The sequence below is a fragment of the Charadrius vociferus genome, unplaced genomic scaffold (genome assembly GCF_000708025.1).
Source record: "Charadrius vociferus isolate BGI_N301 unplaced genomic scaffold, ASM70802v2 scaffold97, whole genome shotgun sequence".
In the NCBI taxonomy this organism is placed as follows: Eukaryota; Metazoa; Chordata; class Aves; order Charadriiformes; family Charadriidae; genus Charadrius; species Charadrius vociferus.
Genome location: NW_009649316.1, coordinates 3199789 through 3271877, shown reverse-complemented (window position 1 = coordinate 3271877; position 72089 = coordinate 3199789). Strand labels below are relative to the sequence as shown.

General features: G+C 40.0%; 1 protein-coding gene across 2 annotated transcripts; it reads right to left on the bottom strand.

Moving 5' to 3' along the window:
* Positions 1 to 16986: 16986 nt before the first annotated feature.
* INHBA (inhibin, beta A) lies at positions 16987 to 32190 on the bottom strand. Of its 2 annotated transcripts, XM_009889428.1 has the most exons (3): positions 32126 to 32190; positions 28960 to 29480; positions 17014 to 18025 (listed from the first exon to the last, which is right to left on the bottom strand). In XM_009889428.1, the coding sequence occupies exons 2-3, from the start codon at positions 29345 to 29347 to the stop codon at positions 17139 to 17141; spliced, it is 1275 nt and encodes a 424-aa protein (XP_009887730.1). In that variant the 5' UTR covers positions 29348 to 29480; positions 32126 to 32190; the 3' UTR covers positions 17014 to 17138. The 2 variants fall into 2 exon arrangements, with proteins under 2 accessions (XP_009887731.1, XP_009887730.1); XM_009889429.1 differs by lacking the exon at positions 32126 to 32190 and having other exon boundaries at positions 16987 to 18025; positions 28960 to 29639.
* Between the last annotated feature and the right edge of the window lie 39899 nt (positions 32191 to 72089).

Here is a 72089-nt window from a genome sequence, read left to right as displayed (position 1 = left end):
ATGGTTGTGGATGTTCAGAATTGCCTACATGTCACAGCTGCTTATGCTGGAGTATCAGAAGCATGTTAAATGCATCTCCTGACATGAACCCAAAGATCCTTACTACCAAATGACATAAGAAAGTGTAATTTAAGGTGGCAGCTGGTAGAAAGAACAACATATCAAGCAGGAAAGTTGTTCTTACAACAGCCACAATTACAGAGGAACCTATGGGATGGGAGAAATAACGTGGGCCTCATTCCCTGCTTCATTTTTCTGCTGGTGTAAATCTACCAGTTTAAGGCTACAGTCACGGATCAGGGATTTCCCCCTGGGTGCTGAAACTATGAGCATCAGCGAAAATTCTGTATTTGGTTTACAATAGATCTAATGTGAGTAAACGTGATCATGTAACATCTTGTCAGTTTTGCCACTGAACGATGTAACACACTAATCCAAGACATGATCAATTATAACCACCAAGTCAGATCATAGAATCATAGAATGGTTTGGGTTGGAAGGGACCTTAAAGATCATCTAGTTCCACCCCCCTGCGCTGGGCAGGGACACCTCCCACTAGACCAGGTTACTCAAAGGCCCATTCAGCCTGGCCTTGCACCTGAGGGACTGGGTGTCCACAACTGCTCTGGCCAACCTGTTCCAGTGTCTCACCACCCTAAAAGTAAAGAAGAGAGAGTAACAATCACTCCTTAGTTTCTGTTCAACATACACTGTGTATATATACTATAAACACATGTATGTCTATGTACGTATATACTCAGGCTGCTGCTAAGTGTGATGTTTTTGGTTCAGTGGGTGGCAGTCTTCCTTCTGAGTCAGTACTAAACTAGTTCTTCCCCCCATGGTGCTTAATGAATAGTGGAATATGGTCAGGTCAGAGAGGTTAATAGCCCTACTTTTGTGAAAATTGCCAGGGGATCTTTCTTAGAAAGCAGTGAGAACCTCACATTAAATACCATCTGAAAGACAGCCTGAGACCTGCTCAGAGTCACAGACTGGGGTGTTGCTATAATGCAGAAATAGGAGGAACCATGCTACATATTTAAGTGACTGACTCGTTCTGCCCCCACAGATATTTACCAGATGCAGTTAAACTTTGCTTATGTGGAGTTACAAAATAATAACCAAGGATAGTATGGCTGGAAAATTAGTACTAGAGCTTCTCTGTGGCATTTTAATTTAAATAAATATCAGAAAAGAAGCTTTCATCTGGTAGCATGTAGTCATGTTGTAAATAATCCAGTGTGGGGGTCTCTCAGACCCTTTGCTGTCTTACTCTGAGTGCAGTAAGTGCTGAATGAATTGGAGCAAGTGAGACCTATGGCAAAAATTGCAACATTTTGTGCCGTTGCTAGAAGCCCTGCCTTGGACAACAGTTCTAGTCCTTTTAGGGAAGGGCTGTAAAAGTCCTGATTCCTATGCATTAGATGTCCCGAGTGACTTTCTAGCCACTGGGTAACCAGAATAGAGATTATTTTAACAGGGTGTTTTATGTTTGGATCATATCCACAGCAAAATGAAACAGTGAGGAGGACTCTATTTTGTCAAGGCCTGTTGAGCTTTTGCCCTTTGCAACTCCGTGTGTCTAGAAGCTGCATGTTGGCAGCTATATGGGCCCCTGTGAAATGACAGCCACTGAAATTTAGCCATCAAAGAAGTTTGTGTGACTACAGGATTAGGTACACATTTTGCAAATGCCAGCAGCGTCTTAATATTGCGCTAGAGAGACATTTGTAACCACAGAGCGTTTCTGTACCTAACTCCATAGAGACTTAGTAGGTCACTGCTACCACGCTGAATTTTTCAATCACAATTCAGATCACATCCAGGTCCTCAACTAACTATTTCCCAAGGGCATCCATGACACACAGTCCTCTAACATACTGCTGACCAATTTCCTCGGGGTTCAGCTTCATTCATGGCTCCTCTTCCCTTGCCAGCCATTCTGTCCAATTCACAAGGAAACCCTTTTGCATGTGCAGACGAGCCTGATCTCTGCTAGCCGATTGGTGGTGACTTATGCCTCCCCAACCCACTTGAGGATTAAAGTACCAATCCCTGATACGTGCTTACATCTTAGAAGAGCGTATATGATTTTCTGCAGCACTGCTGTATGCCTGGGAGAAGGAGCATTGCCTTGCACTGGGATGGACTGGCTTGCTGCAGCATCATGCCAAAGAGCTCATGCTGCTTCTGCACCCATGACTGGCTTTGTCTCTGCCCTGAGCACCCTGCATAGGGAGCCTGTAGCTGCTAAATGTGGCAACGTGGCTTAGGAATGGTCCTGGCCCGTTGAGACAAGGGCACAGAAGTGATGAGAAATGTACCTAGCTCATTGGGAACCCTTAAGAAAAAGACTCAACAAGGACAACACTACCTCTCTGGGTTTGAGATGCCTCATGACTGTGTCTCTTTTCCATAACTGTTTCCATAAGCTGCATGATTAAATTCTACTGTCGAATTAGGGCATCATACTATTAAACAAACTTTTTCATCAGTTTCTCTGCAGTCTCTCTATTAGAGCATCCAAAATACTATCTTTACATTTCTTGTAAAGAATATTAACAAATCCTTCTGTTAGTCAATATTGAAATCATATATTGTTACATTTGTCATAAACAGTGTTTGCTCACTAGTTGTCTCCTGAAAATAGGATCGTTTCAGATGTCCAAACTAGATGTTCAGACCGATTCCAAGCACACAGCAGTTCGTCAGATAATAAGAACTTACATTGGTATGGCCTGTTACCTGAATAAATTCCAGAAACTGAGCACAAATCATGTTAGGAATCACTTCAGCTGTCATTGCTTAGTGGTAACAAAGGTGAAATGAGGTAACTTTTAAATAGCACAAAGTAAGATTGCATAATAATTTAGGTCAAAAAGTGAATGACGTCACATAACTGAGATGTTAGATGAGCAGAATAGAATGAATGTAGAACAGCAAATATCATGCATCACTGTCATCATTCTAGATCCTTTTAGACTAACCATTTCTTGCAGTTTGAATAAAGAAAAATATTAGCACTGCTGCCAGAAACAGTTTCTGCAAAGAGAAAGTTTGATGGCAAAGGGTGTTTTGTCTTTTGATGGGCACTGCTTAAAACGTGTTTAGAGATACAAGGTACAAGTGTACATATATTGGAAAGCTGAAGAACTTTCTCTCTCACGAAGCGTAACAGCTTTAGTAACTGTGATAAAAAGAAGCGATTCCTGCCCACTACAGAAATATTTTTCCCCAGTTGTAAAAGGGCATGTGATATCAGAAATTGAAGTAGTGCAGGCAAATTGAAGCAGGCTGTACTTCTTTGTTTGTCTTTCCTTTTTGGAATGCCTGTGCAGCACACATGGATCAGAGCAAAGGGCCATGTATGTGGCTGCAATCTCTACCATTTCTTCTTTTATGCCAAATCACACAGAAGTGTTCCATTACCAGGCAAATTTTGCCAAATACTCCTAATCCTAAAGAATTATGATTAGGTGAACTTGTTATTCTATATAATGGTTTTACTAAGCCATCTTTTTTTATTATTATTAGTTAAATGTTATATATCAGCTTGGCCAAGTATGGTGCTGAAAGAGAGTATGTTTCTACCTGTTTTCTCTCTTTCAATGACAATCTATGCTTTGGTTCTGTGTCCTTCCAGCTTTGCATGAATCCCTGAAGCACCAAGTCTTTTACTTTTCAACAACTACCTTAGCGGATGCAAGGCTTTCTTTGAGGGAAGCACCATAGCCACCTTGTTTACAAAGACGAGAGATGTGATTTTGTATGTAAAGGAATATATGTGAAGTATATATGTAGCTTCAGTTCCAGACCAGAATTTTTGTGCTGGTCTTCAAAATCTGTCTTGTTCTGATTACAGTACTTCTCTGACCTCCTGCCTCTTTAATCTCTTGCCTGATAACTGTACAGACAAAGATTACCAGGATCTGCCTGAGAAGTAACTTTACATGCTCCTTCCACCCCAGAGTTTTTTTCAATAACATCCTGGACATCCTTGCAGCAATCCAAAATTAGGGAATTTCTTCATCAGACAGAACTGATTTGTAGTGCCTTTATTCTCTGCTGGCTGAAAGTACCTGGGCTTGGGGCCACGTGCCGGAAAGCTTTTTGGGGACCGCTGATGTCTGTGCTTATGTACCTTTTTGCTTTATGTACCTCTTTTTTTTTTTTTTTTTTGGTGACCATCTTCAAGTGCTCCGTAGTGAAGGATATTTCTGCCCTTGTTTATTCCAGAGTTTGCTAGATCCTGATTTCAGTTATACTTGCATACATCAGAAATAATCCTAATGCAGTAACTCCAAATCTCCTCTGGTGTCCCTGAGATCAGGTCTGACTCACTTCTCCTATACCTAGTCTTTAAAATCAAATCTGTTCTTTTTCTCTTTAAAACTGTCATTATGTTCTACTGTACTTTAAAGTGTAGTATTACTTTGAAAAAAAGAGCATAAAAATGACATTTCAGGGTTCTATATTTGTCTGACAGTTGTTTCTGTTGCAGAAGTGCTCATTTTATAAGTTAAAAAGCTGTCTTTCCTAACACCTAGCCCTGCAGAATGCACAGGGTGTTATGATTTGAGCTATTGACACACCATCATCAGACTCTGCAACCAGTTTAGGCTATCTTATATTGTAAAGCCTCTGTTTGCTTGTACCACCCTGTCTTCTTCAAATCATGCCCTTGGTAACACTGCCAGGGCCTTTGCATTGCATGAGCATGTTACAGGTCTAAAGGATCATGTTATGCAAGGAAAACATACACTGCAGAATAAAATGCAGCTCAGGCTTTGTGTTACAATGGCAGGAATAATGAGTATTAATAACAGTAAAACTTTACTTCTTTTACCAGATATAAACATAGACCCACTTGAGGTCATTCTTTGGGGGCCAGGTTTGAGGCATAGCACTTTCAGCACAGAGATCTGGTCACCGTTCTGCTAAATGTACCAAGAAAGCCTTAATTTGATCTCAAAGGAATGTCTAAGAAATTTAAAGCGGCACCTCTCGGTTTTGCAGAAGTGGTGATCTACTCAGCTGCTTTGGCAGGAAATGCATTGCTAAGGGTGTATAGGCGGCAGTTGGTCAGGGAAGGGGTTAACTGAAAATGGTGGATGTAGCACATTATGGCACCAAGCAAGCTTCCGCTTCTTCTTGCAGTCAAAGGTCTGTCTTTCATTTTCTTTTATAAAATGTATCAAACAATTTGGCATTAAAAGTACAACTTTTGTCATATTGAGAATAACAACGTGTTATAAGACAAAGGAACAAAGGCTGGAAGTTGAGGGAAATTAAAAAAAGGAAAGAAACAAAGAAAAAATGAAGATGTGAAACAGTTGTGTTTAGTTTGAAAAAAAAAAACAACCTTCATCTTTCCCCTCCCTCCTTGTCTTTTTTTTTTAATATACTTGAAAATGCAACATTTGGAAAAATCTCCATGTGTCTTAATTTAGGCTCTGTGTTACTTTACTCTGCATTTCTTTATCACACTTTAGTCATCTGTATATCATTTTGTAGAAAGCGTATGTGGCAGGCTGATGCATGTCTTATTTTATAAATATTTATTACCCACTGGTGTGTTCCTATCTTCGAAGTTACATCCACTTCTCCTTTTCAGTCTATGTTCCCTTCTTTTTCCTATTAAAAAAAAAAAATCTTGTCAAATAATTTTGTTTATATTGAAATAGTATGAAAACCATTTTAATTTTGGTTTTAGCCTCATATTTGTTTTAGCTTGCCTTGTTTCCCTCCCTCCCTCCCAACCTTCCTTTCTTTTCTTTTTAGATAGTGTAGGCCACGAATAATAATGTAAACAACACAATCTCTGCTGCTGTTGCATGAATGCAGCAAGGCAAACCTGACCATTCACAAGCTGATTTGCCCATCGGTCTGTCTCCCCAGGGATGCATATGGCTTGTGCAATTGAAACAGCTAGGAGGACTCGAACTTGAGCTTGAAGGAAATGTGACTGGCCTTTGAAGAGAGCGCAGACATAATCATCACAGGCTGTAGCTGCTCAGCCATGAGGATAATACAGTTTTGTGATTTAACAGGAAGGGATCTTAAAAAAATGTATTTAAAAAAAAATAAAAAACAACAAACTGGCTGCATCAGAAGGATAACCAAGCTGCCTGGTTTGCTGCAGCATAACTGTATTTTTGTCTTACGGTGTTGAGTGAATTCTGTCTGTATGCACGGGGCAAGTGTCTGCTCATAACCTGATCCTCCATGTTGTTCTACCAGAGAGAGTGTGGTATTATTCTGAGGTAAAAGTGACATAAATAATGGAGAATCAGCAATGAGCTTTCCCAATCAGGAACATGATGACCTAAAAATTATGTCTTATTTTTCTTCCCTCTATCTGTCCCTCTGAGGAAATTGCATGAGGAGAGTTTGAGTGAACTGGACTTTCTCAGCCTGGAGGAAAGAAAGCAAATGGGGGACCTAATTGCTGTCTTCAGCTACCTAATGAGAGTTTCTGTTTTACCCTGAAGTCTGCCATTGTCTTTCAATACCCAAAACCATGTCTGCATTTTGCAGCTATACCAAACTAGTCTAATAAGCAACAAACCTTGTCTTGTCCAGTAATCGCTAATCTTCAGCTTGCTTTTCTTACTGATGATGATCATTTAGCTGACACTGTTCCTTATACTGCTCAAGTCCCTTTCCCGAGGCGCAGCTCACTTCTATGCACGTGAAGTTGGAATTGTTTTCTCCTACATGTCCTGTCCTACCTTTGTTACTTTACAGTTATCAGTACTGATTTTCAGCTGCTCTTTCATTATTTTGTAAAGTAGTTCTGCAATTCTGTGCCACTAGCCATTGCCTTTGCTATTTTAATTAACTTAGTATTGCCAGGAGAATTTGTCATCTGACTTTTCATCCACTATTCAGATTTTTATGCTCATAGTGCAGGCCTTAATGCAGAGCCAGACACTAATGACATCTTTCCATTTCTTTCATCTCTTTTAATTAAAACTATTAGTTATATGTGCGCTGACTTCTTTATCCCATGATGGGTTCATTTCCTTAGGATCCGTGATGGGTTGGTTTCTTCAGGAAAAGTTAGTGGGGGTCTTTATAAACTCCTTCTGGAAAATCCAAGCTGACTATATCAGCATGTTTTCCTTTCCATGAACTTGTTGATTCCCTGCAAGACATGAAACAGGTTTTCTACCTACAAAGCACACATTGACTCTTACTGAATTTATTTTACTTCACCTTTTAACTCATTCTTAGATATTATGGATTTTGCTGGATACTCAGATTCTTTTCTAACCTTCTGTAATATGTTTTTAGAATTAACTTGCTAACATTTCTGTTCTTTGCTGTTTTTCTCACTTAAATATGACTTTATTCTGCTAACCCATCATAATGGCTTTTGGGGTCTTTGTCAGTACTGTGCCCCTAATACAGTATTCTTAAAAAGCCTGCAAGCTGCTCTGAAATATTTTATCCATTCAGCTGTCCTTTTTAGTTTCTTGAAGTTTTCACAGGTTTCTGCAGTTTCTCTTTCTGAAAATGCACTCTGCTGTAGCAGAGGGTGGTAGACAGAAAGATGGACAAGGATGACTTACCTTCTTGCTGTAACAAACCTATGTGGTATAGTTACTGTTTTGGAACAATATTTTGATAATAGATTCTTAAGCCAGGTCCTGCATAACAGTTTGTTACTTCTCTTGTGGATTCCCCATCTAGCTGCTCCCTGAAGAGGTCATTTGTGACAGCAAAAAAATTAATCTCTGCATCATGACCTGACGTGACAGTTACTGCATGGGAGTAATTGAAATCACTCCCCTGTTTCTGCATTTCCTCTCCCTGCAGTCCCTCTGCTCTTCCCCACATGCTGCAGACCCTGTTAGTACCCAGGCTGGGTCACTGGCAAGGCAAGTTTACCACTGGGCTTCTTCTGCTTGGACCTGGAGTTTCTATCCATAGAGAATATCTCTTATTTGTTGACATAATTAACTTATTTATCGGATCTCTCTCCTTCTTGCCCAGACATGTGGGGGTGGCATGAAGCTCTGGTGCCTGAGAGTATTTTCTTAATCTATGGAAATATGAATGGAGAAACAGAGCTTGAAGCCTAAACCTAGAGCCAATTTTGCCACAACAGCTGTGTACAAATGACCAGGCTGTCCACTGAAGGCGTGAGAAAGGAGTAGGATTTGCACAAAAAGGTATGCATTTGAAAGTATGACAAATTTAAACCTGATTCATATTAAGGTAGCTTGCCAGTGCTGAGGCAGGCCTGAATTGCTTCTGAGGGTTGTGTCATGTGCTAGAAATTTCAAAAAATTGAAATAGTTTGATTTGTCACTTGTTAACCAATCTGTCTGCCCAGACTTTAGATAGATGTGTGGCCTCTGCACATTCTCAGGGTGGCAAAAGCAGTGAGTGTCTGATGCCTGAAAGTGGTGGTGCGTCTTCTTCCTGCATTGCGCCATATCTAAGGCTGTCATGACCCTGGGAACGGCTGTGTCAGTGAAGCAGAAGACACACAGCTCAGCTGAGAACTAAGATTTAGACCTCCTTATGTAGAAAGAGCCTGTGAAATTGCATTCTGTAACTGGAGATTTTTATACCTCTACCCTGATTTAGGTTATCTTCACATTTTTCAAAAGCATTCAACCCTGATCACTCTCATATGCGGTTCATTAAAGCGCCCACGTCATCTACCATCTTACTCTTTGCTCTTTTTTACTCAGTGGTCTTTCTCGAAAAGTAGGACTTCATTTTCCTTTCAGTTAAGCCATCCAGGTCTGTAATACTCTGCTGACTTCATTAAGATCAAGCCCAGGCCTATAAACTGCATCCTAATGCAGCCATAAGAGGCATTCTTGTGTGTGCATAAGTTGTGGAGAAGCAGTTTGCTCAAGAGCCTCTCTAGGGACCTCTGCTAGTATCTCTTGCCAATTTTCCTCTGAATGATTTTCTTGTTTGAATAAAGCTACTATGTTGGTTTTTTTCTGCTGTTACATGAAATTCTGGAGGCCATAACTCTGGTGATATACATTTCTGTCTTCTCAGAAACAGAGCAACTTTCTTATGCAATAGAGACTGGATGAGTCAGAAATATTAAATAATTGTTATGCTGCTTCCTGATGTGGGGTTGCAATATGTACATTGAATTTGCCACTGTGTCCATAAGCTGCAGTGTCACTGTTCAAAGACAAACTAAACCCATTCCCTCTCACAGCCCTTGTAAGACAGATAGTGTGTACTCATGCGGACCTTTTTCCCAACCTTTCCACCGTGGGTGCTCAGAGTTGCTGGTTCTCAGAGGGAAAGGGAAACCTCACCGTTCACTTAACTCTGTCCTGCAGAGACAATTTGGGATGCTCTAGCAGCTGATGATTTTCTGCACTATTTTTCTAGTCGGTGCAATTCTAGCAAAGCTGATAAGAAGCAATAGTATACAGGAGAGATGTGATTAAATGGTGACCATGTGCGATACAGCTCTTTTGAAACCATGAAATGCCCAGAGGTCACAGAAGCTGGGCGGCAGGTATTTGCAAGCCTTGGATTTGATCACTGTGCTATATTTCTATCAGCAGCATAAGGGAGGACAGTCACTCTGAGCCCTAGGCAGTACTTGAAATCAGTCTGTGGTTGTATTTCGGGGAGACAGACAAACTTAAGTAAGAGAGGGATCACTGAGGGCAGCCATTGAGACTACCCAAACGTAGACTCTATTAGCCCTGTGACAAGCATGGAAGGAATCATGATATACACTGAAACCAGCCCAGTGACTCAATAGCCCAAGCAGCAGCGTGAAGATATTCCTCTAAGGTAGGAAATCCACACTGAGTAGACACTATCTGTGTATCTGTTTTGCAAAAACATTTGGTGTTACCTGCCTTTGTCTGTGTCTTATTAGCTTGGTCTAATCTGTTTAGGGTTTTTTTTTGAGTTTTAGTAGATTGTTCTGATGCTGCAAAAAGCTGCTCTTACTTCTCCACTGTTCTTTTCAGATGGGGCATTTCAACAAGCCTGTACAATAGCAACAGTTCTCAATAGCATTCTTAAAATAAAAGAAGATCAAATTGCTAGAGAAAATAGGAAAAATCTGGATTACAGCATTCAGTACTGCACTTTATGTCATGCCGGAGAAAGGATAATGCCCCATTTTACACGTGAAGTGTAAGTTTCATTTATACCAGGTTAATAGAATAGCATTTGGAATCAAGTAGCTCTTATGATTTTATCCTCTTAGAGCAACTTCCAAATCCGGTTGGATTTGTCCTTGCTGGCAATAATAATAATGGTGATCATAACAAAGGAAAGAAAACAAATATTCAATCATGTCTTAATTATATCCGAAACAAAGGCCTTCTCTAGCTCTGATTGCATTGATTTGTTGAAAACTTATTCTCTGTAAAAGGGAAACAATTCACTTCTCCAGCCTTTGTAGAAAAGCTTTCGGTGCCTGATTATTAAAAGGCCTGCTTATAGCTGCAGTGGCCTATGCTTGAGCACCGTGCAAATAATCCATTTAAAGATCAACCTCAAAATTCTTGTTCTCTGATTCTCACTCCACTGGAATGTAGCAGGAGTCCATTTATCACCGTAGGAATGCAATGGCTGGTGAAAACCCGTCATAAGTTCACTTTACTTTCAAATATGAGGGTATTCAGATAATTTCTCACTCAGAGCAGGGATCAGCTGCCTGTGATCAGGCCTCTTTGATCACTTCATCTGACCACTAATCAATTTATAAACTAGCGCATGTGAACTTACAGCCTTGCAATTTTGTCTCGGTAATACAAATTCTCCTTTTATCTGTGTAAGCATCTGATTCTGGGTTATTCAAGGGAATTGTGGTGATGGTAGTTGAAGACCTAACAGCCTGCAGGCAAAGGGAAGTTGCAGTTGGCTTTAGCTTTTGTACTTAGTGAGTTTCACAACGAGAAGTGAAAAACCTAAAATTCCATTACTTGTAGGGCCACGAATTCAAATGTTCATTTAGCATAGTCAAACCGAGGAGAAAGGCATCGTGCTGTTCAATCCAAAGAGGTACCCACATGTTTCACCGTTAAGGTTAATTTTTTTCTGTTATTTCCCCAGCTCCCGTGAATTTCCCAACCAGGAATGCATATTAAGGGACAATTACACAATGCTTGGTGAAACTCCCTTTATTTATTTCACTTGTGGTGTTGCTGCTGTTTTATAAGAAAGAGCAAAATAACAAAAAGAACAAAGTAAAATAAAATAGTAGCTGACCCAAACATTTTTAACACGTTGAAATACCCTTCCAAATGCAAAGACTCTTTCTTTCTTTCTTTCTTTTTTTCTGCCTTTTCTTTGCATTGATTTGCACAAGCATTTTCTCTGTGAGCCAAATACATCTCTGGTATAACTTCACTGAAGTCACTGGACTTACACCAGAGGTGGTTTCGTCCTCTGTCCTGGGTAAATACAGTAGGAATAAATTGGTCACGCAGGCAGAGTGTCTGGCAATAAGTGCACCGAGTGGTCCTGGCAAACCAATAGGAAAGACCTAAAATAAAAATTCCAAACAGGTCTTTTATTTAACATAGGGCCTAAAAATCTACCGGGAGCTGCTGAATACTGCCCACTAACTGTACAAAGTATAGGTAGCATGCCTTCCAAATATCAAAATACCAGACGGAATGCCGTGAAAATAAATAACTTCTAATATAAACAAATGAGAACATATCAAACTGTTACCTCTTTAAACATAATGTAAATAAAAAAAATACCAGTCCTTCTACACAATAAATATTAAGAAACCATTGACATAGTTGAAATGTACTCATATAAATTAACAACTTTAATTACATTAGCCAAACAGACATTGGTTAAAGCACTGCATGTAGTATGCAAAATAATAATAATAACAATAATAATAATAATATCAACAACAAAACACAAAATGATAAAAACAAAATAGGCTTCATAATATCTTGGCTTTCATAATTTATATATATATGTATATACATATATATATAGTTGTGTGTGTATATATATACCGTAGATATATATATAATATGTATATATACATACATATATATATCTTCAACCCATCGTCAATGTATTGTTTTGAAAGTATTTAAATACAAAGAAACCCATTGAGAATTAACACAGATTCACTATATCTCAAAAAATAAATAGCTATATAACCCAGAAGTGTTGTTTCTGCCCATGAAAATGCTGCTTATAGTTGTTCACAAAAGGTCAAATTACGATTTTATTTACTCGTACTGAAAACATTTTTACTCCACGTGTAATGCAGTGAGAGCAGATGGGGAGTAAACCTTTTTTCAGTGTAAGGAAAGCGATTAGCATCTGATTCTTATACTGATGCACACTATTGACATGAGGTTTAACTTAAAGAACTTAATAATTTCCATCACATCTCTTCTACCTATACTCCAGAAATAGATTTTGCTCACTTTATTGATGCTGACTGCTAACTTTCTAGGAAAGGAGACCCTCTGAAATCAACAGCATTGCTTACAGAGTAAGGCACTATTCCACACGAGTAACTACAGTCCATAAAAATTTTCATTTTGCACATAGACTTTACACATGCCTGAACTTCTCTGCCTCAGAGATATTGCTGCTAGTCTCTACGTGGCCTTGTGGTGTCACAGTTAAATGAACTTGATGGCTTAAATCTCAACTAAATACAAAAAAAAAAAGCAGGTGTATATAATGGAGTCCTATTTTGCAATGATTTGGTAAGATACTGTTTCTACTGAAGTCAATGACAAAACTCCCATTTCATTCAGTTCTACAGCTTTGGGCCCTAGATCAGTATTCTGCTGTGACATATGAGTGCAGAATAATTATAAGCATCTGTAAGCATTTCCTTTTGCTAAAACCCAAGAATATAAATACATTCAGCCCTCCCAAAGAAACATCTTAACGTGCACTTCTGCCAGTTTCTTAGGCCTTGTATCCAGTGAGCATCTGACATAGAGAAGGGAAAAGACAACCAAATGTGGTCAACTGTGAAGCAAGAAGATTGTGGAGGTACTAAACAAATACATTTCTGTGATTAAATATATACTGAAAATACTTTTTCAATATAAACAGGAAGTAGGTTATATAGAAAGGAATGTGTTAGTAGTTAAAAACCTCTCTTTTTTTTTGGTATAGTCATACCTGAAAGGAGAAGTAATTTTTGAGGCTGCATGCCCTTGAACAACTGTTTAAATATGGTAACAATTTCCAATGCTATTTTAAGTACATGCAGATTTAATTAAATCAAATTATCGGGGGTGGGGTGTTTTGCTGGAATCAGTCAGTCTTGATTAACATCCCGATTTCTTATTTTATTTTATCATATAGTTTTTCATTTCCCCCTGCTTTAAATAACTCTGACCACAAATCAAAACCCCATGACTGAATCTAGAGATTGGAGGGAGAAACCTTTAAAATTTGTGACTAGTATACACACACAAATGAAAGCTAACAAGCAGGGCTTAGGAAGAGTTACTCCTTCATTTGCAAACCTTCTTCTGTTTTTGATGTATCTATCATGAAACATGCTCACCACACCTAAAATCCCATTCTCTTTCCTCACTTGCGAGTTGTCTCAGGCTAGTTTCGTGTTTCCCAGGGCCAGTCCCCATTCACCACATAAAAGCTGATATTAAACTCAGCAGACTTCTTTTTAAAGGCTACTTCTGCTTTGGCCAGGAAAACCATGAGCCTAAACTTACTCTGCTTCCAGCCAATGGGAGTTTTGCCATTGTCATTTAGGGGAAGGTGCTGGGATTTTAGGTCTCCCAATGCTCTTTAACTAATCACACTTGAGAATAATTTTTACCAACGTGAGCCATCTCACCTGCTTCCCTTGCTGCTATGTTTAGAGATCAACCATGACGCAAGCAGCCTGGTTTAAACAATGCAATTAAACAATGTTGGATACGGTGCCATTCTTTCAAAATCCTCTCTCTCCCTTCACACTGCCCAAAGCAAAAGGAACCTGTGATTCACCCTTGCTTACCTTTACTCACGTAAGTAGTTTTACTACTCTTGTAAGGACACCAGTAGATGTTAAAGAGCCTGTTGATATGAGTAAGGGTTCCGGGACAATATGCATTCAATTTAAAGGCCAGCTTTAAAGCCCAGTGAAATAAAAGGTACTCTGCTCAACAACTGTCACATACTATGTCCCTGCTCCTGCTGTTCCAGAGCCTGGCTCTACTGCTAGAAAAATCAATAGTAATTCTGCCACTTGCTTCAAATGAAACAGGGTCAGGAACTTGGTTTGCTTAAGTTATAACGATAAATTAGTTGTGCATCTTTTTTCCTTGTTTTCTTTTTTTTTTTTAATTTTCCTACTAGCATTTGGTATCCCTCCCTTTCCCCAGGAAAAAAACACAAAAACGGAACAAGCTTCTGCAAATAATTTAAATCAGAAAGCCTTGATATTTTACAAAATACTTTAGTGACAAATTTAGTATTTACCCAATTGTTATAATTTTTAAATGTTTTTTTTGCAAATTGCAAACAAGTCTGTAAAAAAAATGTATTGTATAAAAAGTACATAAATGTATAACCCATTAGCTGTACTATGCAATCTAAATACTGTGGAATAAATTAGATAGAAAACTTAGCTATAAGCATGTATGTTGATATCTATTCAACGGAGGAAAGGGCTTTTTTTTTCTTTTCTTTCTTTTTTTCTTTTTTTTCCTTTTTTTTATTTTTAAAATCTCTATCAATACGTACAAATACAGACATGCGCCCATGCGCACATACATATTCACACACAGAGAACACCCACGCACACATGCACACACAAACAGTTTTGGCTGACAAAAAATGAAGGCCCTGATTACACTGTTCAAACATAGTTTTCGCCATAAAGGTGCTAACACGCTATCCCTAGCCAATGTGAGCAGGTTAAATTGTGCCATCTTTTTTTTTTTTTTTTTTTCCTTTGCAGACTGTGCTCTCAACAAGGTGGGGAGCCACGTTAGTGCTTTCCATAAGAGGCGTTTTGAAGCCTGTTCCATCAGAAGGCAGCTAACAGGGGCATGGTTCTGCAAACCTGTGAGAGTCTGAATCTTCAGGCTCAGGGTTATCAAACTCAGTGTAAACAGGGCCTAAAGGTTTCTCCCATTCCCTCTTATCATCTCCCCCTACCCAAAGACAAACGTTGTAACTTTAACATTCTTTTAAATATGACAGCGATAGATTTTTTTTAAAAAAAACTATCTACCTATGCCCTATGGGTTGGACCCTTCAGGTTAGGTGTTGACACTGAAAATTAGGTCTTACAGGTAACGTGCAAACCCATTAAGAGTTGTCATGCTAGAGGGTGGTGGTTGAGACAGCCAGTCTTTTGCTGAAGACTGAGTTTCAAACAGAAATCCTACCACAACTGCCATTTTCTGTATATTTGCAGGGGCAATGGTGGGCAGGGCCCAAAGCTGCTTGCAATTTTACATCAAGACTTTTTAAGTGTACACCAGCACTTTAGGTTTCTCTCACACAAATACCATTTTGAACGTGTAGCCTCCCACTTGGTAGTAACAAACAAACAATCTTTTAACATACTGTGCTTTGCACACAAACATTCATTGTTTTAAGAACACTACAGTGAAGCCAGAAGTGCTTATACCTTGTGTATACATACATATATACATACAGAAATATATACATATATATGTATATCCCTTGTATAAAGTTGTTTCCCAACAAGGCACAGTTGCTGTGCATCAGGGACGAGTCTACGTGTTGTACATGCAAAAGAGTACAATTATGCTTAGGTGGATTTCAGATCCAAGCACTTGGATCCAAATCCCAGGGCTTTTCTGGGCTTACTTCAAAGGGCAATTTGCTGTTGATGGGACTATTTGAATTTAACTGGTTAACAGATATTCTAGCCTGAATGTAATCAACCCACTGACCCTTAATTAAAACCCTAACTTATTACAGGTAAATGTACCAACCACAAACAGACTTTTTAGAGGCTCACACAAATGTCTTTGGTGTATGTGTCTATTCGTTTTAAGGTACAAAATAATAATAATTATTATTATAATAATAAAAATAGCTATTTTGTGTGCTGTAGCAGTTCTTGTATAGCTCACAATAAGTGCAGCTCTCAACCCCTCCCACACCCAACCACCCTCCCTTGCAAATATTTGTTAAATAAGGATTAGACAGGTCAGACACCATTGTAGTGCAAATAGTAAACGATTAAAAATTTTTTTTACAAAATATAGAAATGTTTGGCTCCAGTAACTGGACAAACATGTTCCTTTCAAGTATCTCTCACTGAAGAATTTTTTTTTAAAACAAGTTACTTCCATTTAAAAAAAGTCTTTCTGTTTTTTTTTTTTCTTTCTTTCGCAGGTAAACAGTTTCAAACCAGCTAGGTTGCATAGTTCTAACGTTGTAAGCACCTTTACAAAAAGTAACTTTTATTCTTTCATTCATTCTTTTTTTTTGTTCTGTATTTTTCTTCATTTTTCTTTTTTCCTTTTTTCGTGGGTTTTTTTTTTTTTTGTAAATGTAGTGCAGAGGATGAAGGTGTATACACCTGCACAATATTGTCCCTTTACCATTGTTAAGTATATGTATGTGTATAGTGTCTGTATGTATAGAGATATGTATATAAATACATAGCCATATATATATACATGCAAACACTACACACCTACTCAGTTCCTCGGTAAATCTGGGGGGAAAGTGCCAGTGAATGTAGTGTTCATACACATGGCTTTTCAAGGAATTTCAATGACATTTTGGACTTAGTCCAAATTAGATGAACTGCTACCACGGCTTGAACTGATGGGTAACTAAGGGAGGGAACATAACTCCCCTAGTAATAACTAATGTTTAATATACTATGTAATAAGATAAGGAGCATACTGAAAGGAAGGGGAAATCCCCAACCCATACCGCCATTCAGATGTATCTCATTCAAGCCCGGGTTCATGAAGCTTTCTTCCTTTTTATAGCTGAAGTCTTTTCTGATCCTCCCTAAGTCTTTTTTTTTTCTTCTTCTTTTCTTTCTCTCTTTTGTTTTTGCTTTTATTTCCAATGATTGTTTCATTCAAAAAAGGTTATACCATGTCTGGTCTTTCCTCTTCTTGGGCTTTTGATACATTTTCTTCTCAACTTAATGAGAAGGGTCTTGCACACACATGTGTCTATGAACATCCACACTCCTCCACAATCATATTCTGTATGTCTTTCTTAATGATGTTCTGGCCATCGTCGTAGTAGAGCATGGACATGGGCCGCAACTTGGTGGGCACACAACATGACTTGAGGTTGGCAAAAGGGCTATGGCCCCGCATGCGGTAATGGTTGATGACAGTGGAGTGGAAAGATAACGATGAACCAGATGTGCCTGCTATATGGCTGGGACATTCTCCTTCGCAGTAGTTGGCGTGATAACCTGTAGGTGCAATGATCCAGTCACTCCATCCTATGTCCTTGAAGCTGACAAAGAACTGCTTCTTGCAGCAGATGTTGACTTTGCCATCACACTCCAGGCCTCGTCTCCGCCGCCTATGCTGGCGGTCCTCTGAATGCCGGGCAAGCATCATCAGGAAGGGTCGATGTGATTGCTCCTTCTCCTCTTCTCCTGTGAATTCTCCAGCTTCCTTTTCTTTCCCTTCCCCATCATCTTCCTTTTTCTTCTTCTTGCCTAGTAGCACCAGGCTGGCTCCAGTCTCTTGGCACAGGTCACAGGCAATCCGCACATCCAAAGAGCTTTTGCCTTGGTCCAGGAGTCTCTGGACACTGCTGGAGACTGGAAAGATGTGCCAAGTGCTCTTCCTGGTGTCCACTGCCTTTTCTGAAATCAAAGTTTCGCTCCTGTCACCTTTCAGCCCCCCATCCTCCATATCTTCTGCTCCTTCAGTGTTGCCTTTTGGCTGCCGCTGCTGTTGAAAGAGGCGGATGGTGACTTTTGTCCTGCTCCGGTTGGCCTTGGAGACCTTCAGGAAGAGCCACACTTCAGCATGTTCCACCACTGATAATTCACTGCCTTCCTTGGAAATCTCAAAGTGCAACATTTTCTTGGCTGTGCCTGATTTGGTAAATGGAAATAGACAGGAAGAACTTGTTAGTATGTCTGCTTGCATTCTGTTAAAGAGAATTCTCTTACTGTTGTCACAGGCACAAAGTTCCCTAGGTTTCCTACTTGGCTCTTTAAATTTTTATGATTCTACTGTTCTAACCTGCCTTCACCTCATCTCCTCCTCAGATTGTCTTTTGTGAAAATTCTCTCTTTAGAAAAGTAATTCTTTGCCTGTTGTTTTCCAGTATCATATTTTAACCAAAGCATTTTGTTATAGTAATGATGCAGTCATTTATGTAAAGCATCTCATGGCAAAAAAAACATCGGTGGTTGCTAAGAGTTCATTTGCCTAAGCTGTCTTTGTGATCACTGTTAGCTGAACTGCAAAAATGCTTTTGTGACGACAATCCATGACTATAAGTACCATACACATACAAATCTGTGCCTGATAGCTAAAGTTAGGGAGTGAGTTCCAACCCTGCCAATTCTTTGGCAATACTTTGGAAATTACGTAGGAACAAGGTCTGCCCTTTCTCCCTCTGTAAAATGCCGTTCTTCATATGCATCTTAAAATGAGTTGTAAATGTTAATTGTTTCAAAAACAAAGAAAAACTAAAGTATGAGCCTCAGCTTTGAGAGGTTTGCAGAGTTATATTGTAAAGAATTGCAGAATTGCAGCAGGAAGACTCTTCATCCTGTGAGATGTTAGCTGTAGATCCTGTTCTTAATTTAACACACTGTACTCGCTGTGATTATAGTAATGGTGAATACACCGAGAAATGAGTTAAAGAACTGTATAATTATGGGGATGGTTCTCTGGCATAATTGTATCAACTTGCTGAGATGTCATGATGATGATTATGATGGTGAGGGGGTGTTTCTCTGATACAGAGCTCATATCCCTGGCAGAAGTTGGAATGAATAATGAGGGCTGTTTAATGATTTGATCACTAGAGCATGAAAAAGTTAAGAGAGAATGAATTAGCTGGGGGGTAGCGGTCTTATTTTTTTAAGAGAGGTACTTTTCTATTTTCTTGACAAAAGAAAAAGCCATGTTGGCATCTCTTGTTCTTTCTAAGCATGGAGGCCAGCATGGACTGGGGTCACAGAGTTGAAATGCACAGATATCTGACGTTAGTGAGACACTAACAGTATTCATAATTGTCAGTTTGTCATTGATATTATTCTTGAGCTACCCACGCTGGTTGATCCAACTCTCTGTGCAGTGGTTCTGCTTGTCAAGGAACCAGAACTTTGCACCCTAAAAAGGGTAAGTGGTGATGAAAACTGAAGTGGCTGGATGCATACAGAAAAAATTACTCTCATGGCAGCAAGGCTCTCCTCCCTGCTTCCCATTGCCACTGGACTCCACTAGTACAGGCTCCCTGACCATCTCCCTGCTCTTCCATTCTCAGGTGAAACAGAAGTGGGGCAAAATCACAAGATACGTGTATCTCGTACTCACTTGCAAATTCAAGAGTTCCTGGTTTCTAAAGTCTGTAGGCAGGCTGTGCTGCCCCTTGAGCTACCTGTTGCCTTCCTTCTCTATGAAGTCCTGGCACATTCAGCTTTCCCTGGTGGCGTTCCCAGGTCAGAGAGACAGACATTTCTGAATTACAGTGGCCAAAGGGCACAGCGTTTTGTTTTTGTTTTCCCTCTAAGTGAGAGTGTGAAATTGTAGACTTAACTGTCACTGAGATAGGGAAACACATGGTTTGTGTTAACCGCTTCTCACAGACTTTGCTAATGCCAGTCTGCAAAGTGAGTTACGTTCATTTCTCAGCGAGCTACACAAACCAGTGGAACTGTGCCTTAGAAAAGGAAGTGGCTTATAGAAAAGACAGAGCAAGCTGACCAGTACTGTGTGGCATGGTGGAGTTACTATTTTTCTATTATTTTTTAAATAATATTCATTCAATAATGACTGGAAGTTCATTAGTCAGCTCTTACCAGCTAACACTATTTTTTTCCATTCTGGAAATGAAACTATGGCAAAGCTGCCAGCTGTGTTGGAGCAGAGGGCAGGCGATAGGCATTAATCCCACTCCTGCCTGGGTTTCAGAGCATGAGGAGATGTACAGTGACAGTCCTCCAGTCCAAAGGAAGTCTGGTCCAAGAGGCTGGTTGCCTTGTATGTAGGGATGTTATAAAGAGTGTTCTCTATGAGAACAGACACTTCTAAGGCCTGTGAGGACCTGTGGCTTCATTTCCCCAGACTCTGTCTTCTAAAGCAAGCTTCTAACTTTAGCTTATCCCTTTCCTTGGCACAGTCACGATAAATCCTTTCTGAGGGGCACCTGGTCTTCAGGGGAACCTGAAGGCTGGTGACCTGCCAGGAGTGGGTTGCTGCCTCCAAGGTTCTCCATCCAACCCCTTCTGCTTGCAGTCCCTACCCAAGGAAACCTTGGGGGAAAAAAAGATGGTTTAGACCAAGCTGCAGAAATTGTTCTGGAACCAACAGCCTCTTCGCAGCTGCTCTCTTTCCTCAGAGCTCACAGACGGGTGTGAGGAATAGGTATATATTGCTGGGAAGCGCAGAGCTTATTCTGTGTTCCTGAGGTACCAAGCTGGGTACAGACAGCAGTTCTGGTGCTAGGAGGGATCCTGTGCATGAGCAGATCAGCTGTGCTGGGCAAGAACATGGAAAACTGGCACAGTCATCTGCTCTGAAAAAAGCAGACCTGGCCCAATAGGGGGAGAAGCTGTATGGCCCATCTGATCAGAAAAGCCAGGCAGCCCTGTGTTGCAGAATAATCTAATTCTGTTAAGTGCTAATGCTTGATATTTCGCATTTTGTTATTTCCATGCTAGCAGATTTGAATATAGTTGTGAAGTGACATATCTCCAACAGTAAATATTCATATTACCTTATGCGCTGGCCAGAAGTATAGCAATGCAGCCACTCTTTTTTGACAGATATTACAGGAAAGAAACAGAACCTCAAGAACTCTCTTAATTAGTTTTTCATATGTTCCTGTATGTGTGAAAGTTGAATTCTTCCTCATTACTAAAAATACTGGAATAGTACAGTGAAAGTACCTGAGTACTTGCTTTTTCTTCACTTGAGGAAAGTGAGCTTGAGCAAGGTAGCATAAGACATGTTCTTATACACGATAACAGCCTGCCTCCCTGAAGATTGTTAGCTACAAAACCAGCCTCTCTGGATGTGGTTAGTTACACTTTCACACATGAATGGTCAATGCAGATCCTGAAGAAAAAAGATGCAGGAAGCTAATATGAGCCTAATATTTCTGGATGAAACAAAATCTTGAGGACTCAAACCTGTGTAGCTAATAAAAGTTTTTAATAGCAATTAAAAAAACCTTTCCCTTTCACAGATCTTTTTAGAAGGAGACTGGGAATGGTGCAAAGTTGGGGATAAAAAGCATGCTTTCACATTCAGAAAACACAAAGCTTTTCTGAATTCTCTCCACATTCACAACTAGTTTGTTACGATCACAGAGCACAAATGGTATGAATCCTGCAGTCTTTACAAGGTCACTATGCTCAGACAAGCTCATTTTGAAACCTGAGTTTGGCCTGTGCTAAAACTGAATTGAGATCTCTGGATCTGGCTTATTATGGTTACACATTCACTTTATAACAGGATCTTTATTTCCAAAAGGTACGGTGCTACAATAAAATAAATTCTTCACGTGTTCTGAGACAAAACAAAATCACTGTATTTCATTTTCTCCAAATATTACTGAGGGATTTAGCAGTCTTTCCTTTTTGGTCTGAGTTAATGACCAGGTTCAAAGCTTTGGGAATACATACTGTTCATCTAACTGAAAATAAAAAGGAGACTTTCCTGAAAGTTGGGGATGGTATCACTTCTGTAATTATGCCTTGTTTATCCTCTTGTCCTGCCTTTTCATCTGCCACGGCTGATTTGCAAGGGTCTTTTTCCATTTCTAATCATCCTGCTCCTCCTGCCTGACTCCTGTGGAAAGACCCACAGCCCAACAGTGGTACTGCCTTCATCACTTCCATGCTCATTTAAACGGCGATGTCAACAGCCTGGATTGTTATCATAGCAGAAAGCAGCTGAAAAAGGAGACAAGGGATTACTTTGCCCCCCCTTTGATTGCTTTTCCTCGTCTCCTCTTCCCAAAGCCTTGGAGAGGCCACCTCTCTGCTTTACTGCTGAGCAAAGTCCCTTCCAGGAAGAGGGCTGTGATGCTGAGGGAGCAGTATAGCAGCGCGAGCGACACTGGCAAATGCTGTGAGAAATGGTTAAAAATACAAGCCCTAAGAAGTAGTGCATATATGGTAAAAGCTTTAATGGAAGGAGTTACTGAATGGAAAGTGTAGCATCAGTATGTATAGCAGGAGAGTTTGCTCATATCTGTTTTTCTCTTCAGTGGTGCTCACACACCTTTTTAGGAGAGAAACCTGAATATTCAAGCAGAGGGGTGCCTGCACAGGTACCCTCCTCTCCACCTCTGGAAGGGCTGTTCAGGGTTCCAAGTGGTACTTGGTGACCGGCACGGTGCAGGAGAGCACGGAGGGATTGGCAGAGCCCTTGCGGCCCCAGGCACAGGGAGACTGGCGGGGGCAGCCCTGCGTGGGTTAGCTCACGGCTGGGCTCACGGCAGGAGCCTGTGGCTCCAGTATGCTCTTCCTCTGAGGCTAAGGATCCGTTCTTCGGTATCACTGGCTTTAACTGTGCAGTCGAAGCTCATTTATTTGCAATTTGCAGCGGGATTGAAGATTGAGCCCTGTTAGTTCAAGCTATATACAGATACTAGGTAGGGTCTAAGCTATACAATTAAGAGGATCTTTTTTTGAGTAAAATGCTAAGATACTTAATATGACCTTTTTTTTTTTTTAAAAAACCATTTGCTTAAATGATTATGGCTGGTTTTGTTCATAATGAAAGTAGTTATCCTTTCTGACATTATAACGTGACTTGTTCTTAATTCCTCTTAATACACAGTATTTAAATTTTCCTTTGAAAAATGCTCACTGTGTAAGAAGGTGCTGTTACTTTAAATTCCCATGCTTCACCGCTGCTTAATTTTTAACCTTTTTACGTTACACTGTAAGTGAACTGTTTTTCCATACAAAGCAAGCTTTTTTTTTCCTTTTTTAGTTGCTAACTTTACTACTGCCTATGTTTAGATTTGGGGGAATTTGTACTGCGTGCCAATCTGCAATTACATTCAAAAGCATCCTTCTCTTTACTTCTCATTTCCGTTCCCCAGGAGACAGAAAAAAATAGGTTACTAGAAAGGTTCCTCTAAAGAGAGTGAAGGGAAGAGCATTATTGAGAGATAATTGCTCAAAATGTTTACTAATGAGTGACCACTAGAGTTAGATGAATTGTTCACAGCGTAGAATTTATTCAGTGAATTTAGCACTATTATCCCCTAGGAAGACTGATTATTACAAATGTGTTACTACCACGATTAGACAGTGGCCGTTTCTGCGAATGCATATGGATCACTGGCAAACAATTTATTCTAAATATTCATTACCCCTCGTATGACTGGTCATCCAGGTTGTGTACTTTTGTTCCTGCTCCCGGACTGCCTGACTCTTGCCTCTCGCAAAGGGAGGGACAATTATGACACAAATAACAAACACTTTATGTTCGCATACCCTTTGCTGCCAGCAAAAGGAGATTTTTGTTGTAAGAAAAAATGAACCAAAAAAGAGAACCAGGAAAAAGAACTATTCCCCAAGCAATCGTGGGGGAAAAAGCAGCAGCAAACTTATTTAAATACCTTTTCTTGAAAAGTTAACCCAAAGGGGCATTGACAAGGTCATTCAGAATGTGAAATAATTCTGTTCTGGTGAACCTTGACTCTCCTCTGCTATTTTGTCAGGAGGGAAGCACTTTATATCCACAGCCTAGAGTTCTTTCCAAATTGAAAGCCCTTCCCCCACATGACTTTAAATATTTAGAAATAAAAAAGGTGTTTGTTTGGTTGAAGTTTTTTGTTACTCGATTTTTGCATTTATGTTTAAAATAGCTCAAGCAAAGTTTAGGGTCACTTGCACCAATAACATATTTCAAGGTAAAAACAATACCAAGTCGTTGTCTTTCATAAAAGAGAGAATATATTTTTTTTACATACTTGTAATAATTTGTTTTAAATTCTAAAATCAAGTGGATCAGAAGCTACCAGTCTGTTTTCACTAAAATATTTCATTTCTATGCACTAAGGCCCAAATCCCAAGCCCACTGAAAATTATAGCAAAACTTCCAATTGCTTCCAGTAGACTAAACTTCAATCCCAAATCACTCTTGCAAAGCTCTGTTGCATTAAATAAGATAGCCTTTTCATATAGGCGTGTCTATATAGAACTCCTCAGCGTGAATCATTTACATATATGCAGTGTAGATACATCATGCACACAGGAGAGCACATGAATGCACATACTTATCTGCAGGAACCTATTCATATTACAATGATGCAGGTACAGCTGCATAAGCATGTCTGCCTTGGCATACCCATACGTATGGACACACGTGCGCTTATACACACATACAGGCAAATGCATATTCTGATATTCTTAACTGCATTTGCAAACAAAACTGTATGCATGACTACACAGAGAGATGGACACATACAGTACTTTCTCTCCCCCTCAGATACCTTTTTCAAAGCTGGTTTCCACCTTCTCAGATTTGTCTGTGCTTTCTCAAGTTGTTCTCAAACCAACCAACCTCTCTGAATTCTCACATTTTGTTATAATGAAACAGATTAATACAGAATGGTTTTCTTCTTCTGGAAGTAACCTGCTTTCATTTGCTAAACTTTAAATCTTTGATAAGTATGCCAAAGCAAAAAAAAAAAAAAAAAAAAAAAAAAAAAAAGTCAAGGGGAAATAGGCTTGTTTTCTAAAAGCCAAGGAGACTGCATTAAAAAAAGATGTGAGAAAATCAGCTCAGATGATGATTCACGGTCACATTTCTCAGTATCTTGTAAAAAATAATAATGATAATTTCTGATCTCTCTAGATTTCCAGAATTTCTAGCATCCATCAGTTTATCTTTTTCCCCTTTGCCTGCTTCCTTCCTGCATTATTTTACTTAGAGTCCTCCACTCTAGTGAATCTTTGCCTTTTAAATAAATAGAAGAGAGAAACAAGAGCTCCACTCAGAGAAGCTACAGATAAGCATAAAGATCTCTGGGATTCAGGATCCAATTAGGTAAAATAGGAGTTGCAGGAAGGTTGCCTTGAGTGGAGCAAAAAGCCTTTGGAGTGTGCCCTCTCGTGGTCATTTTTTATTCAGCACGGATATCTCTACCATTAAATACATTTGCTTTTAAAAGGAAATTGATGAAATGATTTAAAGAGGTAGAATCGACCCATACTTTTTTTCCTCCTGAACTGCCAGCCTGGGTGTATAGGAATAGGTATCTTCCTAGGAAAAGGCGTGATTGTGTATGCACATGTATCTGCACATGAAAGTAGGCATCGCATGATCAAGTCAGTTCACCTTGAATTCAGTATGAAGTGATACAAAAAGGTAGAAGCAGTCTAAATAGCTGGCAGACTTCTCATTTTTTTTCCTGACACTTCTCCTAATGATAAGCCTTTGGATTTCAGTATTTCCATCCAGTAATTCCTACCACCTTTTCGGGGGCTGATCTTAGCAACCCATTTCATTGGTAGTTTAGTTGCCAGGATCAAATTTACTTGGCAAAATCCCAGGCCTGCCTAATAAGCTATCTACTTAAAATAATGAAAGAGTTAGTAACTGATCATATTTTATGAGCAATGGGTATCTCCGTTATAGAACCTGTTGGATTTGCTTGTCACAAAATTATATGACCCCTCTCCTCAAAAGACTATTTTTAAGACCTTGAAGTAACCCACAGAGCTCTGGCACAGCTACCCTCATAGCAGAACTAATCGAGGTTAGTAATCTTAGTTTGATATGCAAGTAGAAAATCATTTTCATGTTTTACTTGTAAGAGTGCCAAAGGACAGTAGGGTGCATTTGTAAACTTTTGCCCAATACTTGCGGTCATTAATTTTGTAAAGATCTGCCTGGATTTGTTAGCTGTGAAAACTACCTGCCAGCTATTTTGCTGATTTCCTGGACATAACTACACCTGTGCTTCAGACAAGTTCACCGCATTTAGTTTCCCCTCTAATTATCTGAAACCTGTGCTCATTTGAATTTTGGTCTATTTTAGAAAATAGCAGTCTCAAGCCAGAGTCACGTGCACAGGGCACTGTTTGTTCATTCACTCCATTTCATTGAACGTCTGAGGATATGGGTAATGAAAGATGGAAATACTGCTTTTTTACGAAGGTAAGTAGTAAACGTGGCTTCTGAAAGGTAGGGGGAATGGCTGGTTTATGCCAAGTCATACCCAAAGGAACAAAAAGCCTAAAGTCTTATTTCTCTTTCCACAGACCTTTATTTGATACAACGTGAGATGTTTCCATGCATTTTCATTGATTTCCTATTGCCCTCTTTTGAGACAGAATGACTTTCACATTAAAAGCAGGAAGAACATTAGCCTGACTTTGAGAGGAACATGTTAATTCTCCTGCTTGGTGCTTTAAACTTACCCATGCTCTTCCCAGTTCCCACAGGGTGAAAAGCGGGGACTCTCCATGTGACTGTACTCTATTCCTGCCTTTTTAACTCATACTTCCTATATGACATGTCACTTGCTCTCTTTTTACCTCACTTTCCTCAATGGCAAAAATAATACTGCTTTAATATTTGACAAACAATATTGCTGGTGCATGAGTGGAAGAGATCCCAGGTAGAGTTTACTTAAGTTGTTGCAGCATTGGCACCTGTAAAGTGTGGTAGATCCTCTGATGCTAGCAAGACACCAAATATGAATGGCTATAGATGAAAATTATGTTTTATCAATCTGAAGTTACTCCAGAATGGAGTTATCCTTTCCATTATAAACCCAAATCATAGGGCTCGGCTTCAGGGTTGCTAATTGCTCCTCCCTCTTCCCAAATCAAAGCCTAGAAAGTATGGGGAAAAGGGCCGGAGCAGCCCTCCTGCCTTGGCTTCCAGGTTGGGCTTAGCCTGAAGGTGGAGAACAGCAGCAGGGAAGAAAAGGCATGGGAACACAGCGGATGCCCCGTCCTTCAGCTGCGCAACTCCATAGCATAAGTCTTCTTAAATTAATTTGGCTAGCAGTGGTAGGACAACGCTATGTAAATCAAACTAAGTGACGTGTTTAGTGTTGGGTAGTTTGTGGCGGGGGGGATCGGTGGCTGGACTATTGGCCAGCGTGCGGGCAATGGCATGATTTTCGCTGCTCACGTGAGCCCGAGAGCCAATGGCTTCAGGAGACGCCGTTGGAGGGTGTCGTACTGAGTAGGCATATATCAAATTCCAAATTCCTTTGTGTCAGAGCTCAGGAGAGACAATAATGTGTTTACAAATGATTGGGACTCAGACAGTGAAGAGAAACCACTGCTCATGCCATATGTGTTTCACTGTGCTCAGAGCGAGCTGCTGAAAACCAGGTGGGGAATCCGACTCATAGATAGCTTAAAGTTTTCATTGCTTATAAAAACTCACTTCTAAACTAACATTGAGCCACCCCTGCTTCTAATGACCACTGGCATTGACACCTTCTGCCTGCTTTCTGAAGTGGAGGGGATGGAAAAATCCAAAAAGCCTGAGCTTTCATACTAAAAGAGCTGATAATGTGCATGTTGACAAGGACTCCAAAGGCAAGGGCTCCTCGTACAGTTGGAAATCGGACAGCCTGCAGGAAGGTCTGCTTTATTTTAAAAGCATGCACACTTCTTGTGCATGTCTTCCCTGCAAACAGAACATCTGAGTCAACAGGTTTTCAGGACTGGAAACTCTGAGTGTTGTCTTAATTGTTTATACTGCTGCAGCAAACTTTTAAACAAAAATGCTTGGAGTTCCTTTGCATACTTTGCCTACCATATGCTGTACCAAACAAAACAATGACATTCTTTTAAAACCGTCTTGGCAACAGGAAAAATGCTTTGGCTAGACAGCATCATAAAAAGTTGCTGTTAGTTAGATGATAGTGTTATTGCAAGATACTTCTATTGATGCATGTATAAACATGCTCACATATACTAACAGATAAATATGCACGTACATATACATTGAATTAAAATGGGCTCTGGTCCTATTCATGTAGGAACAAGACAGTAAAGAACAACTTCAGAGCTGTTTCCTATAGGCAGCTGATATGAGTCTTAAGCCATTACTTAGGAAATATCTATATTCTGAGCTCTTACTGTATAAGAGTTAGGGAAAACAGAACTGCGAAAGAGTTCAAAATACACCCTACCAAGGTTGCATTTTTTTGGCAGGAGTGTTCTAGGAACAGAATCGTTTTCTTCCAGTATGCAGAAGTCTGCATTACAAATTGGATCAGCTACAGCAACTTGTCCGGTTCTATTGAAGTCATCTGACAGTCCCTGCAACTCTTTATTGCTGAAGATGCTATGTTAATTAAAAAAAAAAAAAAGCCCTCTTACTTCTAAAAGTTAAAGCTGCTTCATCTTATTTTATAACTTCCACTATAATTTGTACATGAAAGGGTTGTTTCTCAAGTGGTTTGCAGCTCACTTTCTGTCCTGATAAACTCCCCCAAAAGCTTCAGCCCTTTTTCTTTCACTATCAGCTCTGCAATCCAGTACTTTACTGCAAGTACTCTGGCTTCACAGGCACAGTTTGGAGGACCCCGCTGCAGCCTGACTTTCTGCTCAAGATTGGTTAGAGAGCTTCCTCCCTGTGTGGCTGTCTGTGCTTGGCAAGTGTAATCTGTAGCCAAGACTAAGTCAGAAAAATCAAATTCCTTCAGAGTCCCGTCCTCCCATCCCATTCCTCCTTCTCCCTTCCCCCCAAGTCTCATCCTACAGCCTTACAGAAAACATTACTACTGAGGAGAAGAAAAGAAGTTAATTGCAGTTCTGGCACAAAGGATATTTTACAGTTTTGTTTTTCAAGCACTCACCTGATTCTGCAAAAGTGATGATTTCTGAGGTTTGCTCCACAACTTCATTCATTTCGGCTCTTCTTCCAACATCATCCTCTATTTCCACATAACCATCCTCTCCCACCTTTCCCACGTGGAGTTTTTTGATGGCATTTAAAAGTGCTGCCTTGGGCACCGGCTGGGTGATATTAGGTCTGTCCCTCAAGTGCAACATGTTCAGTATGTGCTTCTTTACTGCTTCCACCATCTCAGGCTGTGAGCTGGGCACATCCTTTGAGAGCGTGGCGAGGGCACATGATGGACAGTCAGTGACTGAACTGTGCCCCTCGGATCCTGGGGTTGGGGAACTCCTTACTATAATCCAGCAAAGCACCAACAGAAATCCTCTCTTCCAAAGCAAAGGCATCCTGGCAGCAAAAGTTGTTGTGATTCCCTTTTTAAAAGGCCCTGCTTTTCCTCCCCCTTCACGCACAGTTTTTTTGGGGCTGGTTTGTTTTGTTTGTTTGTTTGTTTGTTTTTCCTTCTCTTCAGCAAATTCTCTGGAACAAGAACCAAAAGTTTTCTGTGAAGTTTTGTTTGCAGGTTCCCTCTCTGAATGCAATAAGTGCTGTAGATGTTTGTGGCTGTCAGGGAGAAGAGTTCTGACTCTGTCTCAGAGTAGGAGAGAGACACAGAGAGAGGGAGAGAGAGAGAGAGGACGGATTGGCCTAAAGTGAGTGAGTGAATGAGAGAGGGAGGGAGTTTTGTCTGTGAGTAAAGGCTATGATTAGGAAGGGGGAGGAACAGGCAGGCTGGCTTCCTTATGCTCATTGCTCCCCTAACACACACCTCTTCAAATATCACTACTCGTGGTTTCTACCCTCCCCCCTTCCTAAAATCTCTTTTCATTCCTGTAAATTTACTCTTTTCTTCCTCTTTTCCTTCTCTCTGTTTGACCCTCCTGGCTCCCCCCAGCTGTCATCCCCCCCCTTTTTTTTCCCTTTCTTTTTTTTTTTTTTTTGTTTTGTTTGTTTTATTCCTTCAACAGTATCACTGGCCTAACTAAACAGAGGAAACATGAATGAATGAAAAGAGTGAAACCTTTTATTAACAAGCACCTTGCTCTTGGTCCTACCTGGTATTGTTAGGGATAGCAGGAGATGTTAAACAGCTTGTGAATGAGATGGGGATGAGGGCAGGGGCTCTGAATATTTTGGACAGAACATTATTCTGCCTTGAGTAGAAGAGAAAAGATCTTTTCTGCTCACTTCTAAATGCTGGAGGTTATCAACACTGGCAAGAGATCTGACAGGAGCAAAATAACACTGTTGTTTGGAGGGCTATATAATACATCATACACTCTCCAGATGCAATACGTGGTCAGGCACTGAAAGCCTAAGCAGGAGTTGGTACGGCATATATCTGTGACATGCTAAGGTAGTGCCCAGAAATATCCCTACTTCTATGCTAGTCTGTGCCTAGAAGTTCTCAGGCAGATATATTTAGGTTTGGGGTTAATCAAGTAATGTCTGAAAAATGCTTTGAAGGTGAAAAGTGTTACATGCCATCTGGCCAAATCACACTCACTCCTGACTCAGGCAAATCCCTCATCGATGCCAATAATAATTCTGTCTGAGTGAAGGCTGAGTAAGATCTTCTACATTTGGCCCATTGTTATTAGAAGGCACTTTTTGTTTCATTCATTTAAACCACACAGAGCAATCATAATATTAGAATAAGACATTGGGAATCAAAAGCAGTTTAAAACACTGCTAGGAGCTGGAGTTTCAAGCAGTGTTGGTAGACTCTTCCCACTTTATGTCCGTGAGGGTTTTGCTCTGCAGTGAAAAGGCATTCCCCGTGTCACTGCCATGGCTTCATGTTACCTTTATATTCTGTAGCCTCTCCGTTCTGTTCCCTAACTAGCAAGGATGAAGTTAGCAAACTCCCTCACATTTGAACTTGGTAACGGAAAATGAGAAAACTACAGCTGATAGACTCTAACTTCTGAAGTTCTTCCCCTCCAGACTTTAACTTGTACATGTTTCCATAGAACAGATTCTGCTTTTTTAGTGTTTACCCTCTTTCTTTACCTTCCTTTCATTCTGTCTCTCGCACACCTCTGTCTTCTTCAGGTGTGCTTACCTCCTACCCAGCAAATATGCACTTTCACTATATGACCATCAGCCGTTGTATTTTAGTGGAAAGGAATAATTTATAAATATAAGCATTGTAAGGTCTCTAATTTCCAGGAGATGACTACAGGCACATGGGCTGAGAGACAGGCAAGGAATTATAGTTGGAGTAAATGAAACATACAGAAGTAATTGAACAATCAACCAAAGTTTTACAAATTTTATATATTGCAAGTCCTTTTCAATTAAGCTCTTTTATAAGTCGTTCACTGTTATAAGGCATCCACAGTACACCCTCATCTGAGTTTTACTAACCTCAGTTGCTATACTGTTATATACTGTTACACTTATGGGTCTGTCAGCATTATAAACCCTGCAGTCATTCTTATAAACACATCTTTGTAACACAAACCTCGCTATAATACATCTAAATTTCTTGGATCTTGTGAACAGCCCAAAGCCTGCTGTAATTATATGAAGTCTGAAAGTCAGCTTGAAATAGAACTAAAAGTTTAATTGGACAAAAAAATAATTTCAGATGAAAATATGCATTCATGATTAGATGTACTAACAGATGACATAATTAAAGGGATTATTTATAGTTCTAATATAGCACCTATCCTAACTGTCTGATGAAAATTAAGGGATAGGCATAAATCAATATAAAATACAGATAAGTAGATTTGGGCTCTTGCTGTGGGGTATACGTTGCTTGCCATATATAACAGGTACGCTTATCACAGACAATCTATTACATATAGGTATAACATATTTTACTTGCATGCCACGATGATGACAGATTTAACATTAAAGCATAACTTTCTAAAAATCACTGTTTTCTAAAAGCGAGTCTGCTGATACCGCTGATACATAGTTCATTTGTACTTACATACATATATATACATAGTTTGAATAAATATAGAAATGGTGGTTCAGACTCTTTCTATAAAATTACCTGAGCTGCAAAGCTCTATATGCATTCATTCAATATAGCCCTAATAGTATGCAACAGCATGCACAGAAATTAAAAGTTTCAGTTTTAAAAGAAAAAAGCTGATTTAAAGTTTTACCTCTCTAGTCCTGACTCTCAGAAGGAGACTGCTGTATTGTGCATTAAGAACTGCTGAAGTTCCTCTTTGTGGTATTTATAATGCGAAGCTTTATACTGTACTTCTCATGTGTACACTCACATATAATGTCTGTCAAAAGTAAGTGGGCCGGATCACTGTGCTGGATTGGTTAATCCTGTTACATCAGCAATTGACTGTTTTTCCTGTATGAGACATACTTCTGGTAATTATCTAATGGAAACTCCTAATTGTCTAGCATGACAAAATACCGTGGATTCAACTTGTAGTGGTGATCTCTGTATCCATTTAAAGAATAGAACTTAAAATCAGACTGAAAGCAAACATTATGAGTCAGGAAGACACACTCCAACTTGTTTTATTGCATAGCTAGATATAGATATTATTAGATGTAGATATCACTGATTTAGTTCAAATACAGTGTTTGCCAGATACTTAATTACTAGTTTGCAAATTGTTTTCTTCTTCTTTCATCCTTAAGGATATACCAGATAATCTATTTGCAAATTTGGATTCTTTTCAAATTCAGGAAAATGCATTTGATTAAGAACCCATTTGCTGTGGAAGATTTTCTTTAATTCAGTCTTTGTATAAATATGTCCTCCTGTTAACTTAGGGATCCCTTTAAAGCTCTTAAAAAATGAATCATATTGCTCTTGTCCAAGTCTCCTGGCTTCTTGACGTGCAGATTGCATCACACTATTAAAAACTGTTTAGACATCTAAAAATAAGTTACAATGAATGACAGGTCACATTTTTGCAAGTGTGATATTAACACATGTGGAATAAAATAAAATGCAATTTTCATTTCAATTTACATTAGTGAAAATCAGAAATAACTGTATGCCAATTAGGCAGTACAAAAGTAATATACATAAGGTCAAAAGTAAATCCAAAATCCATCTCCTTTCTTAAACACACATAATAGCTGGCTTTATGTGGTACCGTTTATGACAAATGGCATGATCATGCAGTCTTTACTCATTCAAAACACCCACTGATTACCAGAAAATCCCCATCCTTCAGATTTTTTTTTTGGCCTGAATTGTACTTATAATTGTATTTTTATGTCCTGTTGGTAATGCAAGTTTAATCTGTCTTGGAATATGGCTGATCTGGATCAGGGAAGAAAGATTTAAAATTTTCAACTTACAGTGATAGCAGGGAGTCCTTATAGCAGCATTGATTGGAACTGGTGTGTGTGCTGTATTCACACAACAGCTTTGGTAGAATGAGCAAAAAATCAGGAGTTAATGGGAAACATATGACCAGATAGGTTGTTTTGTTTCCCAGGTTTAATATGCATATAATAAGTTTTCAGGCTGTAACATGCTGTGGATTGAAGCCTCTTGAAATAAGTTTCAGTAGCTTTCCTGCCATCTGATGTTGGTGGTTCCAGTTGTTACAAAGAACCGGGGCTTTTTTTCCCCTTTTTTTTTTTCTTCAGGGACAGCGAGAGACATGCTTGAAGAAACAAATAACGAGCATGCACATATCTAGTTATTTGCCGGACCATGTTTTTAATGGGGATCCTAAAACTGAGTTTTGGCAAAGGACTTTTCCAGCACGGAATTGTTTTTTTTCTCAGGACCAGACTGAATTCGGTTTTAACTAGCACCCTAAAACTCTTTGAAATTAGTTGCATACTGGTAGTGCAGTGACTGTTGTAATTTGGCAGCAGACATATGCTCAGCAAGAGATCTTGTACTGCGTTGGTTTTACAGAGAGTGGAAAAATTGCCCTGGGAGTAACAGAGTTATCTTCTCTTTGGACTCAGAGTAGCGCAGCGCTCCATGCGCAGCAGCTGGTGCGACGGCTGCTGACCATCACACCCCTACCGATGCTGCACCCAGCCGGTCGGTTGCTTCTCCCACAGCGGCAGTGGGGCAGAGAATTCCCAGTGCGAAAGTGTGTGGTCTGTGACAAAAAGAGAAGGCTACCGAGGGAAGCACAGCAAACACGCATGTGATTTATAGTGCAGGATAACTTCTGAAAGGAGATTAGGAGAAGTGAAAAGCATTATTCATTTCAGAGCATGCTCCTTATTGCCTCGGGGAATTTGTGTATAGCTTTACCAAAGGCCTAATGAAAGCTTTACTCAGTGACTAATTTTTTTTTTCACACCTATTTCTCTCTTTATAAATATTTTTCTCCCCACCCCTTCACTTCTTTTCATTTTGTTGAACACAGCAACACCTGCTGGCAGTGGTCCGGGAGTACTGCTGGAAAGACCCACTGATCTAACTCTTCAGACCAGCTGCCATTAAGCACTGCCAAGCCATATTAATGAGCTGCCTCTATTTTTACCCCTTCCTGCCAGAAAGGGCAATTGCTCTCGGGAAAGACTGTAGCTGTTTTGTTGTGTTGTTTTTTTTTTTTTTCCTTTCTTTCTTTTTTCTGGCAGCTTCAGTATCCAGATAATCATTGTTCATTTAGTGAAGCTGGGATTTCTAACTTAAATTCTGATATCACTGATTGAGACCACGTAAAACATCGGAGTGACGCTGAGCCTATCTTGCTGGCTCACAGGCATATTTTTAGGTCCCTGCTGGATCAGAAATAATTAAAAGAATGGGACTGAGAGAGGAAGGTTAGTATTCCAGCAACCTGTCTCTTTTTTTCCTAATTGTGGATTTTATCTTACAAACTGTTTAAAAAAATGGCCCAATGCCACTTCATTATTCACCTAGTGGAGATTCTGTGATTTAATGGCTATTTTGGAATCCTGAATTGCACACAATAGTATTTGTGTGCCTCCGTTCCTGCTTTGAAGAGCAGTCACTAGAAAACACATTGGCACAGATTTCTGTGCAAATCAGCTGGAATCTCACTCTGTTGTATCTTATTTTACTGTAATAGCAAGAAAAGATATGCCAGAAACTTATATTTAGAAGTTTAATGTTTCTGCTTTTATGTAAGTGAACCAATTAAGGCCAGTCTTGCTGTTGCTGCTAGCTCTAGTGCTTATGTGCTGTTTAGAGGGGCCAGTGATTTCAATCATAATTAGTGAGCTGGTCAAAAAATAAGGTTCATCTGAGGATAAGAACTCGGTCTAGAGGGTGGGGTAAAGAATAGTTTTCAAGTTCTTGCCCTTTTTTTTTTTAATATTAATGGATGACACTTTTTTCAGGGGGGCAGGATAAGTATAAATGTTCTGTTTTAAGAGAATCTTATATAAAGTCAATCTGACTAACAGAAGCAAGTATGTTAATTTTCTTTCTAAACTATACCTATGTCTTCTGCCATGTCATTCATTGATCTTTTTTCTTGCCAACTCATGGAACAGTGAGCTGTTTCTTTAACGAGGATATTTTTATGTCCATGTTATTTTAGCATATGTGTTGCCGTTTTATACTTAAAAATAAAAACCAGGAGATATGAATACATAAGCCAGGTGACACAGATGATGGTATTAGTGTGAGATGATATGACACAACCGTGTTCTATAATCAGAGCTTGTTCAAAACTTTGCATTTGGGGGAAAACCTATTTACAAAGAGAATCTGCTTGAATTTATAGGGAGTATGGAATTAAGTTATAACTGTAGAGGAGTAGAGGATAGTCCGAAGAACTAAAATTCTTCACACAGCTTGTTCATTTGACAGGTGATTTTTCAGCACGTTACTGGAAAAGTAATTTTTTTTTCTTGAGAAACAGTTCTGTAATTTGTAAAATGTCTTGAGTGATGCTGTCTTCAAAGATATTTCCAGGGATTATGATTAGAGTCACATCAATGTTTTAAACCAAACAGGGAGGGAGCCCCAGATGACAGATCTTATTTGGTTCCAAGTAGGGTGAAAAATGTATGGCTAAAGTTGGAGCAGCATTTAATGTTTGTAGGTGAATTAAAGCTATTACTGAAAGGTAAATTCCACTAAATTAATTTGTATGTTGTTGCAAACTTCTATGGTTGCACAAGACTTACATCAAAATCTTTCCTTATGTAGTTGTACTTCAATCAGTGGAGTTTTATCAAGGATATATTTGGGCCAGCTGCAAAATAACAGGGAATGGTTTTATTTCTCTGACAAGCCCTGAATTATCTGTTCTGTGTTTCTTTTACTACAGTTAGTCAAATCACAACACATGCATTGGAGACTCTTTTAGCTTTTAGGGCCAATCCTCAATGCCACTGAAGTTAGTGCTGATTCTGGGACCAGAAGTCAGTTGAATCAAGCTTTGACTCTAAAGGTTAATATTAACCATTGGTAGATGGAAAGAGAAACAAGAAATTGGGTCTTAGATAAAAGCTGTTCAAATGACTATTCATGATGTACTTCCCAAAGTAGTATTGCCTGTGGATTTTAGAAAGATTTACAACTCTGTTTGCAAGAGGATGGCTGGGCTCTTAGTTAACGTAAATTGGGGTGACTCTCCTGACTTCAGAGACTGGGTTACATCAGTAGAAGATCTGATCTAAAGTTTTTGTTTTTTTTTTTAATTTAACTTCTACTTATTAATGTCTTTGTTTTTTGGCTTTTCCTTTTAAAAACAGATCCCAGTTTTCATATTGTAAGAAAGGTCCAATTTCATCTTGGTTTAGCTCCCTTGATGATGGAGATACATTTTGCCTATTACATTTTGATTACTTCTAAATCTGCTGACGTGTGGGAGGGAATTGAATGAAGCTCATAAGCTTGCCACTTTCGTTGAGCTGAACTCAACAAGAGCTTGTGCTGGCAAATCTTCCAAGGAAGTCAACAGGCACAGGCCATTGGAAAAAGCTGCGGTGTTACACATTGACAGATATTCCCTCTCTGTGAGAGTGGCCAGCAGAGAATTGGCATATGTGAAATACCGAGAACACCAACAAGTGGCTTAAAAAGGATATGTTGATCTTGTGCATCACAGAATCATTGAATGGTTTAGGTTGGAACGGACCTTAAAGATCATCTAGTTCCAACATTGTTGCTGCTTTGTCCATTGTGAATCCCCTGTGGAGCAAATCACTGTGGACCAGTAAATACATCCTGCAGTGAAAATGGTAAAGGGAAGCCTGACTGCTTACAACTGCTTACTAAATAAAGTATTAGATGGGGACCCAGGAAATCTGGATTCTCTGGCTCTGCCCTTGACTGCTGAGTAAGAAGAAAAGTACCTCATTTTCCCATCTGTAAAATGGAAAGAATTAAGTTCTGTTCTGAGATCTGTGGGTCAGAAATGACAGAGAAGTCCTTGGCATTGTTTGGCTTCTCGTGACCCTTCAGGATCTGAAAGAAAGAAGCCATAAGGGGGAGCGCAATGCATGGGAGGGCACAGGCACCAGCTGAGCTTGTCTGACATTGAGCTGATTGTTGATGCTTCCTGTGCATTCTGCTTTTCCTTGGTATGACCTTCATACCATCTTGGCATCACCTTTCCTTGCAGTCCTTCAGTGCTAGCTTCTAGGAGAGGCAGTTTCTAGCCCTGCATCACACAGGAGGACCTGCTGAGGGTCTCCCAGGAGGGAGCACAAACACATTATCTGTGTCTTCACTGAAAATCTCAATCCAGCATTTTTGCCATTAGCCACCCAATTCAGAAGCTCCTTGACTTGACGTGATGTCCAGCTAAAGCACATAATGTGCAGTGAGCAATGCCATGCTCTATTCTTACTGCCAACACTGTTTTACATGGTGATTATTTAAAATAATGTTTGGACTCAAGTCCAATACAGACACAGATTACCTCTGAGGGATGGGTTCAGTGATAATTTTCAGGGAAACACAGGAAATTTCTGAGAGTATTTCACATATGGGGAGGTGAAGAGAGTAAAATAAACAGTCATTATTCATTGATGTAATGAAGCTACCCCTCTTCCCTATGCGCGCACACAGTTTTAACAAGCACTGGAGACGACCCCGAGTTTCCAGATTCAAATGTAAACCTGCCTAAGTTTTGAGAATTTATCTGAGAATTTTCCATAAATCTGGGGTTGAGCAGTTGAGATTTGATTTGGTAGCACTGAGGTTAAACCTTTGGAATGGATGTGGGGTCCTCAAATCTGGATTTAATTCACTAATCCACTTCCGTTAATTTTTCTCATGTGACTTCACATTTTATGGTTGAAATTTTATACTTGTAGTTTAGTGCAGGTGGGAGCTGTAACACATGGAAAGTTAAATATCTTCTTGCCTGGTGTCTTTGCCTACAGACTACAATGTGCATGAACAAAAAGGTTTAAGCCTGTTTATCACTGAGGACAAAATTGTACCTGCCAAGCTCAGAGGTCTCATAGAAGTGATTTTAAAATGAGCTTTATAACGCCCCTAACAGTTGGGGGAACAGAGGGTTGATAGGCAGCAGAGATGGCCAGTTGCCTAGAATATCAGTTCCTCTTCAATAACTTTTGTATGCCAACTATGAACTTATAAACAGTTATTTTCTTTATTCATTGTCTGCTTATTGGTGTCATGCCCTCGTGATGACTCCTGCTAAAAGGGGTGACATAAGGTAGCTCAGAATAAAGTTTTTGTGTGCAAACAGGGCTCATCTGTGTGTCCATGCACACATTTTTTAATTGCTCCTTTGAAGCTGCCCATTCAGGGACAGTAACCAAGCATCTAGGAAGTATAAAACCAACAAAGAAGTGTTCAGATGTTTCTCATGAAGCAGATTCTTTTTGAGGGGTTAGTTCTGGTTCTTTCTCCCCCCTCCCCCCTTAAACTGAATTTAGCTCCTGTGATCAGAGCCAAATTGACAGCTTTGAACAATAATGTAATCTGCTTGCTCACAGGAGAGGTGCAGCAGGGACAGCCACAGGACAGCCTTCCTCACCCGTGTTCTTGGGTACACAGAGGTCAGCTCATGCCCTCGGTCCAACGAGTTCTTGGGATGCTCAGCAGAGCTGCCTGCTGCACTGTCTTGCTTTGCATGGGAGCTGAACTGAAAGAAGTGAATCCTTTCACACAAATCGGCAAATAGCCAATCTGGAAGCGACATTCAGGGAAGTATTCCCAAAGGGTATCTGTAGCCAAGGGAGAGAGGGGTCTTGGAGGTATCATTTAGAGGTCTCCAAACTTATAACTTTAATATGCAGTGGCAGTCCAGAAAGCCAACAATATGTTGGGTATTGTCAGGAAGAGTGCTGAGAGCAAGACAGAGGGCACCATTTTGCCATTATATAAAGTCCTGGTGCACCCACAAGGTGGGCTTTGTTTACATTTCTGGTCTCCGCGTCTCAAGAAGGACAAAGTAGAGTTAGAGAAGAGCCACTAAAATGATTAAGGTTGTGGAGCAGCTGCTCAACAGGAAGAAACTGAAAGGCAGACACTCTTCAACTTGAGGAAGAGAAGGCTGAGAGAAGATATGCTTGGGGTTTAGAAAATCATGAAGATGGCAGATAAGGTGAATGCCGAACTGTTAGCCACCAAATCCTGCAGTACTAGGGGGAACTCGTTAAAACTAGTAGGAGAAGATTTAAAACAGATACAGTGCTTACACAATGGAGACTGAACTTCTGGGATTTGTTGCCACAGGAGGCCGTGGAGGCAGACAGTATCAGAAGACTCAAAAAGGTCCATAAAAAACTACCAGAGGGAATAGGCAGGGACGTATCCTTTAACATTCTTAATATAACAATTGCGGATGCTGGGGAGTTTGAAGGGACAGGCCTGCGGAAAGCGGCCAGGCTCACATTCTCTCTCCAAATAGCATCTACTGTTGCCACTGTTGGAATGAGAAAAGGGGGTTAGATGGACCACCAGCAGGACCCTGCAGGGAGTTTCTCATGCCCTTACGTGGTAGTGAGGCGCTCCTGTCTCCGTGCTGTGGAAAGAAGAAGAAAGCTCCTGAAGGTGATTCAGAGTGAGACCTAACTGTTCCTGCCCTGAGTCACCCTCAGAAAAGCCTATCTCTTGCCATCAATTTCAAAGGAAATCTACCCTAGACAAAAGTTAGTCTTGTGAATAACCACCTTAGTCACAACTGACACAAGCTGGGTTTGAACTGCTGATCTAGAACAGAAAAAAGTGTCGTATACAAAAAACAGACCCCTCACAGTCATTTTGGTGAGTGTTTTTAAGAGCAAAACCACTGTATCAGAGCTCAGTATTATTGTAATGATTATTGGTTAACTTTGATCACAAGCAATTGGAAACATTTCCTCAGCCAGTGATGTTGAAGCAGTACGTCAAGCGCTGGTTAAGATGAAAAGTTAAGAAAACATCTTTTGTATACGTTAGACTGCTTTCTCATAGTCTCAAAGCTGAATCACTGGGAAAGACTGCCTCTGCTGTCTAGCTGGAAAGCTGTTCTGAATTGCCCAGGTATGATGGCTGGATGTCCTAATTTTTATGGGAAGCCTGATGCATGTCACCGTCTGGACATGGAAACAGGTTGTGAGGCTGGAATTGCAGGATGACATCTGACTCAGAAAGAAGGGTGAAAGTCAGGAGGTGATTCTTTTAAGTAAAGCTACCCCAGTAGCTTCCTTTGAGCACTCCAGATCATAGAAATGAAATAACAGCTTAAGTGACAGTTTGGTGTTTCATTACCTGATCTCTACATACAATGAGCTATTTATACATGCAAATATAGACATTTTGGGACATACGTTACTAGAGTTACAGATGTTGTGAGACATTTTTAGGCGTCTGCTGAAAATCTGTTCACTCCAGAAAAAAAAATAAAATTGTTCCCAGGCATGTTCTGAGATTCAAGAATCGGCTAAAATACAGTAAGGACTGCACAGAATCTAAACTTGTCTTTTAACTGTGTTCTAACTGTGAGGTTAAGTATAAGGGATATAATGACTGGTCACTGGTGGCATGAATACTTGGTATTCAGGTAGTATGTAGATCTTTTCAGAAATCAACTGATTAATCACCACTGTATCCTTTGAAATAGGCATGTGTCTTTTTTTAACTTGGAAGATACGAGGTGGGAGCTTAATTCACTGTCCAGGGCTACCAAAGAAGTCTGTGATCAGGATGGAAATGGGAACCTGCCATAGCTCCCAAGCTTTTCTCCCTACTTGCTAAAATGTGTTGCTACCTACTTACAGACTGTAAAACCATTCCAAACTGCACAGAGCCTCCAACAGAAAATGTTTAGGATACAGTTAACTGGTGTGTGGTTGAACATTTCAGTATCTGTAGTACTCCTCAGCTCATCTTCTGGCTGAGTTTCCAGATATTACCATTGGGACCATTATTCACTGATTCAGTTTAGAAAATTCTTTTTGTTTCCCTCACAAGATGTCTTTGTGAAAATGAGAAGCACAATGTTATTAGTGTTTGGACAAGTAAATGGTTAGCTTGCACACTCTATCTTTTGTTTAATTAATGTTCAAAAAAGGCATTTGAATTGTCCCAGCTCAGAGAACTTTTTAGTAATGTAATGTCAAACCTCTGCAGCTCCCACTTGAAACAGTTTTCCTAGTGCTTGCAGGACAGAGAGGTTGAAAGTAGTGTCATATGCCCTTTTTATTATCAGTGCAAATGCTGTCTACCTCACATGAAAAAGGTAACTTGATAGAAAGAGTCCAAAGTACCTGACCTTCTCTCGGGGCACCTCATAGTTGTATACAGGGCTGCATAATGCAAGTGCTGTTACTCTGCAGGGGTAAGAATTCAATTTACACTGGCGGTGCTTTCACAAGAGCATTTTCGTTCAGTTGGTAAATATTTCCAGGTGGCCAAGTCTAATTTTAGGGAGGGCAAATTTGCAAAGATTAAATAGCAGGCAGGATTCCTGTAAGTCTCTATCAATTTCAAAAAAGAAAATGTAATTAAACACAGCATTCTTCCAGAGAAGAGGCTCAGTATTCTACATTACATGTCTAACTTTTTTGTGTTGCTGCTGTTAAAATCCATGATCCAAAGATGCATAAATTCCTTTTGTAAAGATATTCTGGAATTAGCAATGAAGAAAAAAGTTATTATAATACCAGCAGATGAGACAGAAAATGGGGATCATCCAGCTTTATATTGGAAAGGCCATTGGGGTGTTTTTTTTCAAGTTTTGAGTTTGTGTGTGTGTGTGTTTAATGAATAGAGAAAGGCAAGAGTTTGCTGTAGGCCAACTGAAACATCTTGCGACTGTAAAATGAAGCAAAGAGTTAAAATGGTGGCTCCCATTCAAATGTTCCACCAGAAGCATCCTTCCAGTTTCAAGGGCCCTTTGTGCCGTCAGATGCTGTTAGCCCCTTGTTAGTCATTGCTAGAGAAAAAAAACCTCAACAACACACAACTAAGTTTGGTCAGTTTTCTCAGCTGCTGTTGATGTCACCCCTTGCCCACTAAGAGTAAGTTACTGTAATAATCCTCCCCTTTTATTAATCATAACTTTGTAGAAAGCAAGAACTGGGTGACATCATTGTTGAAGACGACTGGCTAACTCCTGCTCAGCTTTAGTCAGCTTTGCTATAACATCTCTTGCGTGTCATATGAAAATAATTACCAGCTCTCACTTTCTGTGTCTGACCAATCATCCCCTTTTTTCCTCTTTATGAGGCTACAGGCCTCTGCCTATTTCAAACACCTGCTGAAGGTGTAATCTATTTAGAGATGAAAGAGAATATCTTGAACTGGAAGCTGAGACATTCCAGGGCATCCTCATAGGATGAAGTCACTTGCAATATAAAACATTAGCGGTATTTATTATAATGAAGGCATCATCTTCCATAGCATAACATTAAAGCACTTCAGATACAGGCTATCGTCATACTCTCGATGCGGTTTCAGCATTGGTAGATTCTGCTATGTATTTTCTGCTCTACTTTTTGTTTTGGATAACATAAAATATCTTTCTGCTTGTACATCTTTCTATATAAAAAGGCAAATAAGCCAGATTTCAAGGGCAATTTTTTCATTGTTGATTTTTTGAAGGATATTTAATTAGTTATTTGCTAAGAAGCCGATGTCCTTCTAGTCTTGCTGACTTATTCCCTAAGACAAAGGAAGATATAGACTCTACCCTTCACTTTTAACTCCATGTTTCAGTCATTTTGAGGCCAAAAGACACCTTCTTACTTCAAGAGAAGTGCAGTTGAGAAGAGGAATTTAGACATTAAGGGAAGGTTATTTCATTAGAGCAAATGATTCATTCACACTGGAGAAAAAAGCAAAGGGAAAAGAGCGAAGAAGTAGCCATGACTGAATGAATGGGAAGGACTAGGCAGACAGGTCGAAGACCTGGCAAACTGAGATGGATATTTCTATAGCTTTGAGGTTTTTTTCCATATTGTCTGTTAGAATAAGTGTATTTCCTTTTGGACAGAACAGATTATTGGAGAGATTGGTCACAAATATATACCTTTTTCTCTAAAGATCTAATGTAATTTCTATTATAGTCAATAGCAAAACTCTCTTTGACTTCAGTTAAACCGGAGTGAGTCTTGGGTTGTGCTTGCTACGGTCAACATTCATTTCTAGGCCTTCAATTTCATGGTGTTTGTTATATGAAATAATTGTGATGGTCTCTCTCCCTTTCCAGATAGGCTGGGTAGTTCATCAAGAAAACATCACAACATGATATAATTGCAGAATAATAGATTTAACATCATATAGCCCAGCCTCACCTCCTACAAGATAAAAGCAGTGGCACCAAACTTTCATTACTTTTATCCGTTACCAGTAATGATATCATGTATTCCATGTTTTCTATTTGAATTGCTATACTAAGTAACACTGAGACACTGGAAGTTTCAGTGGAATTAAAATGAAGTACCCTATTCTATGCAGTTCTTCATGAATAGTTAAGTTTGTTAAGTTTATCAACCAGTTGTTAGTTAGATACAAACCCACGTAGTGTCTCCTGTGTTGATTTTACCGCATTGATTTTGCATTCCAGATACTTATTGGTATTCCATGAAACTATGCAGATTGGTATTATTTATGTTTTCACTCTTTACTTTTTTTACTGAAGGAATCCAGAATCAGTTATTTTGCCCCGTTCAGCATCGAAGTGCCCAATGTGCAATAACGATTCTCATCCTTTGTGCCTGTTTTAAATCTAGGAAAAGGTAGTTTGGCTTAGCTGAATCATTAAGAATAAGATAGAGTGTAATGAGACTAAGTCTTTTGTCTAATAATCAGAATTTTTTCTTTATTTTATAAATCTTAAAAAACAATACTCAGGTCATAAGGGAGCACTGAAGTCAACTCCTTTAAAATTGCTTGGAAAAATGCATTTGACCTGGGAATGGTTAACATAAATACCTTATGGTGAACAACATCTGTAGTTATTGCTGAACTAAAAGGCAATCCATTATAAAACATGCATTCAGTCTCCCATTTTATTTTTTACAGAAAAATACAGAACGAAAATATTTATCATGCATGTTTGCTCTTTTTCTGCCATTATTGCTGATAGAAAAATTCCAAATGGAATTTGAACTGATGTATAGCTGGTGTTCCTTTTCTGTTTGATTTATGAACTAGTTGGGACAAGAAGTATTTATTTTTGCAATTAACGCCTATTGATCATGGAATTTCATTAATACTTTTTGCTTCCCTTATCAATTATTTGCATTCCTCTGTGTCTAATTTATATGCATTGAAATAGCATGCTGTTCAATACTTCAGCAGAATCTATGGTTTTAACAGGTACTAAGGGCTTTAGGAAAAAAAGAAAATCATAACACTAAAGAACACCTATAAAATAAGGTGATTTATAGGGATACACATTACTATAGATAAGGGCCACTTAACCGCATGTCAGCTGATCATGCTTAATCTTCCAGCCTGCTTAGATTAACCATAAATTGCCATAATGTTTAAATGTTAGTCCTCCTCAAGGCTGTCTGGTTCATATTTAACATCATGTTATTTGTCATATATACCATTTTGCCTAATTTTCTACTCCAGCCTGCCTTAAAATATACTATAACCTTTAAAAGAAGTTGTCCGTGTCAAGTTTGGACAGTGTTACTGGAAGAATGCAGGGAACTTGCACTGCTTTTGCCTGTAATGTACTTTGTTCTCTGCACAAAGGAGATTTTGGTCTCCAGGCCATTAATCTGGCACCTTTCATGAACGTTAAATTCACAGCCAAAAAGGTTTAGCCTAGGAGATACAGAATTCCGTATCCATTTCAAATCTCAAGGAAAATATAGGCAGTCAGAAGTTGGCAGAATTGCCCAGCTTAGAATTTTGTTGGAATTACTTAACATACTTATCAACAAAATTCAACGTGCCTAGATTTGATAACTTGCCCCTGTATAACCTCACTCCAGTATTTGCGTTCTTCCACATGATACTATACTTGAATGCGTATTAGCATCATGCTGCAAAATAATGCACCACCAAGCATCATTATATAACTTAAGTTGCAAGAAATTTTATTTTCTCTGGTATTTGCTTGATTAAGTGAGTTTCTATATGTTCATATATGATTACATGTACATACATGTATATATACGTGAATAGGTGAGTATGATTTTTTTGTGTGTGTGAAGCCAAGTGCTTCACTAGGCAAGTGTTAGGAAATAACAGAAATGAGGAGGACTTTTCAAGCATGTCTACATGGATTCTCCTGTGGGTTTGGGGTTTGCGTGTTAATTGGTGCTTATCAAGCACAGTTTCTTCGGCTTATACATGCACTGCGGATGCCATACCTCATTCCTTCAGACCAAACAGCAACACTAACAGAGTTAGTGAGTCTGATCCAACAACACTCTGCATCTCCCTAATGGTAGTGATAGTAGGGTAGAGCCGTAAGAAACATTGCATTGTAGCGTTCAAGTAGATGAGGCCCACTGTTGATTTCTTAATTTCATATAGTTAACTTGTATAGATGACTGAGACTGCCTTTTTGCACGTGAAGGTGCACCAGGCCGGACATCAGTTTGTATTGGGTCTTGCTAAATGTTTTCTTGCCACTTTTGTTGTGAAAGCCCCCTAGTCAAGGGTTTTGCATCTTCTTTCAGTTTCAGCCTGTGACATTCCTTTAAGATTATTTTTGAGGGAGTATCCCTTGTGGAGTCTCTTCTGAGATTCTCTTTTGAAAACAGTTTTCTACTGTTCTTGAAACTAGCCTCTTTTTTTGTGCTACAAGGCAGTGATTGCACAGGAGGAACATCATGCTGCTTAGAGCTCACAGAGTGATCAACTCCTGACACCTCAGGCAGGTAAGTGCACAGGCCACTGGAAAGACTAAACATTGCTCATCATCCCTCATCCCAGTCAAGAAGGGGTCAAGGGACTTGTGAGTTTGTCAGAGGCATTGATGCTAGGCATGGCTGTCACTGTGGGCCTGTGAGATCCACCAGCTGTGGTCATACACTATGTATTTCATTTTCAGTGGTTATGTGCTCAGTGCCATCAGATGTGGCATGTTTGGTACTAAGTAACGGATAGATGACTCCTCCACCTGCTAAACTGATCATTTCAGTCCCATCTCTTTCAGGGCAGAGTTCTCTAACTCTAGTGCATTAGTAATGCTTGCCAAGCTGGTTATCACTCCTGACTGGCATCTTTCTTCTTGGATATTTCTTCTTTGTATCTAAGAATTAAAGTCTCTTCTGATGACAGCTCAGATCACCAGTAATATAAATATTGTTGTAACCATCATCTGTGGCCTTTGTAGCTGCCTTTCAAAGGTTTTTCTCCTAGCAGTCCTTTGTTAGTCCTAACTATTCATAGGTCCCATTTTCAACCATCATTGTATTATATTCTCTTGGAGTTCCTGAAGACTTTAATTAAAATGTCTTATTTTTCAGATTTTGTTCCTGAGAAAATCACTGGGACAGAAGTTCTACTCATCCTAAAGGAGAAGATTTGGAAATATGAAAAGTTCTCCATACTCTGTTCTGGGACATCACTGATCTTTAAAGCACAATTCCTCTTAAAGTTCCCAGTAATTTCTGTTGTAGCATCATATCATATGATTTACTTTCTTACATTTCTAGCAAATTGCTGTTAATATCAAAGAAAGATTTGTGGATGTTCTGGCACAAAGTACCGCTGATAAAACCATGTCCACTTTTTACCTGTTTACTACTCAGCTTCATGTAGCTGCATGCCCTCAATTATTCTTTTCTTTAAAATACTCCTGAGATCAGTCAAATGCCCTTTTTTGCCTGGATCACACTTCCCTCCATTATCTCTGGCTGCCACATTCAAAATTTGCCAGTAATTCGGTGCTCCCACAGCTTGACAGATTTACTAACAGATTGTTACCAGGCTTACTGTTTAACAGGCCAACAATCAGGGTGGCAGTTACCTTGTGATTTGAGCATTCTTAGCTGTTTCAGTTTTGCTTTTACTTCAGATGTGTCCATCACAAATTCTCACTCCATAACTTTGTCCTTTATGCTCAACAACTGCATCTTTGCTGAAAACTGTGGCAACACACTCAGTTCATTTTTGGAGCCATATCTTGAGTCCTGCCCCACCCTTTCTGCACAACAATAATTCCTGTTATTTTATTATTTGTATTGAACAAAGGACCTTTGCTGTTTGCTTTAAGAAAAGTCAGGGAATCCATAAAGTCTGTGTGACTCAATACAACTTTTGGCAATTTTCACTCTTCTTGACCTCCAAAATGCAGTCTCATTCATTCATACTTAGTTCCTTTTCTATAAAAGCATCTCTATATAGTCCTAGTTTTCTTCTGGTATCCTTGTCCACCCAGTTAGAACTGGAGCCTTTGTCAGATGCCTTTTTGTCTTTTATGGAATACAAGTCCATGGTTAAGGAAAAGTAAGTTTTATGTCTATTGGAGTCCTCAGGATTGGGTAAGAAAAGAGTAAGGGATGAAAGCTGTTAGAATTTTTAAAAATTTCCCAAGCTGAAACAGAATAAAAAATCAAACTTAAAGATCAAAAGAATAAGGATCTGGATAAAATATTCAGTTTATGGCATTTTCTATCTACTTTAACCATTTTTATTTCTTCTAAATGTTCATACTATTATTATTTGAGAAAGTAATTTGAAAAGGGTTTCAAATCGCATTTGTCAATTTCTGAATGATTGACACCTCTACCGGGACAGAAATTGCAGTTACTTTTTCTGTCGTTGTTTCCCAGCAAAGAAATTCAGGAAAACTGCCCTTTTCTACTAAACTCCAGTTTAGACATATCAACATTTTTTGTCTGGAAGAAACTTGCATGTAATTGAAAATTTTCCATCCAAATAATTTCATCTGAGTTTTATTCCCCAGAGCTGCATTACAATGCAGTGTCATACTAAGCCACTGCCTTCTGTCACTTTGCTGTCCCTTTCATTTAACAAGATGCAAGTTCATTATATGCTGGTAGCATTCTGATTCTGAGGGATTTAATCACACAAGCTAAGGTATAAAAAGTGTATCTATTTGCCTTCTGGCAGTCCCACCATTCTGTATTATATCCAGTTAAAGTGATATGGGTGGGTCAGCATTAGATGAAAGGTATCTGTGTGAATGGAGGAGGCTGATGAAAAAGCAGTTCTTTCTCTTGACAGAACGTGTACCAGTATGTCAGAAGCTGAAAGGACTAATACTTGGATAGACATAATGTCTTTGGGAGATAAGCAAGGCCAAATTTCTGCCTAGTTGCAGTTATTAAGGTTCCCAACTATAGGCACTTTCTACAAAGGGTCCTCTTCAGTCTTGCTCTTTTGACCAGTTCTTACTTGACAGTTATATCCCACTGATCTAACCTTCCATCACAGTTCTACCTACATGGTACCCTTCCCAAAGCCTTTCTGCATAGCAAAAGTGTGACATTTAGATGTTGTCACCCTTCACTTCCAAGCTAATTGTACCCAACTAGTGGGAAAAATCTTGTGCAGTCAGTGAAGTGCATAATGCTCAGCTTCATTTGTGATTGTAGAAGGATGAGCTGGCTTCAAAACTGTCTTAATAAATTCCACAAGTCTGAGTGGATTTCTAACGTTTGTTTTCTTAGTTTCACCTTCTGTGCTGTAGACCAAAAAAAAGTGTGTGTACCTCAGTGAAATTTAAAATGTGTCCAGTCTTTGCATGCTCCATACATCAGTGGTCAACGGAGTGCAGAAGTTCCTACATACTGTGGAGTCAACATGCCTTACTGATTGTGAGCTGAGTACATTGTGCAATATAACAGGGTTCTTTTTTCCAGACCTTCTCAATGGAAGCTGGAAGCGTCCTGAGAACAGAGGCTTAGCAGATAGAGTAGCCTTTTTTTGTACCATTATTCAACTCCTAAATAAAATTCATTTATAGCTCTTGCTTCCTGACAGACAGTAATTTGTATCTTGAAACCTAAGACCACTAACTCATAATTTGCACAACTTGACCATTTCTGGTCAGGAAAGTCTCGAGTGTGAACTCACACAGAGGCTGAATTATCTCTGGTCCCACAAGAAATAGTCCCTCCAGGTCACGGTTGAGGTCATTATTAGAGTGTTTTCTAAAGGCTTGTCAGTATTCAGAGCATATTGTTTGCTTGTTCTTGCGGGATTTAACCCTGCAAAGTGCTGAGCACTTCTGATAGATACTGAGCACCATCAACTTTCATTTGCATTAAGATAAAATTGAGGACACTCGATCTGTCTTGAAAATGTTTAGTATCTCGTAAGCTTGAACCCTGACCGACTTTTTTTTCACTTTAGAGTCCCTAAAGAATCTTACATTTAATTACAAAAATTCTGCTGAAGCTGAGGCAGAGTGGACACTAGTACATGCCAATGGTATTTAAAACTGTCTGTCAATGGAGTATTAAATTGCTCAATCTGGGTTTTAATAGCTTTTTCTAAATCAGTAAAAATATATTCTTTAAATCCCATTTAATATAAATGTAATTAAAATGTACTTTTAATGCAAGACAGTGCATGCAGAAATTATTGGGTATCTCTCCTGTACTTAGGGGGAAAAAAAGACATTGGGCTTAGGAGCTCTTTTTAGAAGTCTAGTGAGGGCTTAACATTTCTCTATGCACTCCTTGAAATCAGAGATAACCAAATGATGAGATAAGTGGATAGCTCTTTTTTTTGTTGTTTTTAATTCAGTGAATACCTCCCAGTACATATTCCTGTTGGAGTTGATGAATAGCTCCTTTGGGATGCTGTAAGCTCCACTCAATGTATTTATGGAATACCTTCCATTTACACAGACCACATTTTTCTTGATCAGCCCATAAGGATCAGGGGAGAGAAAAAGAAGCAGTAGGCTTCTTTTTTTTTTTTTCACTTCTGGACAGTTGTTTTATGCTCTGTTTTATGATTGTGGCAAACTGAAGCTGCTGGGATTCGGCCTGGCCTTAACCCTAGAAGATAACATCCTCCCAAACCCTAGAGCCATCCAATTAACGGTTCCATTAGCCATTACTTTTCCTTTTTAGATGAAACAGTCACACTGTGTAAGTAAGTCTTACTGGGAATGAATAGGAAGAAAGGCCTTCTTTCAGCCCAGCCCGCAAAACAGAAGCGTTATGGATGCACTGTCTTTTTCAGCTATACCTTTAACATAGCCTCAAATATTTGTTGTATTTTCTTTACAAGGCCACTGGCAGCAGATCAGTGCACTGCAATGACACCCTTAAATCTTTGTAGTACATACGCAGGTCATATGAGTTGGCCAAGGGTTGCACTTCCCCTGTATGGGCTTCTTTAGCTTTTTCAGACCTGCCTGATGGCTGAAACACAGTGGCTGTAGTACTACTGATGGGGGAAAATGAAAAGGAGATGAATTACAGGCAATAACATATGCCTCCATCATGAACTCCTCTCCTGTAAGTGAGTGGGAGGTGAATCTGATTCACACACTCCCAGCTAAACGGATTGCAAGTTTTGAGGTAAAGAAGAAATCTTCCCCTGGGTCAGAGTAGTGGATGGTGGGATTTTTTGGCTTTGCCTTCTTACAGCAAAATTCATGCTTTATTTCTTAAAATCATTCTACCCTAAAATGATGATAGTCCCCGGTACTTGGATGTTGTTGATGCTATGTTCTTTCTATGGCATGTTACAGTTCTGGATGCTCATTATTATTCATCATCTTTCTTAATTGTGTTACATAGGAACTGTTTTATGGCCTGTGACATGTGGAGTAGATGTTCTATGCACTGTTTGCAATTAAACATCTAATTCATAGTAGCCTACAGTGCGAGGAACGGCTCACAGATGGTTCCAGATGGTCCTTTCCAGTTCTGTGTTCTCACGTTTCTATTACAGTTGAAGGGTAGCAGCAGCAAAAGGTAACTGGCAATCTCTGTAACCTATTCTGTGGATTTGCAATGCTTTTTGATCTCCATCTCCTTTGAAAGAAAGAAGGAAAAATGTGTTACTTGGAATCAAATGCAGAAATGAAGAGTGAAATACAAGGGTAAAAAGAAATAGTATGAGAAATTGTTTTGCCATAGTTGGCTAGAAGGTTGTCACTACTGTATTTTTATCATTTTGCTTTGAATAGCGGTGCTTGGCTCCAGCTATCAAACCAAGAGCTCACCAAATGTTTTCATCCTTTAAACATCTAAGACCTCTCACCAAATGTTTTCATCCTTTAAACAACATCTAAGACCCGCATATTGCCTCTTCTCTGGAATTGGTAGGTTTAAATTGCCTTACCCTATGCATAGGAAAGTGTCAACATTTTCCAAAATGATACAGATGCCTGTCTATATCTATGTCGTTATCCGTATCTATATCTTGCTAATAACTTGCATATGAAACGTTCCATATCTTGCAAAACAGACATGTGACATTTTTGCTGCTGCGTAAATACTCCACACTGATGTGCCCACATGCTTTACGTAACACACACACATGCATTCTGACGCAGAGGAATGAAGCAACCTGGTAGGGGGAAGCCTCAGACCAAAGCGGGTCACTGAAATGCAGAAGTGGGAGAACAACTGATCCGCTACAGGAAAGGTCCCAGACCTTCTCTGCAACAAGTAACTCATGCATAATTACACCAGTAAGCCATTACGCCGAGTGTACAGCTTGTCCACGTCAGACAGGCACACACAAAATATATCCTCGTTAGCAAGACCAGGGTAGTACTGAGGAGCTCTTTTTCCACATAGTGCGTAACACTGAGTTTCACGCTCCTTTAGTCATTAGTTATGGGGATAAGGATCCAATTAAGCCCATATATGTTTGGAAGCTCCCACTTAGGGAAGTTCATATGTCTATGTTTCTGTGACTGTGTCTGTAATTGTGACTCTTTGTATTAGATTTGGGGCTGAACAAAACTCTAAATCCAGAATTAGGGAGATGCAGGGTAGACTGCAGACCGGAATTTTGTAGCTCAGGCCTATCTCTGTTGTAAGAGTCTGTGCGGCACTGGGTGAAGGGTGGTGCTTATTGGTGTGACTACAGGCATCTGTGTATCTAAGACTCTGAAACAAGAGAGCGGAGGTGGCAATAAGACCAGTTGTGTGCTTTTGATGGATCAGAATTTCCTTTTGATGGAAAGGCTCGGTTAGTGTCACTCCAGCCTTTTTTAAAATAAGAATTTCCTGTGTGCTAGCACTTAGAAGGAAAATCTCTAGCCAGTGGGTTAAAAGCTAGCCAACCTTGTAATTCAGCAGTTTCAACTAGCCCAGCATCTCAGAGCTGAAGAGAGGGTAAATAATGAGACAGTTGTCTCCTGACACTCTAGCAACATATGGCAAATGAGGGGCTGTGGTACTTTCAAGATCAACTGACTTTTCCCTGAAGAGTGAATATTCTGGACCAAAGCTATGCCCCATACATGTTCGTCAAAGCATTTTAGAAAAGGTAAATTTGGCCTGCTATGTATAAACTCATTTTCATTTTCAGTGTTTCAGCCTGCAGGAGTATTTAGCTGGAGATAAAACATTGGATGTTTTTTCTCTATTTGAATAAGTAATGGGGAAAGAAGCTGTAATCTTACATATTTTTCCTGTCATGGATTTCATACATTGGATTTTTTTTGCTTTCTCCTCAGTCTGTTGAGGTCTCAAAAGTGACCTTGACAAGTGATTTCTCTCACTTCTTCTGAGTGTGAATAATCCCAGTTATTTCTGTGCTGATGGTTTGTTTGTATTATGGATTTCCTTGAGCCTAAGAAGCTTGAAATAGCAGCTTTTATCTTAAAATGTTTAAACTTGATCGAGTCACAATAAGTCTGTAGCTGTCTGGATATGTAGATACATATCTGTTCTTGGCACCTATATGGCCTTCATTGTTGCAGTCTTCAAGCATCTTGCAATCCTAGCAGGGTTTTACTCCCACTGCCCCTGCCAGGCAGGGAAGTATTAGCCGCATGTTGCAGACGGGAAACGGAAGTGTGGCACAGAGCAAATGGCCTGGCCAGGAACTTTGGGAAGTCCAAAGTGCAAGTTCACAGTGGCGTCCACTATGTCAAACTTATTCTCTCACCATATTATCAGGGCATTTGCAGGAACAAAGTAAAAGTAAACTTGTTTATTATATGTTAACTCACTCTTGAGTTAAATTTGGTCCCTCATAACACTGATAATGGTTTAAAAATAAGTTTAAGCATGGAGAATGTTCTTCTTAAAAAATACACCTATACAATCAAATCAAATTGATAGTTAAAGGCAAGTTCTCTTACCAGGCTGTAACAAAAGCAGGCTGATTAAGCCACAGGGAATTCAATAAACCAATTCTGGATTTATGGTGTTGGAACTTAAAGGAGTGAGCCAGCAGACACACACCAGTGAGCAGCTTGAATGACAGAAAGTAACAATCCTTTGCCTGCTAGCATTGAAGGAAACTTCTTGATCATTTAATCAGCAAATGCCATATTTTCCTACAGAATGGATATACACCATCAATTAAGTTGTTGATGTTCATATGTACAGTGAATCCAGGAGTGTAACCCATACATAATCTGAAATAACCCATCCCACCCCCTGTTTACAGAGTTTTTAAAAAGTGTTAACAGGATACTGTAGAGAGGCAGGCAGTGATTTGCTGGGGCTATCTGCTTACAGGTCCTCTTACATCTGGCTCAACCTGAAAATTTTCTAGTCCTTGTGTGATCTGGTCCAAATTGATTTACCTTTCTCTACCTTTTGCCCCTGTGGTGTGAAATGGGAATAAGGATGTTTTATCAGCACTTAGAATCATGGAACCATTTGGTTTGGAAGGGACCTTTGGAGGTCACTGCCCAACCTCCTGTGCAGAGCAAGGCCAACTTGGAAATTAGATACGGCTTCAGGGTTAGATGAGGGGGCCCAAGGATGTCACTGCTTCTGCCTGGTACGTGAGACCTCACGTGTCAGATTATGGGTTAGGGGCAGGGGGAGTCCTTGGCGCAGAGTCTTTTGCACGTTAATCCCTGATGCAGGCATTTGAGGGATGCTTCTGGCTTTCTGGGCACTATAGGTGGGTGGGATGTGGGCTCTGCACTTGCAGAGGCCCCTTAGCTGTCTCCTTGCTGTGCAGGAGACGTGCCAGGGCTAAGGCAGAGATGGGATGTGGAACGTAACAAGAGGACAGGAACCAGCACACCATTACTCCTGCAGGAGCAGCTGTGGCTTCCCAATGTGTCCATCCCTGTAGCTACTGGACACTGGGAAAAGGACAGCAGTAGATACAACAAGGAAACTCACAGCCCCCAGGAATAAAATAGAATATGAAATAGCCTTATTGCTTGCCTGCCTGAGTCATGTTCTTCAATTCCTGCCTTGGGGAAGACAGACATTTCCCTTTGGCAAAGAATTTGGCCTGCATGGTAAAAAAGGAAGGCAAAAAGAGAAGCTTCTGCAAATAAACTGCTGTCGCTTCACTCCAGCGCGCCTGTAACCTGCGCCCTAACCTCCTCTCTCCTGCCTGTATCTGCCTCTGAGTGCGAGCGAGCTAATCCCCGCAAAACCCGAGCCTTTAATGGGAGCGTTAATTAGCTGGAAGTGCTGATTAATGCGATTCCCCGCACTTGGTTGGTGTTGGAGCGCCCTCTCCTGGCGCGGGCCGCCCGCCCGCCCGTGCGGGGGGGCAACGTCGCCGCGGCGGTGGGAAGCGGGGGGGGGGGAAGGCTGCTTTTATCCTACGCTTTCGTGTATGTGGGTAGAATCCCATACTGCGTGTAGGATGTTGCTGAGCACTCAAAACTTGGCCTAGTCAAGTTTCCCAGACTCCCTCCTACACTTCTTCCCCACCCGCGGAAAATCTTTCCTTTTTTAGCTATGATGTTTAGTGTCCGGGAGAAAGGTTGAATTATCTTGCATCTTTTCCATCGCCGGCTTCTCTGATGGTGTGTGGAGGTAGGCATTAGCCTGGACTTGCCCTTTAGTCTTGCTCTGTCCTGTGAAGGAAGCATAATTTTGAACAACCGTTTCTCATCTCTTCCAAACACCTGATTCTAACAGTCTGTGTTGCTGCAGAGAGACCCCGGACCAGTTAATTTGAGGAATTTAATGCTGGTTACATATTGGCATATATGGAGATTCTTCATGAACAGCCTTATAATTGATTTCTTGGCTGAGAAGAAATAATGTATGTATCTCACTGTTTTGACACCATGACCATTATTAGAGGATGCATAACTTACAAAGGCACAGTAGCTAGAGTAATGGTCTTGCAGTAAAAGTAATGATTTTGTAGAACAATCTGGTTATAAGTATAATTTTCATTCATTTAAATACCTTCTGCTATGTTCAATGAGCTGTAATCCAGTGGAGACTTTTTTTTTCCCTTAAAGCTGTTCCACAAGGGATTTTTCAGCCTCTTGTATGGGATGAATTCCAGCAAGATAGGAAGTGCATGAAGTGCCATAGTCATTTACCACAGGGACCAGCAAAGACTGAGAGCATCAAGAAAAATAAAGAGCTTCTACATAGCTGTGAAAAATTACCTGGATGGCCAGAAAAGGGAATTGCTGTGTTCTTGGACACAGAATGCTGTCACATGTGCAGGACATTCAAGGAAGCTGGTTTGAATGAGGCAGGAGGGTTCTTCAAAGTCAGAGCAGCCTTTACCTTTGTTCAGCTCTGAGGTCAAATGTCTAACGTACTCTCTGCTATATGGAGTCTGCTCCTGACTTTGTTTCACTCACTGAAAGCTCCAGGAAGAAGTGCATAGTTGTGTAAGGCTGGACATGCCATATGGTATGCAAGGGAGTGGGAAAAAAAGCAAACCTTTGGCTTACAGGCCACAGAGTTGACATAGACCGAGGTTGTGGGCCAGCCACAATTGTCTTGGGACTGCTGTTCTCTTCTGCTGGCATGTCATCTGCCTGCAACAATGTGCTGACTGAGCCTGCTTGTCTATTGTAGCGCTTATCCTACCACTCCTTTGCCCTGTAGAGCATTTCTGTATTGCAGTTGTGGATCATAGCAGCTAGTCTTGTTTCTGTCCCTCTTCACTCAAGGCAGGAACAGAAGCAAACAGATTTTCTTTCGAGCACAGATACCACCCTAGGGAATGCGCTCTTCGGGATCCTTGCTACTTATACCAACCTGTGAACCTCTCTTTTGTGTTCATGAAGTTCATGTCAGCACAGTATTTAAGCTTTGGTTGTGGTATTTAATAACACAGAGGACAGCCCTCCTCTGCCAACAACCACACTACACAATGCGTGTTGCAGTGCTGTGGGTAGTACCCCATACACCCTAAAAACTTGCAGAAGGTATGAGTAGAAAAGACAGTAAGAAGTTAGAGATGAGCGTGTTTTATTCAGTGAGCTCTCTGCAAACAGAGACTTGGTAATGACGAGGAAGAAGCTTCCTTTGAGAAGAGTTCCAAAGTGCTTGTGGGACTGGCAAGAACAGCTAGCAAGCAAGATGCCTATGGGTAAAAATGTGTATCAAAAGAAAAATAAAAAGAATAGCTTAGAAGAATTAAAGCTTTGGCTTCTCTTTCTGCACTTCCTCAGGAAAGGATATAAACTAGCAGCAAAATGTTCCTTTTCATCTCAGCAAAAACTGTAGTGCTGTCAGAAAGATCTGAGATGTGTTAAACTTCTGCAGATGCGAATTGAAGTCGTATCAAATCTGATCGCTCAAGGAACTGTGTGCCCTGAAATTTCACACGAAACCAAGCCCAGCACTGCCCAGAATGGCTGTCGGGACACAAGGTTCTGCTTATGGTCCAAAACATGGGGGGTTGTAAGCATTCTTCTTTCAAAAGTAATTTTCTTGCCGTTGTAGCGAAAACGGACAATCTTATACTGACAGCATGGGATAAAGAAGCGTAACAGTGCATGTGGCCCCTTGAAGACCCGTGGGAATAGCTGGTCCCGCTTTATAACAAAACAGTACCCAAATACTGGAAATTAGCCGAGAGCTATGATTCCCAGCTGACAGCCCAAAAGGAACAGAGAGGACTAGAGGCACCTCTTTCGGAGGGATAGGCTTTCAGAAGGGCTGAGGGACTAAGAGGCTGTTGCTAAGTGAAAGAGTTTTTATTCCCCCCTAGATTAATTTTAAAGGGCATTTCTGTCCAGCTTGCTCAAAAAAAGTTTATCACATGGCTATGGCTTTTGTTGTCCTTGGCTAACAGAAAGCAAAACCAACCTCAACTGTGTACTCAAAAAGAAAAGTGTGCTTAATGTACATTTTTCCTCATCATCCCTCTGCTGTTCCTCTAACCCGGCTTGAAGGAGGATTATCTGGAGGTCACCTTAGGTAATGTCATTGTCTATTAAAGACTTGACACCCCTACCACGTGTAGCAAGAGTGATACTGGTTGCAGTGGAGCCTTTCATGGAGATTTCTGTGCTGCAGGAACAAGACTGCAAACACTACACTTGTTTTACGCATAGCAGGATACAGAAAGCAGATGGCAACAACTTGAAGTCATTAGGGTAATGTTTGACACCGCATACTTTTTTTCTGTTTCACAGTCATAGCTGTTGCTTATTGCAACACCTGAGACTGATTTTTTTCGTCAAAGGGAGACTTTGGAAAAGTGAGCCGATTTTACCCGGAAAATCTCCAAAAAGAACCACATCACAACAGACAAGCCCGTTCCTCCTGGCGTTTTGCCATTTCCACATGGAGAGCAGAGAACTTAAATCAAAACTTACTGAAATAAATGAAAGCAACGGTTCAGATCTCAGCATTTCTGTCAGAGTGTTTGGTAAAGATGTGAAACGAACTTATTTATATGAGCTCTTTCCTCCATCACTAGTAAAACCTAGTCTCTTGATAGTTGCCACCATCTCTTGAGACTCAGCTGGGTGTGTGACAGGTGTGGGCATGAGAGTGCAAATGTGTCTGTGGTGCCCTTCTCACACCCTCTTAGCTGTTAGAGCTGTTGTTACCTGGTTTATAACAGCAAATCTAGATCTCAGCAAAGCTCACTGTTATTATGCTTCTGCTAAAATAGGGATGAACTCCTTCCTCTCTGCTGAATTCCACTCTAGTGCTCTTGTCACGAATGATCCCCCTCTGTTGCAGTGAGAGGCCGTTTTTTCCCCCCTTGCTTCACACTGATGGCTAGCTGGGATGCCACTGGTATCCCACGCAGACATCTGGGACAGCTATGCCCACTGTCCGTGGTTGAGAGCCTAACCCCATCATGACGTTTCTTCCTGACTTGAGACATCTTTGGTCTGTTCTCAGGTGGATAGTCTGGCTTGGCATTGTGGCTGTGACTGTCAGGCTCGAGAGGGGTTTTCTATGTGTCATTCCTCATGGAATGTTTTTTCTTTGCTGTCTAACACAACTGTAAATACACTATTTATCTACTTATGTATTTATGACCTTCTGAACAGCAGCGCCCGTATTCATACATTCAGTGGCATCAACGCTGAAGAAGCCAGTTCTGTTCAGTGGTGGACTCTGAAGATCCAACTCCAGTTGCATCCAGTCACACATCTTTACTGGTCTTCTGTGCTGTGTTTAAGGGAGTGAAGTTGCTACGAGCTTTCTCAGCCATCTCATTGCCCTGTGAATGTTTTGAGCAACTGATATACCTCGCTGGGTGTTCACTCAGTAACTTGAACTGCTGATACTCTTCGCCTTGCACATCATGATTTGATATGCATAAACATCGACACTGTAGTAATTGTTTATTAGTTTTGGCTTCTCTTTGAATGTTAGTGTAGCAATCATATTCTAAGAAATAGGTTTTTAGGTCAAATTCTCTCTTGCTTTTCCCATAGTCTGTCATTTCATGAACTTGAATCAGTTTTTTTCATTTGTGTTCTTTGGAACTATCATGTCTTTTATCTAAGCATATATCCCAGGCCATAATAAAATTTGTCTCGTCCTTTGCTAACTTTTTTCCATACCTGTGATACTGTGTTTTTCCTAAGCTGCTGAAATCATCATATTTCTCCTTCTGACACTTCAAGGTTCTGTTCATTCTTTTCTTCCTAAAATGCCGAAATTGTGGGGATTTAAATGTTCCTTGCTTACTCTGTCCTTATAAAACAGTGGATTTTATTTAATACAAAACTAGAGGGGAGAAATATCTCTCTGTGACAATTTTCTGACTCTGCAGAATGAAAAGGAGCGTGCTTTAGTTTCAGTTGGTGAAGATCTGTTTATTGCTGTGCTAAGCCTGTGACCCATCCTGAAGTCAAATTATCTTCAATATCTGTGTTTTAGTTGTGGCTAAAGACAATAATGCTTGTAAAATACATGTCCAATTAGAAAGCAAATAATTTATGTAAGTAAAGTATTATGTTACATCTGTAATCTTGAAACAACCTGCCAAAATTCTCTATATCAATACAGGCATAGTATTTGTGTTCCATTTAGGAGCAAATGGTGGCTGCAGTGCTGTTGAGAGATGTTGATATAAATAACTCCCCTTCTTGCACTAAGTAAGCACGCGTTCCTGTGAAAGGTGCATAAAGAAGAAAGTAGCTTGGTCAAGCAAAAATATTTAAAAAGAAATGAACAGTATTTTTGGTAACTGAAATGTTTGTTTATATGTATCTCTTACTGCTATACAAATGTTACTTTTTACAGGATTATCTTCAGTAAGGTGCAGAACATTCTGAGTAACTTAGCTGGAGTCACACATATAGGTTACTGAGAATTACCATCATTCTCAAAGTGATGTATTTGCTTCAGTGCTTTTCCCGATCATACCAGAGAGCACTACATGTTGCAGGGCAAAGAGTGCCAATCAATGACTTGTGAACATTTCAAGCATGGATTGCATGAGTGACCTCATTCTCATGCCAGGATGTGAGCATAGGCCAGGGAACAGAAGACTGGGCAATCGTGACTGTGGGAGAAAATACCCCAGCAGGGATTGTCGAGGCCGGAGTCGGCATACGGCTATAGGAATGAGCAATAGGCATGATATGGAGCATGCTGAAGCAAGGAGATGCCTCAGCTAGTAAAAGGAATTGCTGCTGTAAATCTTTTCGCTTGGTTTCAGTTCCTGGGTAGATGGTGTCTGTTCAACCAGATTTCAGTTCAGCATTATGCCTCTATTATATGGAAAAATTGTCTGTGTCTTTCAATATGATCAAACCTCTTTTGTAAACTAAATCATCAGCCATTATAAATCCATCACTTCCTTCGTTCCTCAGGGATCTCTGGTACTGATTTTTAGACTGTCTTAGGGGACAATTAATATTGACTTAACTTAGCAGACTTTATTTTAAATATCTTAAAATTTCTGGAAATGTAGATATTTTCCTTCTGAAGGAGGTTCACCAATGAGTTTTTTAAATATATCTGCAGCAGTTTGGTCAGAATACATGAATGTTCTGTTTGATGTTGTGCAGCTGGCACATGTATGTCATTCCTCCTCTTCAGTAATATGTGCAACAAATACTGCTTTTTTGTCACCTGGACTGCAAGAAGAGGTTTATGAATCTACAGCTATTTGTGCTGTTAGGCTTCATCCATATTATCAAACTGAATTTTGTTATTAGCACTTAGCCAATGGAATTTCTTTTGGCAGGTAGATCATTAGAATTATTTATTTGCACCTCTTTGTGTGGGTTTTTTTTCCAGATCACATAGATCTGAGGGTTGTGCTGGTTAGCCTCTCCGTATGTGATCTATAACATCCATAGCAAGAATCTTTTTAGCTAATTTCAAAGTTGAGAGAGCATTAATCCTAACATCAGAGATACAGCTGCATTTCTGACCTAGAGGGCCATTGTTTCATTAGGCCTAATTAACTACAGCATTATTCCAGTTTTGCTCTGGTGTGGATTTAAATCAGTGTACAACTTCAGTAATGTGATAAATTAAAACCAGTGCGCCAAAACCTGATTCAGCTGAAGTCAATAGGAGCAGTACTGCTGACCTCACGTAGCAGAATGACCTGTTTGAAAGCAGTTGCAATGTCCTTATATCTCAACTTCCTCATGGATTTTTGCGACTGAAAGTGGAAAATAAGCCAATTATTTTTTTTTTTAGCTTTCTGTGTGCTCTCAGCCACATGCTATTGTGCTGCTTTTGCAAAACACAGTATATATCTCTTACAGTGTCCAGTTCAAACGATACGGCTCTGCTGCCATTGTCTGTTTTGTTATTGTTTGCCCTGCATTCGCTAGGCCTACAAAAAGACCTGATTTACTGCCTTACTGTTACCCAACCGTGGGACATTTTTGTGGCTTTAACTGTTTGACATATCCTTAAGAATGGTTTTCATTTGATTTTTAAAGCATAATTGATCAAATGAACGGAAGTTTACTGGCCCATATGCTTGACCCTTATTTAATGAATAGGAGCTTTTCCTGCTCTGTAAACCATTTGGTCTTATTGAGCCTGCTAGCTGGCTTTTCATACTTTAAAGTGTTTTTTGGATGATGTAACATGGACTGTCCCATTTGATAGTGGGGATTTAACACCATTTACCTCAGTCCAGCTCTGACAGTTTTACCAGCTGAAGATTTGGCCCTGATCTCTGCTGCTTTAATTTCACACAGGCTCTCTTCCAGCATCTCTGGTCAAGGTTAAATCAGCGTTTCACAGCAGTCAGAGAAAACATCGTTGATTCATTCTATATAAGCCTTTATTTTATTCCTGTCTGTTCAGAGATGTCTGTGTCAAGTGCCAAGCAGCTATCTAAACACTGAATATCTCCTTGTAATAGAGTTACACAGTTCCCTTAAAATCATGTTTGAATTCCGAATTTTAAGGTAGCAACATGAATCGGCCATACCGCAGAGTCCATGGTGGCAAATGAAAGACAAAGGTGACAGACATGTGACATAGGTCCTGAGATTACTTTGCTGCTTATATGTGTCATAACCTCTGTCACGTGGTCTTTATCCTTTTCTCATGTGAAAGTGCTGTGTACGTACCAGCAGCAGGGCCATTACACGAAGAAACTTCATGTGAGGAAAGGTATATAAACTGTCACAGTAAACCATTCTCATTTTCCTGCTTTAGTTACTTCCAACTGTAGTGGAATTTGACTAGATTGCTCACTCCAGCCTTGCTGCAATAAAATATCTGCCTCCTCAAAAAAGTCAGGAGTGCTATGCCTTAGAGAGAGCACACCATATTTATTTAGGGGATAAGCACTCAACATAAATGGATTATGCATAGCTGCTGGGAACTTGCAGCTTATGCTGGGCACCCTTATTAACTCACTCTGAGACTTTTGTCGTTGATTTAATAGCGTAACAATTCCCATTGTAATATCATGGTACCTGTATTTACAGTGTTCACACCATGTGATATATATCATCTTCAGAGGCATCCACTAAATATGGGAAACTCGGATAACTCCAGCTGTTGACACTGCTTTTAACCCAGTGAGATTTTGGGAATTATTCCCACTGTCTCTTATGTTATCATAGTACAGTGCATAGTTTTCTATGATATCTTGATTTTACTATAATAATATGGAGTCCATAATGTAGCAAAAGAAAGTTTGGATCTGTCATATGAAAGAATAAGAGGAAGAAGAGGAGTGGAGCGAGAATTTAAAAAATTTTTGGAGATTTTGAGATTCTTTGGCAATGGTGGTTGTAGACCTGTTCTACTCAGATCAACCCCACATGAAAATGAGATTGGCCTCATGCTTACCCTAGCTTGCTTTGACTGAAATGGATCTCCAGCTAGCTCCCATTGGTAGATCCATGACAGGGAAATACTTAGATATCCTGCTAAACCATTTTTGCAATTCCTTTGTGCCAGCAGACTGATTTAAAAACACCAACAGCCGCAGCCTGGGCCAAGATCTGGACTTACTTTCCAGTCTCCCATATGGGAAACTTTATAGTATGTGAAAAATAGAGGGGACACCTGCTTCTATACAAGTTATGTTAAAGTTCTGTGGGGCTTATGTGAAAAACAAAATGTTCACTATTTCATCCAGGACCAGGCAAGAGATTGTGCTTTTGTGTCCTATTTCACTGCAGGAATGATAATCCAAGCACATCATTTTTGATTGCCGTTGCTTCATTTTCCACCTGCCTTAAATCTGCTTTGCTGCACACCAGCATCTCAGCAAATGTCAATTCCCGGGAGCTACATCTGCCAATTTCCTGCCATAACCACCAAACCACACACGAAGGATTCCTCCCAGTACTTGGTGTACTCATTTGGCCTTGGAAACACAGTCCTGTTGCACTGGATCATCTTTAGATGAAGTCACTCAAGTTGCTAAGAGTCAAAGAGAAATTCGTAATGAAGAAAAGTATATGGTGTCCCTCTGTTTAAATCTCATGGGCAGATCAGGGATATATTGTCCCTATGCACAGCGGCAAGGCAAGAAACATTTTCTTTGCTGTTGCAAATGGAGAGATCACAACACTGGAAGGGCAGGGGGAGGTGGGAGGAGGAACCTTAGATACAACTCTTTTTAAACATCTTTAGCTTACAGTTCTGCGTTTTTTCTTCCTTTGCCAACCTGTTATTTTCTACATTGCCAAATTCCATCTCATACTTGTTCACGGTGGTTTCAAAATGCTTTGTTCATACCTCTGCACGGACACCTGGCCCTTGAAGGGGGAAGCTATGGTATATGGCCTCCATCTTTCCCCAATTACAGGTTTCAGACAGAAGGGTGGGTGGTTCTACAAGGCTGAGGAGCTGTAAGTGAGTCACAGCACCACAGAATGGTCAGGATTGGAAGGGACCTCTGGAGGTCATCTGGTCCAAACCCCCAGACCTACCAGAGCAGGTTCACCTACAGCAGGTTGCACAGGATGGTGTCCAGGAGGGTTTTGAATGTCTCCATAGTGAGAGCCTCCACACCCTCTCTGGGCAGCCTCTTCCAGTGCTCTGCCACCCTCAAAGTGAAGAAGTTCCTCCTCATGTTTAGATGGAACTTCCTATGTTCAAGTTTGTGCCCATTTCCTCTCGTCCTATCGCTGGGCACCACTGAAAAGACTGTTCCCATCCACCTGGCACCCTCCTTTTAAGTATTTATAAGCATTGATAAGATCCCCTCTAAGTTTTCTTTCCTCCAGACTAAAAAGACCCAAGTCCCTCAGCCTTTCCTCGTAAGAAAGGTGCTCCAGTCCTCTAATCATCTTTGTAGCCCTCTGCTGGCCCCTGTCCAGCAGTTCCCTGTCCTTCTTAAAGGACAGTCAGCAGCAGGAAAGATTTTGTGTGTCCCATGTAGATCTGGGCAGTCTACCAGACCTGTCACTATACGGAACACTAGGGGTACCTGCTAGATTAATTGTTTTGCACTGACAGTAATTTCTTTCTTTTTGTCCTAATAGCAATGTTCAGCCTCCAACTGTTCCCACTGCAGAATGCCTACATTAAACCCACTTAATCTGAAACAATCAGTAGAAATCTGAACAATGAAAGTCACTGGGGCCTCTGGAAGGAAAAATAATTTGAGAATAATTTCACATGTTCAGTGTATTTGCTGCTTTATATATTATTTCCATATCAAATCTCTGTTTTCATAAAATTTTACTCTGCAGCAAAGCATGGGGCAAGTTTGTTCTGTGAATCGGCATACCCTCAGTTCACAAGTTCCTGAACTTTAGTTGCTAGGAGTTTCAAAGTCTGAGCCAAGCTGAAGGGCAGTTCATTTTTGTAACGGTCAGAGCAAACCCCTTGATCTCAAACATCTTGGCTTCTCCAAGATCCAAACCCTGTCCCAAGCTTCACAGCCTTAGCCAATCTCTCATAGTAGCATCTATCATTCTGCTTTTATGCAGAGGGTGCTACCAAGAAACCACTTGTAACGTCATTAATAACAAGATGTGTTTTTAATTGTAACAGAAGTTTACTGTTGCCAGAGGTAAATAGATGATATCAGAAGGAATATTCTGGTAGACTTCACCGTGTTTTTGCTAGATTCATCTCTGAGGCTCAGCTCCTCATCTCAGCTCCAAGCAGAGGTTGCATAGCTGGTTCGTAGCAAAGAAGGGACATGCTGCACTAGGTTGCTGGTCAGCAAAAAAAGTGGTTAACTTTGCGTATGTCTGCACTTCTGTCTCTGTGCAGTGTGCTCGTTGTTGAACTGGACAGCTATCATGGAAAGACCACTGATTTTCTTCCCATGTTCTTTAACTGTAGTCACATGTGGCCAAGCTAAACCCCCGCAGTGCAACTGTTTTTTCCTATTTACACATGTTACTAAGAAACACCAGCTAAGGATATGTTATTACAAGTTTGGGAATGACCCCATTCTTGGCACAGTGCCAAGCCAAACATTTTATTTCATTTAAAAAAGCAAAATGTGATAGAGTCAGTAGTTATAATTATGATTGGCAAGCAGAGGTGGAGTGCTACTATGAAACAGAAAGACGGGAAATTCCAATAATCCTAATTAATAAGCATAGTCATTAATTCCATCAGTGGGATTATAAAACAGAAATGTCATTCTGTCTTAAGAGCACTTTGGTCATGAAAGGGCACAGGAGACAAATTGCAAAAATTGCAGTTTCATTGATCAAGAAACCTTGATATGATAAAGATGTTAACACTGAGATTTTTGAAAAAGCTTGGTTTTGTTAGATGCATTAAGCTTCATGTCTATAATCAAAAAAAAAAAAAAGGAAAATTAAAAAGCAGAAATACGATTTAAGTAGCAATGAAACAGACCTAGAGGGGGAAAAAAATTATGAAACAGTCTTATGAAATAGACACAGAGGAATCTAAAAAACATTTAATTGTCTCTAAGCACAACACAGAATGCTTTCTCTTTGTCGCACCAGTACGGTTGTAACCAATTTCTTAGTCCTCCCCTTCTCCTGTTTACATATACAAGAGGGAATATGTTGCTTTCTCTTTGACAGTCTCTTGTTAGAACATATGAACCACAACATTCTAGTAACAAAATTACCCGGGTTTTGTGGTTATTTTCTGAAGAGGGACAGTAATTCAGAAATGACTATTTTCCTCTCTTTGTACTGGTTATTTCATTGTGGACTCTAAATGCTGGCATGAGACACACTGACTGCACTGGAGTAGAATTTGGAGGGGATGTTACTGGCGCACCCACTTGCACTGTTCTGCTTGAGAGTTTGTCAGTGTTTCAATAGCAAACCGCTCCTTGCAGAGATTTATAACTAGGTCATAAAAGTTCCCTCCCAGCTAAAATTTTCACTTCTTTTAAGTTTTATGACACAAACACAAAATAGAAGTCTGATTTTTTTCATGGGATATATTTCATCATAATGCATAAAGATTTATGCACTTAAATCCCATTCTTTTTTGGGAGAGTTACACATCAGACTCTATGCGCATGCATCAGCATAGGGATATAGAGGCAAATCATCACCTGGTTGTCCCTAACCCCAGTGAAGCCCAGAGAACAACACCGATTTACACGAGCCAATCTGGCTCATATTCAGTGTCCTTCGTTTGCTGGCTGTGGCCAAATTGTTTTTGTCAGTCCTTTGATCAATGTAATTTCTCTATATTTCCTAAACTAATGCTGAAGGAGAGGGAGAATCCTTTTCAATGTACCTTATAAAGCCAGAGTCAGAACAATACATAGCAGATATTAGAGTCTGAAATATACTTTTTTTTCCCTCTACCAGAGCTAGCAGCCTAATTTCAGACTGATTGGGGCTAATGATGTCCATTGGCCTCATTGTCTCTGTCAAGAACTGTATAAAGCAGCAGCTGGAAAAGTGCTGAGTCCACAATATTCACAGCCCCCTTTCACAGGGTGATCTCCACTGTTATGCCAGATACAACCAGGTACGGCTTTATTACGCATACTGAAAAATTGACATTTCATTTCTTTATGAGTTGTATTTCATGTCAGACATAAGGATTTATGCAGTTTTTTCCTGTCTGTTGCTATTTGTGGACAAAAGCTGTGCTTCAGTTCATGAGCACCATTTCCAAACATTGTGTAGTGCTGGCTGTAAAAGAAGTGTATGGGCTGTTGTGTCAAAGGTCCACTTCCTTCCTGAAGCTTTAGCAGACCTATCAGAGATTTATGTTTCTTTCCACAGAGTACCAGCTGTTCTCCCATGGTTACCCTGAACTCTTGGAAGATCTTCCCATTCAGTCAGAAACCAGATCTTCAGGTAGACGTGATGAAAGCTGTGGGCTACACAATTAAAGGATAGTGCAGCTGAAATGGTGCCAAAACCATCCTAAGTACAGGCTTTTTGCAAAAACACCACAGAAATACTAAGGCTGCCATTGCACATTACACTTTTTCTAATAGCACTGTTGTTATTTTACCAATCCAGTTTTCAGGGATTTAGTTCTCTTTTGTAGACACAGCCACACTGTATTTCTTTAGCCAATAACTATCGCCATGTGAAATGCTCTCTGTCAAATCCCAAACCACCAAACACCGGCCAGGTTTCAGTTTTCATTATGAACTCAAAATTCAGACCAGGATGGTCTGTTGAGAAAATGGTTTGTTAAGGTTCACAAACCTTGCAAACAAACTTTGGCTCTATTTTGATTAACCCCGCTTCTAATGGGAGGAGGCATGTTTGAAAACCAGGTTGAAGATAGCTCCTCCTGATGCATTTCCCAGGTCTTTGGCTAAGCCAGCCAGACAAACCAAGCCTCCACTTAGCCACCGCTTCTGAACAAAATTTGTAGCGCAGTCTGGCACTCTTTACCTCTCAGGTGGTTAACCTATGTTGGAGCACAGCACTGAAAGAGCCATTTCAAATGATTTTGAAACATGCCTCATTCTCAGTACAGGCATGGAACTAGCTAATCAGAGCTGCATGGATATAGTGTTCAGGCTTCTTGGTCTCCATCCAAGGGTACTCAGAGCTTGAGGTTTTAAGTTACTGCTCAGTTAGTTATATATTCAGAACAGAATGAGAATTGTAACTTCTAAATAAGCTGATTAGAAAAGAAAACTCTCCTCAACCCCAGTTTTAACACTCTGAAACAACTCTCACCATTAAGGCATTCGTTGTGGAGTGGTGTGTATGCATGTCGGAGATATTTTTGCTTTTGTTTTTTGTCTCTCCTGGTCTTATATTCCTGAGACACCATTTTATCACCAGATGAAAGCCTTGGCAGTGAAATATTGCCGTGTGGCTTACATTAGTGATAGTAATAGTCTGCTCCAGAATTACCCACCCAACATGCCTTTGAATTTGTTTCATTGAATTGACCCGTCGAGGTCTCAGACATGGCTAATCTTTGTTCTCTGGCAGACTGTCTTCATTAGGACATGGCAGGATGCTGCAGAAGCAACATTCTGCTGAGATAGTGTTATTTCAGAGCACGAGGAGCCTGTGGTCAGTAGGTCTGTTACCTGGCAGCACAATGCATATTTAAATGAGTGTTTGAGTTTTTCTTTGGTTGTTTTTTTTTTTTCCCCCTATGCATGCTAGTTCCAAAGCTGGGGTTCCTCATACCAACTCATACTACACAGGAAGCCAAAAAAGCGAAACTGTACATGAAGGGAAACTCTACGTCTGGGAAAGACACTAAATCTAGTATTGGTTGTAGCACTGCTGAAGCTAATTCTGGCTGGCAAGTATGAATGAGACTGAGTAATGCTGTAATCTGTCACCTCTCACCCTAGTTAGTGTGACAGCACTTGCAAGGCATCCCATGTAAAAACAAAGCATATCTTAAAATGTGTTAGAAACTGGTATGAGGTGAGTTATTTGTTTTGAAACACAGAGTTATCAAAGAAACCAGCCCTCTTTCAGTTCAGCTGTATCCATGGAGCAGCAGTCGCTTCTAAGAGCGCTGTGGGTTTGTAAACTGTCCATGCAAAATATTTCCCTCTCTTTCCTTCCCAATAACTTAGTTTATCTATATATTTAGAAGATGTCCAACTTTCCATTCTTGATGTTCTGTTCAAGCTTATTTCACTGTAATGAGTCACGTAAGAGAAGTAAAAAAATTTTTTCCTGTGTGGCTGAGAGGCCGAGCTGTTTCCATCTTAGTGAAAGGGGGAAGAATGAATGGGAAGACGTACTTAAGGAGGAAGTAGAGGATTTGATGCACATATATCTAACTCCAAAGATCAGAATATTAACAGCAGATTGGCACATATATTGAGCATAAAAGAAAAACATCTAAAATTGATTAAAAGGAATCTTTTGATCCTGAATGTGTAAATTGATCTGTCACAATCACTGCCACAAGATGTTCTTGAAATTAAGAAGAAAATGTCAAACTATCTGGGAAAAGGGACAATGTGTCAGGTGGAGGAACAATAAGAGAGCAGGAACCACCAGGAGAAAGAAGGGAAGTGATAGTGTATGAGAAGATGGAAGAACCCAGTGCTGGCTGGGAAACAGAAACAGCATTAGAAGATAGCTGGGCAGTGGAAAGAAGAGTGGGAGAGAGGAGTGCTAAAGAGGAATCTAGATCATGAAGCAGGGGAAAATTGGAACTAACTGTCTGGGTGAAGATTTGAAGGCAAACAGCTGATGAGAAGGTAGGTACAAAGACTGTATAATATATCCTATGTGTTGGAACATGGGAAAGGGAGACATGGCAACAAGGAAGGATAGATAGTCAGGGGAAGTTGTCATAGAGTGATAAGACTGAGTAGATGAGGAGCTACAATGTAATTGAGGCTGTCTGAACAATAAGACCAAGATTAGGAGAAGAAAAGGGACTGTGCATAAGCATCCAGAGGACTCAGATTTGTTAGGCAAGGAGAGAGATGTACTGGGAGCAGTGAGTGGAAAGTTTTCATGAGAAAGATGAAACTTGGATCCTGAGGCAGCAGCAGGGAAGAGATTAATAAAGGCAAAGCTTTGTCAGAGGAGGTGAGACAGGAGAAGTAATGCTGACATGAGATAGACAAATAGCCAAGGAACACGGAATAGTAGATGTGATGTTTAGGTCCTCTCACAGTTCCTCTGCTGTCAGCAAAAGTCTGTTTAAATGCTACCAGAGTGTGTGTCATCCCACTTCAGTGTTGCCAATAAAGAGGTCAACAACCTATTGCTATAAGCAACTTCATTAAATTGAATTACTTAGATTTGTGTGGAAAATTCACATGGTTGACAGTGCAGTGCTTACAAGTAGTTACATGATGGAACTTCTGTTTTTTCACTTTGCTTTCAAAAAAACATAAAAACAAGCCAAATTGCACAGAGAAATACATATCGAGATTACTATTCATAGAGTTTCATTTCAGCACCTGGAAGTTTGAAAATTTCCAAAGCACTCAGAACTTTGCAATCATGATTACATTTCCCTGCCCTATTCCACAAATTTGCTCTCTGATACCATCTTTAATTGCAGGCATACTGTTTTTTGGGGAATTTGTTTGGTATTTTTTCTCCACAGGCCATTTACTCACTGACCTGCTTTCGGAGTGAATTAGGAACGGGTACTGGGGCAAGGTATTGTCTTTAATACTCTTGCTTGATCTGTTACAAAAATCTGTGAGATGTATAGCGATGGAACAAGGCGGCTGTAGGAAGAAAAAGAACAAGTCACACGGCTAAAATAGTTGAATACTGGCTCACACAGTTACACAGTTGGATTCTCTTCCTTTCCCTTTACCATTCTGTCCCTGTGCCTTGCCAGGTGTCACACTTTTCCACAGGTGGTCACTAATTGTGTGTTCCTCATTTCTGGGGTCCTGACAAGAGACTCTAGGGTCTGGTTTGCACAAGTGCTGAGCATTCACAGCTGCAACTGAAGTTAGTGGTACTTGTGTTTTAAACATATAAAGGACTATGTAACGTTATATACCCTGAAATATCCATATGATAAATTTTAAGGGAACTGGTTAGTGAAGTCAACTGGCATGAAAAATACAGGGATTTGAATGTGGAGGAAATTTGGACTTTCTCAAGTCAAAGGTACAAAACTATCTGTAATTTGGATCCCAACAAGGTGGGTGGAAAAGACTTACCAAGAGGGCTCCAGCTCTAACTGGATGAATAACCATCTCAAAGGGGATATTAAAAGTAAGAAGGGAGCTTACAAAGGATGGAAAAAAGGATCAACCGGCAAAGAAAGCTATGTCTTGGATGTCAGGAAGTATACAGGCAAAGTGAGAACTGCCAGGAATCAGACTGAGTTGAACCTTGGAAAGAAAATTAAAGCAAGCAGCAAGAAGTTCTTTGGTTATATTGATAAAAAGAGAAGAAGAGAAGAGAAGAGATGAAATTGGAATGCTATATGAACTAAAGATATGGCAGAGATTTGATTCTCAAAGTATAACCGAAAAAAGTAAGCAAATACTTTACCTCAGTTTTCAAATAAAGGTGATGATGGGCAGGATGACAAACAGGAATGAGGATGTGGAGAAACCAAAATGAGGTGAAGCAAAATCCAAAATGCTTATCCTGATCAAGTGAGGAGGGTAGATAATCTCCACTTTTGAATGCTGAAAGAACTGTCATGTGAAATTGCAGGTCACAGGCAAAGTAATTTAATAAATCTATAAAAAGGCTGGTGCCAGGTAACTAACAAGAGTAAATGACACATTACTATGAAATTATATTTAATATTTTAGTAAATTGAAATAACTAGTACTGCTGAAAGGGAGGAAATCTGATTTGGGGAATTTACTTGCCTTCTAGGCTCACCTCCCTAATATGCAGGATTTTAGATTATATTTTAAAAGTAAGGAAATTAGAAATGGTGGGGAAAAAATCTAAATTGCAGCTGAGGTATATCGAATTTTGTCATGCCAGGATAACCTGATATCTATGTTTGATACATGGTAGCTTTTGTCTGTGTGTACTTCACTGAAAATTTCTTGTAGATTATATACGGATAATACAAGTCGTTAAGAGGCAAGAGACGGGGTTTAACACTGAAACTTCAATGTGAGTGAAAGGGTATACAAGAATAGCTGGTACTCATAGGTGAATGACAGCT

Excerpts from the sequence above, each read along its gene's own strand:
- INHBA (XM_009889428.1), bottom strand. The coding sequence starts at position 29,347 with ATGCCTTTGCTTTGGAAGAGAGGATTTCTGTTGGTGCTTTGCTGGATT. Across the intron at positions 18,026-28,959 it reads CATCACTTTTGCAGAATCAG|GCACAGCCAAGAAAATGTTG; the intron begins GTGAGTGCTTGA and ends TTACCAAATCAG.